At 43.2% G+C, this 71,624-nt stretch overlaps 2 protein-coding genes across 3 annotated transcripts; both read left to right on the top strand.

Moving 5' to 3' along the window:
* The first annotated feature begins 2,275 nt into the window (after positions 1-2,275).
* C7H20orf202 (chromosome 7 C20orf202 homolog) lies at positions 2,276-7,251 on the top strand. The gene is made up of 2 exons (XM_016222097.2): positions 2,276-2,356; positions 6,847-7,251. The coding sequence occupies exons 1-2, from the start codon at positions 2,291-2,293 to the stop codon at positions 7,078-7,080; spliced, it is 300 nt and encodes a 99-aa protein (XP_016077583.2). The 5' UTR covers positions 2,276-2,290; the 3' UTR covers positions 7,081-7,251.
* An 8,117-nt stretch (positions 7,252-15,368) lies between these two features.
* RAD21L1 (RAD21 cohesin complex component like 1) lies at positions 15,369-40,673 on the top strand. 2 transcript variants are annotated; one of them, XM_016222100.2, is made up of 13 exons: positions 15,369-15,512; positions 16,681-16,810; positions 18,332-18,425; positions 20,486-20,592; positions 22,473-22,643; positions 23,553-23,648; positions 24,664-24,771; positions 26,335-26,561; positions 26,794-26,893; positions 27,727-27,851; positions 29,849-29,935; positions 36,186-36,263; positions 40,485-40,673. In XM_016222100.2, exons 1-13 carry the CDS (start codon positions 15,369-15,371, stop codon positions 40,671-40,673), a joined length of 1,656 nt encoding a protein of 551 aa, XP_016077586.2. The 2 variants fall into 2 exon arrangements, with proteins under 2 accessions (XP_016077586.2, XP_087674691.1); XM_087818565.1 differs by having other exon boundaries at positions 29,852-29,935.
* The last annotated feature ends 30,951 nt before the right edge of the window (positions 40,674-71,624 follow it).

Raw genomic sequence — 71,624 nt, forward strand, 5'->3', positions numbered from 1 at the left:
AAGGTTTACTCTTAGCAACTTCAAATATGCAATACAGTGTTGCTAACTAGTCACCGTGCAATGTAATGGACATCACATCCTGTGGCTTATTTATTTTATAACTGGAAGTTTGTACCTTTTGACTCTCTCCATTTTGCCCACCTCCTCATCACCCACCTCTGGCAACCACCTCTCTCAAATCTGCCTTTTTATTTTTTTAAATTAATTAATTATTATTATTATTTTTGAAACATAACTTTATTGATTTCAGAGAGGAAAGGAGGAGGAGAGAGAGAGAGGGAAACATCAATGATGGGAGAGTCATTGATCGGCTGCCTAGCCTGCAACCCGGGCATGTGCCCTGACCAGGAATCGAACCCCGATCGCCTGGATCCTAGGTCGATGCTCAACCGCTGAGCCACGCCCGGCCGGGCTCAAATCTGCTTTTTTAAAGCCGTGTCTTTTTTCATACTTTTAAAAATCCTTCTTGTATGACTTTAATTCTTTTTGAAATACTTTTTTGTTGTCTTCGTCTGAAGTTCTTAAGGGCAGAGGGGTCTGATCCTGCTGTTAAAGGTGTCTGCTGACTATCACTTATGGTACATTGTTTCCCTGTGTGTTTTGTAATTTTGGATTATGAGTCCATCTTCAGGGGAGTTTTATCTGTGGACAGCTTGTGTGTAGTCTGGGTTAAGGAAGGTCCCTCCAGAGTTGGTTGAGTTTGTTTGGGGAGTCACCTCAGCTCTTTAGCTGGCATCACTATGTTAATTCTTAGTCTGGGGTTCCTAGCTCATGTAGATAGAATAAAAATATGTTAAAAACCTACATGAGAATAGGCCCTATCATTTTCATCATAATATTAATTTAATATTGTTTCTTTTTATCCACTCTGATGTCAGCTCCAGGAAAGCAGGACCTCAGTCTCCCTAATTTTGAGCAATATCCCCAGTGTCTACAGTAGAACTTGGCACACAGTAGGCACTCAATAAGTGTTTGTTAAAAAAAAGAATTAGAGGATGTCCACTTCATAATGCACTGTGAAGAATAAATGGTGTGTCAGTTAGGACTATATTTGCCCAATTAAAAATGGGGTTCATTGTCTCACAAAAGAGGCAGATGCTGTTGCTGATTCTGTGATTCAGTGATTTCAAAGCCTATGCAGCCCTGGCCAGTGTGGCCCAGTGGTTAGAGAGTCAGTCTGCATACAGAAGGGTCACAGGTTTGATTCCCAGCCCAAGTTGTGGCATGTGCAGAAGGCAACTGATCAATGTGTCTCTCTCACATCTCTCTCTCTCTCTCTCTCTCTCTCCCTTTTCCCCCTCCATCTTTCCCTTCTACTCTCTCTGAAAAGAAATGGAAAAAATATCCTCTGAGTGAGGGTTTCAATATATATATATATATATATATATATATATATATATATATATACACACACACACACACACACACCCTCAGGTGAGGATTAACAACAACAAAGAGCCTATGCCGTTATCTTGACCTTTGTCTTAGGGCTGTAAGATGGTTACTGTTGCTCTAGTCATCACACCCACATTCCAGGCAGAAAGATGGGAAGGAGGAAGGAATAGAAGGGGAGCATCACTGACATCTTTTTTTATCAGCTAGGTAAAAGTTTTCCTAGAGCTCTAACAGCTAATTTCTGTTTTGATCTCATTGGGTAGAAATGGGATGCCTGGGCATCCCAGAAGCAAGGGCACTTGGAGAGCGAGCATTTATTTCCCTTTATCTAGATTCTATGGATCGGTGAGGGAGGGAGGGGTATTTGCTCCAATGAGTGTGTGTGTGTCTCTATATATACATATAAAATATTTATATATGTATCTATAAATATTACATATAATATATATAATATATAACAAATGAGGTTTTATATATAAATAATATAAATATATATTTTATAGAGAGAGGTTATAGATATACACGTCACTTAGAGCCCTCAGAAGGGGACATCTATTCTCATAATAATTATTGTTTTCATCATGTAAAGCTTTGCACTCTCTGCGATCCTATGGGCCTCAAGTCTTGGATCCTGGAACTCACAGGCACTGAGGCACCGTTATCCCAATGATCCCCCTCCCACTCTCCCTCCTTTTTCTCTTCAAGCACTGAAGCCCTTTAAAAAAAAAAAACGACCACATTTTCCAATGTGAGCCACTTCCTGGTCTCATTTACTTCATCCTCGGTGACTTGGCCAGACCCAGCTTCCAGCCCGAAGCAGGCAGGAGACTGTAAGTCAAAGGCCTGTCAGGCCCATCGCCAGGTCAGCGTCAAGGTCTGTCCCAAGGACACTGAGATGAAAACAGCAGAAGAGCCAACCCCGAATCTTGGGCAGACCCTGGAGTGGCTGAGGAAGGAGCTGGTAAGGCTTTGCATTTCTTTTTACCTGACGTCTCCACCCCACATATGCCAAGGCTTACTGGTCCCCCTCCCAGGTTGCCCACTGCTGGGACAGAGGCAGCAGGCTGGGGTGTAAGCCCCGCAGGCACCCCTCTGGGACCAGCCGCGCAGTGCACAATCGCCATCTCAGGTACAGGGATAAGTAGGTCATGGCCTACATAGGAGGCTCTGGGTGCACTGCGTGCCAGACTGGTTTTAGATATGACAGAGTCCTGGGTATGTGCCCAGCTCTGCTGCTGTGTGGCTTCTAGCAAGTGACTCTACCTCTTTGAGCCTCAGTTTCCTTATCAGAAGACAGGATAACAGTTGTACCCACACTGCAGGGGTTACTGTAAGAACTTGGTGAGGGGACGGTAGAAGCCACCCAGTGTCTGCGTGGTACATCTGCGTTGGCTATTACAATCCTGACACACTGTCTTAGCCTGGGTGAACTCTATGTCCACCTGGGTCAGGATCGTAATAAAGCAGAGGCTCACACAAAGATTGGGGTACTCACGATTTATTTGGAGGTGCAAGCCCAGAGCAGTGAGAGTGAAGAAAATGGGGAGTGGAGGCAAAGCCAATGCAATGCTGTGCAAGGCGAGGCAATGCATGGTGTTACCAAGCTGACTGCCACTTCAGAAGGAGTCTTAAGGAGGCCCAGTGGCTCTCTCAACACCTGGTTAATCTGGCTGCAGGATTTCTCTGCAGGGGTTGAAGGAGGGTCTGCATCCTGGGGGAGAAAGAAGGAAGAGAAAATGTATCTGCTCAGCTCACTCCTGTCTCCCATGGCCTGTGGGTTAAGGTCCACCCAGGGGACACTAACTCTCCTGAGCTGAACTAACTCTCCTGAGTTATGGTTCTTGGTCTCTCGGTGGCTGCTCAGGATGCTAGGCCTTATGCCTCTCCCTGTGGTATTTTCTCCAAGTTCAGAAATAGAGGGGTGCCCCAAAGTGTGTGAAGATATCAGCTAAGAGCAAGAAAGGGGTGGTTCAGGGAACCTCAGAAGGCACCCAAAGTTTATCCCAATAGGCCAGATTCTCCTTCTGGGGAAGGACAGATAGGATTGTCCCAAAATGACCTTTCGGGGTTGCTAGGCAACAGATTGGCTGGAATCCAACCCCATCCTCAACCCGGTGGGAGGGGCTGACCCAGTAGGGCTTCTCTTGGGACCAGAGGACTCCAGCAGCAGATGCTGGAGTTTGTTACAGTCCTCGGGCCCTCAGAGGCTGGCCAGCAGGCCTTCCCCAACCTCCCCTAAACACTGGGCGCCCATGCTGAGACTGGTGCCTGAACCCAAAGTGCCACTTTCCAGCTGATAAACTATCTCTCTTACCCCATAGGGAGGGGGAACAAGGCAGGTGTGGGGAGGCTTTCTAGGGCATAGCCTCCCAGGCCCAGGCACCTCCCTGCACGTGATGCCAAAAGATGGGAGCCTTCAGTCTCCTCTTGTTAATTCCTGACATGTGAATTCCCCAGTGGAGCCTGTGCTTTACCTCCATCACATGCAATCTACATAACTCCATAAGGTCCCTCTGGAGCCCAGCCAAGAAGCCCCAATGGCTGTCAGGGAAGGACCAGCACTGGACAGTCACTTCATGCAGCAGAAGGAAAAAATCAGTAACACCAATGACTACCATGGACCAAAGTCCAGTGCTTGCCCTCCTTCCCAGGGATCGTGTGAGCCCCCAAGTCCTGATGGGATGTAAACGAGGGGAGAGAGCAAACCAGCCGGATGACTAAGTGGCATGCATCAGCAGGACAGAGCTACACACTGCGAAGCTTGAGCAAACTGAGCCCAGAGCCGGCCTCCGCCCGGTGCCTCCCGCCTTGGGAGACAGGCCACTTCCCTAGGGGTGAAGCCAGTTTAGCCTGGGTTTCAGCCCCCGAGGCCAAAGGCATGGAGTCCACCACCTCCCTTAGCACTGCTTCCACGCCTCAGGGTGTCGTCACGACCACCACCCGGAGCTGGTGCTAAAGGCTGGATGAAAACAAATTAAAGCCGTGTGGGAGGAAAACCTTAAGACCGAAAACACAGACAAGGTTTCCCCAGGAATTAGGAAGGGATGGCTGCGTGTGCTTGGGGTGGTCACCTTCACAGTTCCCCTTCTAAGCCACCCGCTCTCGGTGGCGTCACTACTGCGGGGGCGGGGGAAACAGGCTTCACCCTTCTGGTTTGGGAGTCATTAGTTTGTCATGGAGAGAAAAATAGAGCCCTGGCCTGGTGGCTCAGTTGCTTGGAGCATCGCGCCACACACCAAAAAAGTTGCGGTTTTGAACCCCAGTTGAGGTGCCTATGGGGGCAGCCCATTGATGTCCCTCTCTCTCCCCCTCCCTCTAGAGTCAATAGAACATATCCTAGGGTAAGGATTAAAAAGTAATAATAATAAAAATACTATTTTTAATGGAGACATAATGTTAGTAATGATCTTTTTGAGAGATTGGAGACAGAGGGAGAAGGGGGCAGAGACAGAGAGACAGAAAGAGAGAGACCGGCTGAGAATGTATGTGCCTGGCTGGCTGTGCCCCAGGCAGCTTCGAAGGGAAACCTGTTCCCAGTGGCTGCCTCTGGGGGAGGAGACAGTTGTCACATAGAGTGGGATGAGGTGGGGGAGATTTTACACTATGCCCCTTTGGAGCTTTAAATTTTATATCATATGTAAGAATTATCTAGTCAGAAAAATAATTTTAACATCTTAAAAGAGAAAGCATAAGAGAAAAACTACATGAGGGAAAACATCCCTAGGGAAAAATAGGAGTAGAGATGTGTGAGTGATGGGGGTAGAGTCCTGAAGCAGCAGTTCTCCAAGTTTTGGTCTTAGAAACTCTTTGCATTCTTAAAAATGATTAAGGACACCAAAAAGCCCTTGCCTGTGTGAGTTAGAACTATCAATATCGATTGAATTAGACACCGAAACAGAAAATTTTAGCATTTATTTATTCATGCATTTAAAAATAACAATAGTAAACTCATTACATGTTAATAAAATATTTCACTTAAAATAACTACATTTTTTTTCTGCCTGGCCAGGTGTGGCTCAGCGGTTGAGCATCGACCTGGGATCCAGGCAATTGAGGTTCGATTCCTGGTCAGGGCACGTGCTCGGGTTGCGGGCTCGATCAATGACTCTCTCATCATTGATGTTTCTATATCTCTCTCCCCCCCTCCTTTCCTCTCTCTGAAATCAATAAAGATATGTTAAAAAACAAAACAAAAAAACACTACATTTTTTTCAAAGAAACTAATGAGAAGAGTGACACTGTTTTGCCGTGTTGCAAATCTCCTTAGTGTCTCCCTTATTAGAACAGCTGGATTCTACCTGTTTCTACATTCAATCTGATGCATATTACCCCCCACAGCTTCTGGAAAACTTCACCCCATGCTCATAAGCTAAAAGTGAAAGGGGCAATGATATCTTAGTATTGTAATGAAAGTAGCTTTGACCTCGCTAAGCCCCTGAAAGGGCTTTTGGGACCCAAGGATTCCCCAGACCTTATGCTGAGAGGCAGTGTTTGAAAGGGCTCCTGCCAGCCTGCAGGGTGGACTTCACTTTAATATGAAGTCACTGTCACCTTAATACCTATAAAATGAAATATGTTGCAGTGAGGGTTATAGCATATAAGCGGGGTTGTAAATAAGATTAATATTTAATATTAATGATGATGATGATAATGAAGATAATCACAGACCTTGGGTGTTCAGCATGTCATATTTTAGAATGGGAGCCAATTCATTCGATCATCATAATGTTACCGGACCAAAGTCTGTGTGCCCAATGCTTTGAAAGGCCAAAACTCAAAACATCGGGGTTTGGAGTAAGAAAAGGTTTATTGATTAAGAAGGTATCAGCCGAGAAGATGGGAGGCCTACTGGTGCCTCAGATCCATCTTGCTTGCTGGACCAGGCAAGGGTTTTTAAGGGGCTATGGGGAAGTGCTTGTGCTGATGGGGCAGGTTTTAATTAGAAGACCTCAGAACCTGGCCATTTATGGTAAAGGGGCATCAACACCAGATCTTCTTGGATGACAGACCCTTGACTTCGGAAAGGTTTCCAGTGTTCCAGTTCCAGTTATTTCTTGGTCCTTTGGTTCTGTGGTGGGGGGAGCTGGGATTTGGGGGGCGTTGGTGGTGGTGGTGGTAAGACTTTGGTTCTGGGTGCAGCTGGTGGCCAAAGTTCTCTCCTCTGTGCCGTGCCCTGGCTGCATGATTGTGGTCTTCGTCTGCTAGGTCTGAAAAGCAACTCAGTATTTCATTGAACAGTATAGGACCATTTTGAGCTGGTTACTTAAAATAAGAACCTTGAAAGGTAAGAAATTTGCTTTCTACTTTGCAGATGAAGAAACTGAGGCTTTGGTGGAAACGGCTTCTTTGAGGCTGTGGGCTTGTCTCTGATGAGACAGTAATGGGAACAGGCTTTCTGGGGGGATGTCCAGTGCACTGACCGCCCCCTCAAAGGCTTGTTCTCTCTCCTAGGCTGAGATGCAGATCCAAGACCAGAAGCTTCTGCTCACACTGAGGCATCTTCACAGTGTCATGGAGGAGCTGCGTTCTGAGAGTGCCCACTGGGAAGATGCCATGTCCAGCAGAGGGACATCACCTATCAGAGCTCGAGCAGGCTCTGAAGGCAGGGGTCACCAGCCCATGTCATCCAGGCGGCTGGTCCAGCTCCTTCAAGGGGTAGACATCAGACGAAGCTCCCTCCCTTAACTGGTTAGAGATGACCCTGGACTTGAAACTCCACCTCCCACTAGTCTAAGTTTTGTGATGTTGTTGAGTGGGGGACACAGGAATGGGAGTCATGAAGTGTCCAGGTTCACTACGTGTCCCTGGACCCATCACTCACCTTCTCTGTGTCACTGGTTCCTTTTCTGTCACTTATCAGCATTGTTGATGAGGCACAAATAAGGTATTGAATGTGAACATGCTTTGAAAACACAAATAAATTACATGGCTTCTGGAAAGCACCATGAAGTAACCCTGTCCTTGGGAATTTCTCAAAAAGTGATTGTTAAAACAAAGAGCTCAGTGTGCGAGGATGTTCATCTAGTCTTGCCTTGGTGAAAAACAGAACCCTGTGTAATGACTTGATGATTGTTGTCTGGCTTCCCAGCAGGACTTCTCATTCCCCTTTACCTGAAAGCAACATGCACTGTCACCACTCTGGTCATAGGGATGGACATGTGATCAGGCCTGCCCAATTATAATGCATGGTCATTCTAACAACATGATCGACCTAGTGGGTTGGCGTGTGACTCAACACAGCCAATTACAGCCCTTCTCTGGGATTGCTAGCTGGATGCTTGTTCTATTGCAGGGCTGCCAGAGGCCATGTTCCCTGCCAGGCAAGGAAGACCTTTCTGTGCTAGGAAAGAAAGAGGCTAATCTTGAAAGAGAAGTAGAGAGAGGGCCACACAAGAGATGGGCTGAGAGGTAGAGTGCTTGCTCTTTTCAGTCCCTGGTTTCAGGTCCTAATTCAATGAGTTACTTCTGCATTCTTTCCAGTGACTGCAATCAGTAAATTTCACCACCACCACACACCAATTTGTTTTTGCTTAAGCTGACTTGAGTAGGGTTCCCCTCATTTGCAACCAAAACAGTCCTGAGGAATACAATCCATATGTTCACAGAAGCAAGGGGGGGAAGTGATGAGGAAAGCAGCATTTTACTCACGCAGGGTTGGCAATAACAGCCTGTAACAGCAGGCGACAGGCTTGACGATTTGGCCGAACACTCAACGGTGTGGGGTGCTGGAGTATAACTTTGAAAAAAACGAAAGAGGTGAAAATAAAAAGTCCTGTTGTTCGGATGGCCTGATCATTGGTAGGCCTTTTGTTTTTGAAAATTGACTTGCATGTTAGAATATTGCTTTTATGGTTTTGAAAAAGCAAGCCCATTGCATGCAGAGACGAGGGGGAGGCATTATAGGTACAATGTTCATAGAGTAATCTGGGATTTTTTTAATATAATAGTTGATAATATAAAAATACTTATCTATTGACGGCTGAATGGGGAAAAATGTGATATATGTATAAAATGGAATTCCAATCCATAAAGACACAAAGTAGGGTGGTGGCTTCCAGGAGCTTGGAGAGTGGGGAGTGGGGAGTTGTTGTTTAATGGGTACAGAGTTTCAGTTTTGCAAGAAGAGAAACATTCTGGATGGATGGTGGTGATGGTGACATAACAATGGATGGGGCTAGAGGGACACCCCGAGGCTGCAGGAGAGAGAAAGAACTGGCTTCTTCATCTTTGTTCTCTGTAGCACCACCCAGCCCTACTTCCTCACCCCACAGCAGCAGTTCCTCCCCATGGTGCCAGCCAGCACCCCTTCTCAAGGCTCTAGGTCTCAGACCCCATAGGCATCCACCAGACGCCACAGCAAGGAAGATACGTTTGGAGAGTCACACACTGGCCCTATGACACTTTCGATGGGAAGTGCTATATGTCCCTTCCTCCCACAGCCCAGTGAATAGAATAAGTCACATGATCTGTCCCAGGAGGTGGCTGGGAAATGTGGGGAACAGAGGGAAAGTCTGGTGAGTACCAGGGTGTCAGACACATGCTCTGTTCCCTCTGGACAGACCAGCTTCCTCATCCTGTCAGAGCACTGGGAGCATCTCTTGCTCTAACATTTGTCTTTGACCCTGACACGGGGCTCCTAAAACCCTTGTAAATTCCTGAGTTATATTGACTCTGCGTTGCCTCCTGGATGGCTCCTGGTCACTAGAAAGACCAAGCCATGGTTAGAAGCTTGGTATTTTCAGCCCCATTCCCCATCCTCCAGAGAGGAGAGAGGGGCTGGAAATGGAGGTGATAATTGTTCATGCCTGCGTGAGGAAGCCTCCATAAAATCCCACTAGTAGGGGACTCTGGGAGCTTCCAGTTTGGGAAACACATCCACACAGCAGGAGGGTGTAGATGCCTTCCTGCACTGGGGACCCTCCCAGACCTTGTCCTATGTATCTCTTTATCTGGCTGTTCATCTGTACCCTTTAATAAACTGGTGAAGGTAAGTAACTGCTTCCCTGAGTTCTGTGAGCCTTTCTAGCAAATTAATTGAACCGAGAAGGAGGTCATGGGAACCTCTGATTTGCAGCCAAGTTGGATGGAAGTTGTAGGTAAGCTGGGGACCTACTACTTCCCATTGGCATCTGTAGTAGGGTGGGAGCCCTTAACCTGTGAGATCTCCAGATAGATAGTGTCAGAATAATGTTAAATTGTAGGACACCCTGCTGTTGTCATGGAGGATTGTTTGGTGTGGGGAAAAACACCCACACATTGGGTAACCAGAAATGTTCTGTGTAAAAATAAAGGAGCCCTAGCCGGTTTGGCTCAGTAGTTAGAGTGTTGGTCTTTGGATTGAAGGATCTTGGGTTCCAGTCAAGGGCACATACCTGTGTTGCAGGCTCACCCCAGCCCCCAATAAATGTGTCTCACATCTATGTTTCTCTCTCTCTGTCTCCCCCTCTCCCTTCCACTCTCTCTGAAAAGCAATGGAAAAAAAATGTCCCATGGTGAGGATTGAAATAATAATAATAATAATAATAATAATAATAAATATATAAATATATAAATGAAAAGAAAGACACACCAGAGGTGGAGAACTGGGTTTTTCCCTACTCAGGAGGGAAAGACTAGGTTTTTCTATTCAGGCCTAAAAAACAATGGCCAAGAAAGCAAAAGCAGGACAGTTGAGACCAAATTTAACTGGCAGATCAAAGTTTGGTGTTTGACAAATGTTTTTATGTCCCTCAGCCAAGAGCCATCAGACTAGGGGAGCCACTCTGTGGATGGGCGCCACCTGCTGCCCATGCGCAGTAGTTCTCGCCCTGGGTGGTAGGACTGGCTCCTTCACCACACGCTTTCTTATGGGACCTCTTGTTGGTAGTCGAGGAGGGTAAGGCTTTCTGTCTCTTGAGATCTGGGCTTGAATTTCAGCTCCACCTCTCTGTGCCCTGGAGCAAGTCACTTCTCCTCTTAGCCTCCATTTAAGCTTAACTCTAAAATGAAAATGACACCTCTTAGATCTGTGAAGGGGGTAGTGGGAAAATGCTTTGTAAACTGGAAATAACTGGAGGCATCGGAAAGCAGCATTGTCTGCAGTTGAACAGGCTTGGATGTATTTTTAAAAATACTTATTGTCCGCCAGCTGTATGCCAGCCACTATTCTGCAAGTGGGAATGCAGCAGTGAAAAAAGCGGACAAAATTCATGTTTTCACGCAGTCAGCATTCTAGCATCCCAGTTTCTGAGTCACTCATTCATTCATCTACAGATACTTTCCTGAGCAGCGGGTACAGAGGGATGCCAATCTGGCTAGGGCACGGGGAGCGAAGGGAATAGAGCTGGGCAAGGACAGGACCGGGTTTGTGGGGCTGGAAGCCTTTAAAGTTCAGGGTAGTCTTCTCTCAAAGAAAAAGAATACAAAGTCCTAAATACAGAATTCGGCTAGAAGACCTTTTTTAGAATGACAGAAGAAATCACAAAATTTTAAAAGCTGAAAAATATTGCAAACATTATACAATGTAGAGACAGCATCACTTTTTTGTTGATTGGCTGCATGAGAGCTCTTCAATAATTTTTCTCTACTTTTCTTTGCTGTATATCCTTTGATCATCTAGTCATCAGACAATGGTTTTGTTGTCTTTTTGTTGTTGTTAATCCTCACCGAGGATATCTTTTTCCGTTGATTTTTAGAGAGAGTGGGAGGGAGGGAGAGAGGGAGAGAGAGAAAAAACATCGATGTGAGAGAGATGCCCTGATCGGTTGCCTCCCACACACGCACGGCTGGGGATCAAACCCAGGAGTGTGCCCTTGACGGGAAGTCAAACCCTCCCCCCTCCCCCCTCGCCCAGTGCTCTAACCACTGATCCACACCTGCCAGGGCTGATTTTGTTGTCTTTTTAGAAATACATAAAGAAGATAATTCAGTCTTTACAACGTTGGTTAACCTTTTGTGGATAGTTTAAGTAATTTTCTTGAAGTTGCAAAGCTTTTGTAAAAATGTTTTATTGAATTTATTGGGCAAGTTATAAAGCTTGATGCCATGTTAATTTTTAGAGTTAACTATCAAATGTGGGAAAACCTCTAAGTTTCTTTCATATATAAGCTGTAAATCTTTGGGTATAGTGACGACTAATTTTAAGTACTCTTTGAGTTGGCAGCACATTGACCAGTTTGTCAGTTCCTCCCAAAACAATTAAATCTTCATCCATGTCACATGTCAAAGAAATGAGAAGTTTAAATCTTTTCCCAAGGTATTTATATAATTTACTCCTTTTAATTAATTAGATCAGGGATTTTCAAATGTGTGCCACAATAATTTTTACGATATTCAATACCTGACTAATTTAGTCAGGGGCACTAACCTCTTTTCCTTTAGATTGTCAAATTTTAAGAAATGACCACAGCCAAAACAACAACAGCCATCTGCTGTGAATGAATCAAAATTATATCTATTTTCTTTGTCGGATTGGCCAAAAATATATTTTTGTGTGTGCTGCAGAATTTTAGTAATTAGTTTATGGGTGCCGTGAGATGAGAAGGATTGAAAATCACTGAGTTAGATTATCAAACAGTCCAAGTTGTTTCAAAACTTTGATTTGAAATGCATCTGTTCCTCATAATGAATTACTACTCTTGTTCTGATCTTCAGGTCATTTCATCTGGGCCATGTCCTCACTGCAGAAGGGGCACTACCTGTGAGGTTGTCTGAAGAGTGAGACAACCTATCAGCAAGGAGCCTGAGACCTTATCAATAATCTATATATTGGATGCCATTGCTACTTCGATACTTATTAATATTTACTATGAAGCCAGCCTTGGATCTTCGTGCTCTAGTATGATTTTTCTTACGTTCTAACAGTTGGTGTTGGCTATTGAAAGCTGTGATATTCCAGGCGGAAAATGTTTTCTGTCCCCAAAGGGTGGATCAATGCGAATGACCTGTTTAATAACAGAAGTAATAGCTGATATTTATAGAGCATTTATTATCGCTAGGATCCTTACTTGCTTCGTCTCACTTATCTCTTACAATACCTCTGGCACAGATACTTTTATGTTATCATTTCCATTTTTCAGATGAGAAAACCTGAGGTTCGAGGGACTGAATTACTTCTCCGGGCACCCCCTTCGCTGGTGTGTGGAAGAGGTGCGACTCCACTCCAGAGATGTTCCGCGGCCAGGGCGAGGGGTCAGGCTCTACCACCTCGCACTGTTCTGAGGGGCCCGGCCCCACCTGTCATCCCTGCACCCGTGAGGTTGGAGGGCAGAGGGTGCCTGGAGTGAAAGCACACTGCGGGCGACTCCCCGCTGGGGCCGGAATGCCAGGGCCCCGCCCCGCCCCCGTCTCTCCCCGCTCCTCGATTTGCCACCTGCGCGCCCCGCCCCTCACCCTGTCCTTTGCCCACTGCCCCGCCCCTCTCCCCGCCTTCGCCCCGCCCCTCACCCTGTCCTTTGCCCACTGCCCCGCCCCTCTCCCCGTCTTCGCCCCGCCCCTCCCCTGCCACCCCGCCCATTCGCCCCGCCCCTTGCCCTCGCCCCGCCCCCGCCCGCCCCTCTCCCCGTCTTCGCCCCGCCCCTCCCCTGCCACTCCGCCTATTCGCCCCGCCCCTTGCCCTCGCCCCGCCCCCGCCCGCCCCTCACTGGCTGACGCCCAGCCCCTCAGGGAGCCGGCGCCTCAGAACTGACGCGCGGACCCGCCAGTCCTCCTCTCACGCCCCGCTCGGGCGCGCCGCTCCTCACGCCCCGCGCCGAAAGTAGGGCTCCTCCTGAGGGGTCGGGCGGGACCTGGTGGCTGAAGGCGGGATCGGTGATGGGGCCCACAGCCGCCCGCCTCCCCGCACGCGCCCTGCCGGGCTCCTCACGGGCACGAGCCCGGAGGCCCCCGCCTGAGGGAGAAACTGCGGGGGCCGAAGGCGCGGCGCGGTTCTCCCTACATGGGGGGGGCTCTTGAGGCGCCCCTGGGGCGCGGTTCCCCTCTGGGGGCACCCGGCCTTAAACGCTGAGGAGTCGTCTGTGGGGGGGGCTCGGGCGTCCCTGCGCTGGGCGCTCGCCGTCTTCTCTCAGCCCCGGACGCCCCCTGCCCCGCGCCTCCCTGCCCCGCGCCCCTGCGCGCTGCCCTGGGGAAGCTCGCCCTCCCTGGCTCTCCCCGCGGGCACCCCGCCGGGCCCGTCCCCCGGCCCCGCGCCGCCCCGCAGTCTCGCGGCCCTTCTGGAACCAGCCCGGCCCCGCCCCGAGGGCCCCGCGCCCGCGGTGGCCGCGCTTTTCGTGGAGCAGAGCCAGCCTCGAAACGACGCCCAGGGCGCGTGGGGGTCTCGGCGGGGGGCGGGAGGGATGTGTGCTCAGGAAAATAAATATCTCAGGAATATGAAATCAGCGGGCGGGGGCCTTTTTCTTAAAGGGCATTAATAACCCTACACCTGGGAGCAATTTAAAAAGATGAGCTGGACTCTATCCCCAGGTACCGAACGCGCAGGCTCTGAAGGAGACGGGAGGGGAGGGGAGGCGAGGAGTGGACAGGAGAGGCGAGGAGTGGACAGGAGAGGGGAGGAGTGGACAGGAGAGGGGAGGGGAGGAGAGGCGAGGAGGGGGGGAGAGGCGAGGAGAGGGGAGGAGAGGGGAGGAGAGGGGAGGAGAGGGGAGGAGAGGGGAGGAGTGGACAGGAGAGGGGAGGGGAGGAGAGGCGAGGAGGGGGGGGAGAGGCGAGGAGAGGGGAGGAGAGGCGAGGAGAGGGGAGGAGAGGGGAGGAGAGGCGAGGAGTGGACAGGGGAGGGGAGGGGAGGGGAGGCGAGGAGTGGACAGGAGAGGCGAGGAGTGGACAGGAGAGGCGCGGAGTGGACAGGAGAGGGGAGGGGAGGAGAGGCGAGGAGTGGACAGGGGAGGGGAGGGGAGGGGAGGAGAGGCGAGGAGTGGACAGGAGAGGGGAGGGGAGGGGAGGAGAGGCGAGGAGTGGACAGGAGAGGGGAGGAGAGGGGCGGAGGGCCAGGGCGGGCGCACCGCCTGTCTGTCTGAGGCGCTTGGTTCTGTCCGGGGCGTGGGCCTTGATCACGGTGCAGCCCAAGTTTTAATTCTGGGGCTGACGTTGTCTTTGTGTTCATTTTGATTCAGTTTGCTCTTTTCTCAGAACTTTAAGTAGGAAAGAAACAAACAAAAAGAATCTTTTATAGGGGCCGCTTAAAGTTACTTATGTGGGAGCAACGCTTTGCTTCTCCCCAGAAGGCGGCCGGGCGTCCCTTTCCCAACGGCGCGCCTTTCCGTGTGTGAGAGCAGAGCGGTCGCGGAGAGACGCGCAAGTTCCGTCTGTTTTCAGTGGTTTACTTTTAACACTCTTATCTCAAAACATTTCAATTTTATTCTTGTTTCCTTTCTTGCCTTCTTACAGTTTCTTGTTTTCTTATTTTTTCCACTTTATTTCAACTTCAAAAATTAATATATTGAATAAAGTGGAGCATCTTGAAAGGAACAAAGAAATTCAACTCCCGGATATAAGTCAATAATCCAGCACTTCTCAAATCCTTACATTTTAGAAAAAAAAAGGCGACCTGTGTTCTCTTCTCTTAGTTCGGCCCACCTTCTCCAGCTCATTGTGGATTGTTGTTTTTCCCCTGTTTCCGTCTCTTATTCTTCTCAGGCTTCCTCTTCTATTTATTTGGCCATATTAATAAGAACTCAAACCCTTTACAGGATAAAATAAGTAAAATGTAAAAAGCGATCCGTAATCAGAACGTGCTTGAGCCAGGTGCGATTCATAATCCACTAGAGCTCTGTCATTAGTTTGTTATTTTGTATTTTAAATAAGAGTTCCTTCTTTACAACAAATAATCTGAATTGAATACTACCTTGGACTAGGAGGTAATCCGAGCGTTGCCTTACGAAATTAATGAAAAGTGTCTTTGCTTGCTGTAAATTAGCGCTGAAAAGCTTTGGTGGTCCAATTTTAAACATCTTTGAATGCTCTCTCTAGCTGGCTAAGTACGACTGAGGAGCACAGGCGGCATGTTCTACACACAGGTGCTCATGAGCAAGCGAGGGCCGCTGGCCAAAATCTGGCTCGCAGCTCACTGGGAGAAGAAGCTCACAAAGGCCCACGTGTCGGAATGTAATCTGGAGACAATCATTGAGAAGATTATTTCCCCTAAGGTATGTTGTTGTGTCAATTATAGCATGTATTTGCCGTGACCTATGGAGAGGAAAGGAATTAAAAATACATTATATCACGAAACACGTTTTCAAGGACGTTTTACTTCCCAGGCGGTCCTCTCGCCTTTGGTTCCTACAGCATTTATTGTCTGAACCTGTGCAGAGACTGGTTTCTGTTAGTAATTAACTGTTATTTGTTTATCATGAATAGGCTGGACCCTGAAGGGTAAAGGCCATGTTTTATACATATTTTGTAATCCGTCCTTTCTTATTCCCTACCAGGTGACTGTGTGCGTAGTAGTACCAAACAAGTGTTTCTTTTAAAAAATGAGTGAATAAATAAGGAGAGTAGGAAAAAGGGGGGATTGAGTATAAATGAAAATATATACAAAAACACTTCATAAATAATAAAGTATTATGTTCATTATAAAAACCATAACAAGGTATTAGAATTTACATTAAAATATTATTTTAATATTTTATAGGTTAAGTTTTCTCCTTGAAAGAAGGGTGAATTATAATAAACCAACCGTGTGCAAGGCAGTGGACTAGACTTTATGTTCATTAGTTTTTTCATCTTCACAACAATCCCATGTGATGGGCTTCCTTTTGCTTCAGTGAAGTGTGGTAGTTAAGAGTGTGAACTTTTGAGTTGGTCAAATTTAAATTTAATTCCTGCTCCATCACTTAATAGTTGTGCTACTTTGGGCATACTGCTTAACATATCTGAGTTTCACTTTTTCCTTCTGTAAATAAAGGTTGCTGTCAAAATTAATTATCAAAAGCCGGAAAGACAGTGCCTGGCATAGAACAAGTATATAATAAATTGTAGTTGTTATTAATAAATTGAAGTTCAGGAAGGTTAAATGACTCAGCCTCAGCAGTTGAACCAAGGCTTGAACCCAAGTCTGCCTGACTTCAGGTTTTGTATTCTTCCCCTAAAACCAACAATAGCATTTAATGGCACTTAAATGCCGCATTCAATTATCTTCACTGAAGAAGTTAACTATTTTACTAGGGGAGGTAAAAGTTAAGTGATTCCCTTTAAATAACGATGCAAAATGTCTGCTTTTTAAAGAGAAGAAATTCTTATGATTTTGTAATTGTCCAAGAACAGAGTTTATGAATCTAATTTTTAATATTCTAATACTTTAAAAATTATTGAAAGGTGAAAATTGCACTTCGAACTTCAGGACACCTTCTTTTGGGAGTTGTTCGAATCTATAATAGGAAGGCGAAGTATCTTTTGGCAGATTGCAGTGAAGCGTTGCTTAAAATGAAGATGACATTTCGCCCAGGTATATGTCTTGATTCCCTTTTGCATTTTTATTTTGGGTGGGCTCTTTTAGTTGGCAGCACTCTATAATTCCAGGGTGAGTGTAGTGAAAGTAATCTTTCTTTTGACTGAATCTAAGTTTCAATGGTTAAGAACAAATTATATTCTTTCCTTCATTCTTTTCCTGTTTGCAGGAAAAGGTTATGCTTTCAAAAACTCGTAATATTTCTGGGTGTTTACATAAGAAATATACCTAAAGCTACCACGCTTGCACAACAAACTGTGATAGTTTTAACATGTTACTTTGTTTGCCATAACTGTTTTTGCCTTTTGTGATAAATTAGAAATAGTGTGATTGACAAAATCTAGATATCTATAATTGTCACTGTTTACAGAATTCTCAAGACTCCTTAAGTAGCATGCTATTAATAATATATAAAAAAAATCCCTAGACATCCCAAAGTGCTAGAGATTTACATATAATATAAATATAATGCCTTCAAATTTAGTTTCATTTTAATTTTAAGATGTAGTGTTCCATCTTGTATTACGGTCATTTAGGTATAGACTTTGCCTCACACTAGTCTGTAAGCTCCTTGAAGGCGATATCTTTGTTATTTATTTTCTGAATTTTTTACAGTACTTTTCTCAGTGCCTTGTACATACTATTCCCTCAAGTAATTTTTGTTGAATGAGGATTAACAAAGTTTTTTCTTTATTTAAAATATTTATATATTCTCTATGTAGATTTATAATGATTTCAAATATGGTTAATTTGTTCATTATTTCATTTATCTATTCCACAAATGTTTATTGACCCCATACATTATGTGAAACACTATGCTAGGCTCAAACAAGATAAATAGCTCCCTTTTGGTCTGGTGAGGAAATCAGATAATGAAAAAAGTTTTAAAAAAATTATTACAATAATTATAGATTGTGATTATGCTGTGGAGAAATATAAGAAGATTACTACAACAGAAAATAACAGCAAATTTTATTTTAGTTAGGCTAGTCAGGAAAAATCTTTCTGAGAGGGTAGAATTTAAGCTCAAACTTGAAGAATGAGAAATACTCAGTCATCTAAAAAGTCCCTGAGGGGAATAGCATTCTGGGCAGAGGAAACTGTAAGAGCAAAGGTCTTGAGGTGAAAAAGTGCTTAACTTGTTCAGGGAACAAAAAGGCCAGTATGGTTGGAGTATAGTGAGTGAGGGAAAGAGTGTCCTTAGATGATGCTGATAGGTTTGTAGGGCTGCAGAGGCCCTGATTAGAAATTAGGATTTTATTTAAATGCACTGGGAAAGTCACTGAATCATTTTAAGCATGAGAGTGATCTGATCTGATTTTGTATTTAAAACACCACTCTAGCTGCTTTGTAGAGAATGGATTGAAGAGAGGCAGGAGTGGATGCAAGGAAACCAGTTAGGAGACTAAGCAGTAGTGCAGGGAGGGAATGTCTTACTTAAATGAACAAGGTTTAGTTGGGAGTTTCTTATTTTACATAGCATTGTTGCTTATTGAATGTGGCTTTTCATCCTTTCAGGACTAGTTGACCTTCCAAAGGAGAACTTTGAAGCATCTTACAGTTCTATCACATTGCCAGAAGAATTCCATGATTTTGAAATCCAGAATGTGAAGTAAATTATTTTATTTATTTTCTTTCAATTTGACTTTCTTGATATTTTATCAAGATTTTCATCTTCAGATATCATGAATGCAAATGGAATGCAGTTAACGGAAGTAAACATGCAGTTGACAAAGACTTAAATTTAGTGTGAACCTTCAAAGTACACCAAAAATTCGTCAATGATATGCTAAATGTAATTTGCAATATTGACGGTATATTCATCCATTCATTCAGTAAATATTTATTGAGTGCCTTCCATATGCCAGACACTGTTCTAGGCACTGTGGAGATAGCAATAAACAAAACAGCTCCTGGCGATATGAATCTTACATATTTTAGTTGGAGTAGACAGACAATAAACAAACAAGTAAATATACATTATGACAGGAGATGGCCATTATAAAGAGAAATAGAAAATAACATAGGTAATAGAATGGTCAGGCAAGACTTTTCTAATAAGGTGAGAACGGAAACCTGAAGGAACAAATCATTCAATAACATGAGGAAGAATGTTTCAGGTAGAGTAAGTGGGAAGAAAGGCGCTAGGACAGAGCACACTGGGCGTTTTCAAGGAACAGCAAGGAGGCAAGTGAGACTGGAGTGGAGTAAATGAGGGTCTGAATGGTAAGGAATGAAGCCAGAGAGGTAGCTAGGAATGCAGATGTATGGTGTTGTAGGCTACAATAAGGACTTTTATTTTACTCAGGAAGGTTTTGAATAGGAGAGTCACTGGACTGGACTGGACTCTATTTCAGTGTGCTTCCTTTGGCTACTTACTATAAAGGGAAAGGGAGGAAGCAGAGAGCCTGTGAAAAGATTATTGCAGTAAGAAGTCCAGGTGAGAGATGACAGTATATGTGATTGGTTCTCAGTCTTCACTTATATCAAGGTGGTATCAATGAAATTATGGATATATTTTGAAGTCAGAGCCAACACAATTTGCGGATTAGATATGGCTTTAAGAGAGAGAAGTGAAGGATGACTATATGATTTTTGGCATGGCAATGGAGTTACCGCTTAATGATATTAGGATAACTGTGGAATGGCAGGTTTAAGAGGGACAGTATGAAGGAAGTAAATTAGGTTTGGGACATAAGTTTTTTTTGTTTTGTTTTTAAATTTATCTTTATTGTTGAAAGTATTACAGGTGTCCCATTTTTCTCCCCATTGACCCCCTCCACCTTGCTCCCACCCCCTCCTCAGGTATTCACCACATTATTGTCTGTATCCATGGATTATGCATATATGCATATAACTTCTTTGATTAATCTCTTCCCACCCCCCACCCCCTTCCCTCTGAGATATAACTGTCTGTTGCATGCTTCCATGTTTCTGGGTCTATTTTGTTTGTCAGATTATTTTGTTCATTAGCTTCTTAGAGAAGACCCTTCAACATTTCATGTAATACTGGTTTGGTGGTAATGAATTCCTTTATGGACATAACTTTTGAGGTAACTGTTATATATCCAAGGGGAATAGGTAGGTAGTTGAATATATGGGTCTGAGATTCAGGAAGGAGGTCTGGATGGGATATATGTATTTGGGAGTTGTGAGTATATACATGGAACTTCAGCCATGAGTCATAAGAGATCCCGAAGAGAGTAAGTATAGATTTAAAAGGGAGAGAGGAAGTAAGGGAGAAAATGAGGTAAAGGTCTACAGACTGAGTGTTGGGTCATTCCTAATAGTTAATAGTCTGGGAGATGAACTAATAAAGGAGATGGAAAAGGAGCAGCCAGTGAGGTAGAAAAAAAATCGAGAGGGAGTGGTATCCCAGAGGCCAAAAGTAGAAAGTATTCCATAGGGAAGGAAGTTAACGTCTATTTCAAATGCTATTGGTTCGGGTAAATAAGATAGGACTGAAAGTTGACCATCGGATTTGGAAATCTGGAGATCATACGCATGTATAAGAAACTAGTGTTTACAAATAATACTATTGAGAAAATTTAAATCTCCTTTATTTTTATAATAAAACCTGATTTTTTGTTTTAGGGATTTTTTGTTGTTTTGCAATATACTACAAAACATGTTCTGTTCACATGTTTTCCTCAATCTTATATTTCTCCATAGCGCTATTGATGTTTTAGAAAAATTTACTCAGAACCAAAGCAGACCAGAAGAAATCACACTTAGAGAAGATTATCACAGTGATCTACTTTTCCAAGCTGGGAGCTTTGGTGAGAATATTTGGGAAATCTAAATTACATCATAATCAGTTATATAGTGTCCAAAAAAATGTACACACACACTTTGAATAATTATAAAGGCAGTGTTTATTAAAATAAATTTCATTTTCAAAATTGAGCTATTAGCTGTTTAAAGTGTGTGTACATTTGGGGGGGGACATCCTGTATTTGCATTTTTGTATTGAAACAATGCCAATAGAAATAGCTATTTCTATTCTAGTAGAAATATCTTTAGATCTTTAGATATCTAGTAGAATGTTTTGATGTATAAGTATAAACTCCCAATAATTTTGTCCTTGCCTTTTTCTAGCATATGTGGGAAGAACATGTTTCTAGTAGACTGGCAGACCTGGGCTTTCTCTATTGACTTGCTGTGTGATACTGGGAAAATTATCTAACTTCTCTGAGCTTTACTGGCCTATCCCTTACTACTTTACTTCCCTAAATTGGGATACTACTATCAACATCACAGGGTTATTTTCCTTATACCCTCCTTTAATCTTTTCCACCAATAAGTGGTATTTCTCTTCTTCAACACTAACTCAAACCTGATATCCTTCAAGAAATGTTGAATATTAATCCATCCTGTTCTAGATTACAATATAAGATTTAAGGTAATGATTATTTCATTAATTGTTTTGTATAATCTCAGGTTCTTGTAATGCTCAGTGCTAGGAATATAGTGTCTTTTCATAAGTGTTATTTTATTGACCAAGGCTGATTGGGAGGGAAGGGAGCTATCAAGCTGCACCTGGAAAATATGAACATATTTTTAGTTCTTTTTGAAAAGTCAGTCTTTTCTTTTGTGCAAATCTTTAGTCCAGCACAATGAAGGTTGCCTTTTTAAACTCTTACTTTCTGGAAGATGTGTGCCTATAGAAGAATTTTCAATATGAGTGGTACTTCATGATTTTCTTTACTGACCAGCACTAACATGATTTATTAGACAGTGGACAGGAAAGACCAAACTCTGACCCTCTGGGATTTTAGACTCCTGGACATAGAGATTTAAACCCAAGGAAGGGAAAGAATATTCACTCTCAGCCAATCTGAAAGCAGGCCAGTTTGAAACAGGGAGTTTATTTTATCTGGTGCTGTAAGTGTCTTAGGAGTTTTCTGTCAAAAACTTCCATTTGACAAAATATTTTACCAGTCAGAATTCTAACACTGATACTACCCTACCACTATCTCCGCTGGGTTCAGATCCTGGCTTTGTCATTTATTAGAGTGTGACTGTGTGCACATTATAATACCTTTCTGTGGATGTCTTTATTGTCTGTACAATGAGGATTATAATAGTATCTTCTATTGCATAATGTAATGCACATAATAAGCACTCAGTTAATGTTAGGTTAGCTGACCAATCTTTGTCTTTCTTACTGCTGTATCTCCAATCCCTGGCATAATACAAATATTTATTTTATTGAATGTTGTAAGCCCATTCTTTAATGCTTTACCCATCTTCCCATTCCTAAGAAGGCAAACATGTTTCTTACTTTCTATACTCCATTATGGATTAACAACACAAGCAATTATCCTTGAAATAATATGAAATAATACTTGGTCAAGCAGAACATGACCTACCTAAAGTAGAAGAATTATTAAACTGCACCACAACTGAAAACTCTATCCCTGTGTTTTGGCTTTTTTTTTCTTACTGTATTGGAAAAAAAGTTAGACTAGAATTCCAGTATCCACTGATTAACTGAGTGGCTTTAATTTAATAATTCAAATAAGTGTTTTAGCTTTCATTTTCTTTATCTGTAAAATGAGGGGGAGGAGCTATAGAAGATGATATTAGAATTTCCTTCTAACCCTAAAATTCTGTGTTTTTCTGACTAACTTGGTATTAATGATATATATTTATTTAGGGGAGGAATCTGAAATTCTCAGAAGCTATAGCTTCTTTGATGACAACATCTTGCTGAATTCCAGTGGTCCTTTAGCTGAACATAGTTCTGGAAGCCTCAATGGAGAAAAATCTCTGTTCTATGACAGTGGAGATGGATTTGGTGATGAAGGGGCTGCAGGAGAAATGATTGGTATGCTGTCTGGCTCTATAGAAATTAGATATTTATTTCTATGAAACTACTAATATATTAGATTTATTAGATCAAAATAAAATTTTAGGTATGCTTCATATAAATCACATTTTTTACACAAGTTTTCAAAGTTTGTAATATATTTAAACATTTAGGCTAGATCTAAGTAAATAGCCATCTGTTTAAACATATTTTCTATATAGATTGTGAAATATTGCTTGTTTTTATTTTTAAAACTTTTTAATTTTTAGAAAGGAAAGAATGAGGTTAGTATAGTCCTCACAAAATATACTAGGTCATATACCTAAAAACATTGTTTTCTTGAACAGAAATTGTGGGAGGGCTATTCTAAAGGATCTGTCTGGCATTTTATATTATTATTTTATTTTTATATTATATGAAAGTAATCATAGAAATAGGGTAGACAAAGACTAGGAAATCCAAATGCACATATTTTAAACATATTGACTGTTATACATAAAATCTTTTAAAAATTCTCCCGCTTACATTAAAAGGCTGGTTATGGCAAACTTCTGGAATTTTGAAAATATGAAAAAATAGTGGCTGTACCTTAGATCTCTACCAAAGGAGTTTGAACACTTTTACTTCTTGATATGAAACTAAACATGGCTTTGTAACAAGGCTGCTATCTTGGTATTTTAGTATTTCCTGAAATCAAATATCTAATAATAGATTTTTTAATAAAGGAAAGAAAATTAAGGACATAAAATTCTGTCATCCTTCATGAAATGTAATAGTCCGTGCATCTAATCAAATCTACTTAAGTAGGGTTCATTCATTTTTTGTATCCTTTCATAATTTCTTGCATATGATAATGTCAGTCAAGGGTTAGTGAACAAATGATAGATTCAACTTTGTATGACAAAAGTATTTATTGTGTTTTTCAAGACAATCTATTACAAGATGATGAGAATATCCTGTTAGAAGATATGCATTTGAACAAAGAAATTTCCATGCCTCCTGATCCTCCTGATATGATAGTGGGTATGTTGAAATTTTCCTTTGTAGAGAAAGTGAACAGTTGCTAATGTTCACAGTAAGCTCAGAACTTCTGAGTTTAAGTAGCAGTATAATATATCGAAAGATGATTAAAAATGTCCCACAAACTCAAGGCAATGTAGAATAAGAAACTGGGTTCTGAGAAAGATACAGTAATGGTTATTTAACCAGGACTGGGTTTATTTGGTATGAGAGCACATTTAAATACCCTTCCAAATACCATGCTTTGAATCATTAAAATAACATATGTTACATGGTAAAAACATCATTAATGTTTGACATTAATATGGTTATTAATTATATTAGTGCCATATTAATATTAATATGGTTTGACAATCTACATACAATTTGAGAGAAATTACAATAGGGGGATATTTCCTGCTTGAAATTTGTGTGAAGGCACCTCCAATAATTTGAGATCTTTTAGTCTAATTTTTTTTTTCTTAAAGAACAAGTTTATTGACAATAATTTCATAAATATTCTAAGTAATTTTTTTAATAATTAAAAAGATGATTAGCTTCATTTTGATTCTTTACTTTTTGATGTTACATTTGCTTTCTAAGACAATAGTAGAAATTTAAAATGTTAAAAGCGATAGTTAAAATTTAGTTATGGTTTTTTATGGGTCAACTAATGAATGATTTAACAGAATACAAATTTTTTAGCAGATATATAATCAAATTTAAGTCAGTCATTTATTATGATTAGTACCACTGTTTGACTTTCACTGAGACTATAGTCACAGTCACGTCTAAGTCCAGCCTTAGATGTCACATGTGCAAAAGAGGGTGATGATACTTGAGTCACCGAGTCACTATGTCCCAGACCATATAATAGCTGAGCCTCTTCAACTCTATTATATACCTGATTCTAAGAATTCAGATGTGGCTCCAGTTAGCAATATAAGTCTTCAATTAGTTTCTCTTTCACTTTAATTATCATGGAGTCCTCTAGCTATTATTTTTTAATAATTCCTTTTATGGTGATGTTGATTAATAGAACCAGTCAATCCAGAGTGTATACCTCTACCAGAAAATGAAAAAATGAATGAAACCACATTATCAAATGAAGAGGAAGGATTTATCCTTGATCCAATTGATGCTTCAGGTCAGAGTCATTCATGTTTTTTTATTTTTATTTTTGACACCTACTATCTTATTTACTGTTAGATATTTGGATAGTCTATGAAATATTATAGGCTGTCAAGCTAGTAATAACATTTATAATACAATAGGGGAAGAGTTTGGGAAACTAGAAAATTTTAAACTGAGTTCAATTCCAGTAGTTATTGAGCTATTATTATGTATTGGGCACAAATGAAGAAGACATAGCTCCTGCTTTAAAAAAAACTTACAATTATATATATATATAATTGGTGATATATAGTACGGTGATGGCAAGAGGGAAAGGAGGGTGTGGGGAGGTGAAAGAGGGCAAAGGGGAGATAAATGGGGACTGAAAGATACTTTACTTTGGATGATGGGTGCATAATGCAATGTACATATGATGTTTAGTTGAGTTGTACACTTGAAACCTGTATGGTTTTGTTAACCAATATCACCCCAATAAACTCAATAAAAAAGGAAACTTACAACCTCATGAGGAAATAAATAAACATGTAAATGAACGTCAAATAAGGCAGAATAAAAGAATCAGAAGAGAGGCACAATCTTTTCTAACATTTAATCTCAAGCGTGTTTTTAGGAATAACAATAAATATGAATCCAATATGTAACTAGACCTTTTAAGAAGGCACTAGTTTTAAGTAGTATAATTGATGTGGATTTCAGTTTATAAACTCATGTATGCCAGGAATAAAGCATTCAAATTTTTTTCTTTACCAAATTCAACTCTGAGCCTCTATCCCACTGGTCTGGCAAGAATTTCAGTTTGTATAGCTCCCTTATTTGCCCTAAGCCATGTAGTATCAAAATTTGGGGGAAATGTGTGGCAAGTAGAAGGGAACCTCTGGTCATCAACCACATCAGTTTGTGGTGCCCACTGTCCCAGCCTACATAGTCTCTGGAGTCACCACACAGCCAGCCCCTCTGGGATCTTATGTTCCCAGGATTTTACTGAGGCACATCAGTAAGCTGGTTCCTGTTCTTTCTGGCTCCATCTGATCCCAGATCTTCACCCATTCTTAGAAATCTAACCCTTCCTTCCCTTTTGCATCTTTACTAAGGAAAAACTTGACTTTTGCTTTCTACCTAGTAAAATTTCCTATGGGAACGAAATCCCATGGGCTACCCACTTAGACTTTGTGTATGAATTTTGGTGGGGAGGGGGAAATATACTGGACAAATAGAAATCAATGTTTCAAAAAGTTACTCTGTTATGTAGATATCTTCAGGAACCTAAGAATTGAGTGACTTCCTTATCAATATACCCTCTGCTCCACATTTTCTCAGTTGTCCACTAAGCTGGTCAACAGAGTCTTCCCTCAGAATCATTGAGAAGCAACTCAAAGTGTGTGAACTCTTGGCCGCTTAGACACTCTAGTTGTGCAAAAACTTTGTAAAGGATAATTTTCAGTAGAGAGAAGGGGATTTTCTTCTCTGCAACTCTGTAGGTTGTATTGTGGTAGACATTTCTTAGATATGCAGTGCCTAGAATATCATTTTACAAAGCTGTACAACCATCACATTTGTGCCTATTTCTTATATTTAGACCTTGCTTGGAAAAGGAAAAGCAAAAAGAGGAAATTGCTCATAGATCCAGTCAAGGAGATCAGTAGCAAAATTATGCATAAACAGCTTACTTCCTTTGCTGACACACTCATGGTTTTGGAACTTGCACCTCCTACCCAAAGATTGATGATGTGGAAAAAGAGGGGAGGAGTGGATACACTTCTGTCAAATGCTACCCAGGATTTGATTCATACTGAACTGAAAATGGTAATAGTTTCCATCCTTTTACATGGGTGCAACATTTGGCTATAAATAAACAAACATATTTACACTCATGTATTCAAGAATTTAAACTTTAAAAAAATACCTTCTTATTTTGAATTAATTTGCTGGATGTGTGTGCATGAATTATAATTCTGACTTTATAGCATATGTGCTTGTATTTATTGAATTGCTTTACTTGTATAAAATCTAGAAACAAAAATGTATATTTTTACAGTTGTTTACAAAACGCTTTCTGTCCTCTGGCTTTAAACTTGGAAGAAAATTGATACAGAAGCAATCAATAAGGGAAGAAATGAGAGGCAGGAACATAGTGGGTAAGACATCCTAATTCTGTTGATATTGAAGGGAATGTTGTAGAAACAAAAATTTTCTTTTACATTTCAAAATGAAGATGAGATCCATCTTTATATTCCCAACTATAAATCTCATCTCTAGAAGAGTATTTGAATTTAAAAGAAATTATTACATCAGTATTGTATTTTTCTGCTTTGTGGATTAATTCATGTCCACAAATCTACATAAAAATATGAAATTTACATGCAATGTGTACTATTCTTAATCTCATGCTTTCCCACCTCCCCCACTCCCAAAGACATTATTCACAAACCTTCAACAAAGAAAATTTTTATATCTAGTAAGATAATGTTTCACTTTAAAACAACTAACATGAAAAGTCACCTCGTGATAAGAATAGCGTTTAAACAATATAGTTAACCTGCAACAGGTATTGCCAAACACCCAGAGGATACATGGAGTATTAATAATTGCTCATTATTATCGCGATTGTTATAAAGGAAAAATAAAACAAGCTTATGTCGTGAGTGAGCCTCTGCTATCCTGATCACCTTTCCTGAAATCAAAATCTGCTGAACAATATACCAAGGTGGGCTTGAACTATCCATGTCGTCTTGTGAGCAAACGTATGGGGCTGAGTGCCGAGGAGACGGTGGAGGATGGGGAGTGGAGGTGAAAAAGAGGCAGATGTGGGGAAAGGGAAGGTGAATATGTGACACTTGGGAGCCATAGAGAGTTTGTACACCCTTTGCTTAAGTGGATTCTCCAGTGTCAGTTTTCTTTTGTAACAATCATATTCTAATTTAAGTTGGAAAGATATTTTGGTGAAATCTTTACTTCCTTAATTATTCAGAGGCCTCCATGATGAAAAATCCAAATTCCCAACAAGAGTTAAGTCAACCCAAAACTTGGAAGGATGTGATTAATGTATCAAATGGTAGCTTTCATGAGGACACCAATAGAAATATTAGTTCTGAGGTAAGTTAATCAAAGAAAATCATTAAAATATTATTTTTTCTGACACAGATATATTGTAGGAACATTGAGACTCTGATTAGTATCTTCTTACATTTATAGTTTATATTTTTCATCTCATATTACCCTATAATTTTATTTAGTAAGTAGCAGTACTACAGGATAAAACATGATTTTCATTTGCAGAATAGTATTTTCTAGAACTTTAGGATAGTTAATCACAAAACAAATAGTTTCATATGGAAATAATATTTTGCATGTTGCATTAAATAAGTGATTGTACTTGAATCTGGTTATATGTTGGGAATACTACTAGGCTCCACATTCAGTTTGTCATGGAATATTTTAGGACTCTAGACAATACACCTATGTTTTGATTTTGAGCATAAATTCACGCTTCCCACCTTTAATAATAGAATGTTTTGAACCAACCAGTTACCTTAGCCTTGAGTCTGAAAGACTATCTAAAGATCCATGACCAAAATAAAATGAAAAATTTTTTTATTTGAAGATATAACTTTTATTTGAAAAACATAGTTATTTGAAAACATACTTGGAAACAATGTACTTTAAAATATTTTCTCAGTTGTCAATTTATTGGTTGTACAAATGTAAATATTATAGCCATACCAGATAAAAACAAACCAGTGCTTTTCTGTTCTGTTCCATCATCACTGTACTTTGATAACCACTCTGGGAATTCAGAGTCAACCCACAGTGAAACTGAATGCCCTTGGAAGGAAAGACAATTTCATAATGCATTAAAAGAGAATGTGTTTTACTAAATATTTGATAACATACTGGATATTGAGATACCGGTTTGCCAGTACTACTCTCTTCTTTATTTGGGCTCAGGCATTTCTTAGAGCACAACTACTGAAATTATGATTAAGCAAGCTTGTTTAGTTTATGACTTTTTAACATATTAACAAAATTGATTTTCCCAAGTGCTTGAAGTGAAGAGATTGATACACTGGTTCTTTTGAACCTTTTACTCCTTTATCCTATGCTCATGCTTTAACTTCAATTCCATTCTTATTCTGCTTCCAAAAATGGTGAACAGATGTGAACTATAGTCAGGAATGGGAACACAATCCGTTTGAAGGGACAGGAAAATATTGATTCTGACTAATCATTTTCAAGTCTTCATAAAACAGAATTTTTATGTAAAGTAACTGAAAAATTGAGAGTATCTACAATGCAGAATATTCATAAAAATTAAAAGAAAATCATGTTTCCACAAATATGTATATTAAGGAATAAAATGCAACTCCTTATAGTCACTAAAATTTTTAAAAATTAAAGTGAAAAAATCAAGCAAGTGAACTGTTGTAGGAAGCTCCTAACTTAGTTAAGATCATAGATGACAGCTGGGGAGTGAAGCTTGGCAAGAGGTTGAAGATGAAAAAGGGGCCGACAGCTTCCATAGCAATGAAAAGGGGAGAGGATTGGGCATGGAGAACTCCTGGCTTTCTCTTTTTCCTTCTTCCTTTGTCTTTGCTCCCCTTCCAGATACAGTTTTTCCTCCCTTTTGCCACTGATACCTCCAGCATTGGCGGCAAGAATCCTGTCGTGGCCCTAGGTAGGGATATTAATAGCCCTTTCCTCATTCTCACCCCCTCTGTTTGCAGATCTTCTCCTTCTACCACCTGGTACTGGCATGAGAATAGAGGTAGGGGACTGGGGCTAGATAAAATGCTTCAAAGGAAAGTGGCCTCAGCCATACAGCAGCAGAGACTTTTGATATGGGATCTGCAGTGGCAAAAGAAATAGGAGTGACAAGGAAGCAAGGGGGGAAGGGCATGTAAGTTCTTCTTTTGTAGGAGGCATATGGAAAACAGGAATATTTAAGTCAGAGGTTGCCTACCTGGGGTATAGTATTTTAAATTAGCTTTATAAATGAGCATTCATATGATTAAAGCATTTAACAAAATGAGATTATTCCTGTCATGACTACTACTACTGTGATAACTTACCTATTTTTTTCTAATTTGCTTTAGCAGGATATTGTTTCTTTGGCTGCTGAGGAATCCCCTTTAATGAATGTTGTCTTGGCACAAGAAATTGAAAACTGCCCAGTTGAATTGGTAAATATATGTATAGTCTTGAAAATGTTCGTAAAAACTTTATTCCTAAATGTTTAACACCTTATTTACCTAAAAATTGGTTTTTAGAGCTGTCATGTTACTTTCTAAAATTATAATTTATAGTAGTAATCTCAACAAAAATGTGTGTGAATGGTTTGATAATACATATTCAGAATTGCTTTGACTTTTTTATTTTGAAACTTCAAATAATTTTATAAAGAAGGTGTGAGATTTTTATGCTTATCAAAAGTAGTAACAGATTAAAAAGGTTGAGAATCACTGTTTTAGGTTACTCTTATAACATCTCTAGGGAAAGAGAGCTATATTAGGGGTATGGCCTAGGGCATTTGAAATTTTACTTTAGGGGACTTCTGGTAAAGAAGGCAGCGTACGTAAATACGGTACTCACATCTTCCCACAACCACATCAAAATTACAACTAAACTACAGAACAACCATCATTCAGAACCGCCTGAAATCTGGCTGAATGGAAGTTCTACAACTGAGGAATTAAAGAAGAAGCCGCATCAAGGCTGGTAGGAGGGGTGGAGACATGGACGAGCTGATTCCACACCCATGTGTGGTGGATAAAAATCAGGAGGGATATCTCAGCTGCAAAAGTCACCCCTGAGGAGCAAGGGGTCCCAACCCCACCTCATGCCCCTCAGCCCAGGGTTCCAGTTCCAGAAAGAGAAGCACCCATAAGTTCTGGCTGTAAAACCAGTAGGATTGCCCTGGCCAGTGTTGCTCAATGGTTAGAGCATAGGCCCACGCACTGAAGGGTCGCAGGTTTGATCCCTGGTCAAAAGCATGTACCTGGGTTGCAGATTCGCTCCCCTGGTGTGTGCCAGAGGCAGCCAATGGGTGTGTCTCACATCGATGTTCATCTCTCTCTTTCTCCCTCTTTCCCTTCCACTCTCTAAATATCAACGGAAAAATTATCCTTGGTGAAGATGAACAACAACAACAAAGCAGGGATTGAGGCTGAGGGAGACTCAGGGCTGCTGGAGTCCAAGGCCGTTCCTCCCAAAGGGCTCCCACACTGACTGACTTGGACTCATTCGCTCTGAGCTCCAGCACTGGGATAACAGCTTGAAAGGCACCAGGGACATTTGGGGAGGAATTGAATTGTCTGACATCAGGGTGAGAGCTGGACAGATAAAGAGCTTTCCAGACAAGATAAAGCTAATGGAGTTCATCACCATCAAATCAGTATTGTATGAAATGTTAAAGGGTCTAATTTAAAAAGAAGAAAAAGAAGAAAAAGATTAAAATATGAACAATAAAATGGCAATAAATACATATCTATCAACAACTGAATGTAAAAAAACACACAAAATAAATGAACAAGCAGAACAGAAACAGACTCATAGATACAGAGAACATTTTGACAGTTGTCAGATGGGAGGGGACTGAGGGGATGGGTGAAAAAGGTTGAAGGGATTAAGAAGCACAAATTGGTAGTTACAGAATAGTCATGGGGACGTAAAGTACAGCATAGGGAATATAGTCAACAATATTCTAATAACTATGTATGGTGTCAGGTGGGTACAAGATTTATCAGGTTGATCACTTAGTAAGTATGTAGTGTCTAATCATTGGGTGTATACCTGGAACTAATATAATAATGTATGTCAACTATAATTGAAAAAAAATTTTTAATGATTTTTTAAAAATGTTTACTTTATCAAAAATATGTATGGGCATTTTTCCCAAAACATTATATGGCTCAAGGGCTATATCTATAGAAGACTTTTAGAGATCAGAAAAAAGAAGATAGCCTGCTCAAAGGGCCACAAGTCAGTAGCAAAGCTATTATAAATAATGCTGCAGTTAACATCCCAGTCTATATAGATCGGTCTGCACCTCTATGGTTACTTCATAATACGAAATTATTAGAGCAAAGGGTATGAGCATTTTTAGGACTCTTGATATATATTGACAAATTGGTTTTTGAATCTAAAAAACTTAATAAACTGCTGAATAGAATAGATTCAGTGACATGGAAGCATGGATAAGACTAATGAATATTAGAGGGATGGAGGAGGGTGGGCGGGCAGGTGGAGGGGGAGAGATCAACCAAAGAATTTATATGCATATATGCACAACCCAAGGATGCGGACAATGGTAAGGAGAGGGACTGGGGATGGGCGTGGGATGGGGTGGAATGGGTCATTGGGGAGAAAAACGGACATCTGTAATATTTTAAACAAAAATAAAAAAGGATTTTACAATTTACATATTCATCAGGGGTACATAAAAGCTTGTTTTCCTGGAGATGTACCCTAGAGTTAACTATTTTTTTTAATCTTTACTAATTTGATAAATTAAAAAAATGAAATCAAAGAATCACACACAAAAATGCAAAGCTAGAAGTAACATCTGACCCGCCTAACTCAATATTTATTATTATCCTATTTCTCTAGTTTTTGTCCCAGAGTGCTGAAGGCATTTTTAAGATTGTAACGAATTTTAGCAGCAGTTTCTTAGTAAATAATATCAAAACGTTTAATGCCTGATATTTTAAATAAATTATTGTTATGATAAGTTCTAAGGCTATTAGATTTTTTTTAATTTTTATTTTTTGGTATGTGGACAACAGATTGAATTCTCTGGATAATCTAGAACAGAATAAATACCTGAACTTTTTACCTGAAACATTTAAACAGCTGAGCGAGAAGCAGGTTGATTCATGTTTGCCTTTCTTGTTGCCGCTATAGACACAGGTTATTTTCATACAGGGTCAAGCAAACCACAACACAGCACAAGTTCAGCTGTTTTAATAATCCACTGGGCTTTCCACACAATGGATTCAGCTGTAGGATGTCCAGATGGATCAAGCTGACAGGCTTCAGCAAAGCACACTGACTATTTCTTCTGAGTCTTTTCCTGGTTAGTGTAGTTGTGCAATATAGGTGAAGCTGCAGTCTCATGGACCTTTAACAAAGAGTTGGGCCATTGCTTTTTACATTTGAAAAATAGCATTTTCTGTATTTAACAATAAAAATCAACATTAGTAATTGGATGAGCTAATTTATCCAGAACAGATCAGAAAGGAATAAACATCAATTGTAGCTGGAGGAAAACTCTTCAGAATATAGTGACCATATTTTCAAATTGTCTCTTTGGAATGTAAGAAAGGATACAGCATAGGCAGGACCAGGAAGCCATTATAGCTGGTGAGAATGGTGACTCAGCAGTCATTTTAGCCTCAAATAATTTAAAATGTCATACAGAATATTCTGGAGTTTTCTGAAATCATCTTGGAGTCCATGAAATTGAAAGCACTTTTAGGAAGTGTCTGGGCTCCAGAGATATACAGGAAAGTGGGACAGTGAACCTGTGAAAAGGGCGACACAGATGCTGTTAGATTGCATGGTCAGAGCTAGCCTAGGGAAAATTATAAAATAGGTCAGATTTGGGCCACTTTCCTTCTCCCAACCCTTTATAGGCCTGCTCTTTTATCAGACTCATCAGAACGTTTCTTATGCCCAGTTCTGTACTCAGCTCATAAGGTGTTATTTGGTAAGGGCTTAGAGTGAGTTCCTGTGAAGGGATTTCAACTTTACAATTTTTCAGTTGTAAGGCCTTTCTGAAGGTTTAAGACCAGAAAAGAATGAATCTATTCAGATAATGACAGGCAATTGGTTGATCTCTTTTGGACAAGGCACTCTCAAAATCTGAAAGATTTCTAACCCAATTGTACACAAACTCCTAAACATCAATTATTGTTAGAGCTTCTGTATCACCAAGTAAGTTCAGATAAAGGCCTTTACAAGGCAGGTTTTGTATAGCTTTATGTTCACTTCTGTTAACTGAGTTCAGATTGATCAGAGCTGGAATAAGTCCTCACCAAAAGTGGTGGTCTTTGCTGACTACTTTTCAAAGTAAGGTCCCGATGCCCTGGGATGCATTACCAGTAAAGACTGCAGAATCTCCTAACTCTTGAGCCCCTTATCAGAAGATAGCATGGGGCAGATGACATGATCCTATATATAGAGAACCCTAAAGATACCACCAGAAAAACTACTAGAACTGATACATGAATTCAGTAAAGTAGCAGGATACAAAATAAATATCCAGAAATTGGTTGCATTTATATATACCAATAATGAACTATCAGAAAGGGAAACTAAGAAAAAAACCCCATTTACAATTGTTTCAAAAAACCCACAAAAAACCTAGGAATAAATTTAACCAAGGATGTAAAAGACCTATACTCAGGAAATTATAAGACACTGAAGAAGATACAAACAAGTGGAAGCATATACCGTGTTCATGGACAGGAAGAATTAACATCATTAAAATGTCCATACTACCTAAAGCAATCTACAGATTCAGTGCAATTCCTATCAAGATACCAATGGCATATTCCACAGAACTAGATCAAATATTCCAAAAATTCATACAGAACCACAAAAGACCCCGAATAGCAACAGCAATCTTGAGGAAGAACACAGCTGGAGGAATCACGCTACCTGATGTCAAACTATACTACAAGGCCACAGTAATCAAAACAGCATGGTGCTGGCATAAAAACAGACATTTAGGTCAGTGGAACAGAATAGAGAGCCCAGAAATAAACCCACACCTTTGCAGTCAATTAATTTTGACAAAGGAGGTAAGAACATACAATGGGGTAAAGATAGTCTATTTCATAAGTGGTTCTGGGAAAAACTGGATAGATACATGAAAAAAATGACACCAGACCACCTTCTTACACCATAAGCAAGAATAAACTCAAAATGGATGAAAGACTTAAGTGTTAGACTCAATATCATAAAAATCCTAGAAGAAAACATAGGTAGTGTGTAAAATCTTGGACATTTATCATAGGAATATGTTTTCTAATATATCTCCTCAGGCAAGGGAAACAAAAGAAAAAATAAACAAATGGGGCTACATCAAACTAAAAAGTTTTTGCACAGCAAAGGAAACCATCAACAAAATGAAAAGACAGGCCACTGAATGGGAGAACATATTTGCCAATGATACATCTGATAAGGGGTTAATATCCAAAATTTATGAAGAACTTATAAAACTCAACACCAAAAAACAACAACAAATAATGCAATTAAAAATGAGCAAAGACCCCAAATAGACACTTCTCCAAGGGGACATACAGGTGGCTATAGACTTATGAAAAGATGCTCAATGTCACTAATCATCAGAGCAATGCAAATTAAAATCACAATGAGATATCACCTCACACCTGTCAGTATGACTAACCATCAATAAATCAACAAACAACACGTTGGTAAGGGTGTGGAGAAAAGGGAACCCTAGTGCAATATTGGTGGGAATGCAGACTGGAGCGGCCACTGTGGAAAGCAGTACAGAGTTAATTCAAAAAATTAAAAATGGAATAGCCTTATGACCCAGTGATTCCGCTTCTGGGAATATTATCAGAAGAAACCCAAAACACAAATTGAAAAGAATAAATGCACCCCTATGTTCATTGCAGCATTATTTATAATAGCCAAGATTTGGAAGCAGTCCAAGTGTGCATCAGTAGGTAAGTGGATAAAAAAGCTGTACATTTACCCAATGGAGTACTACTCAGCTGTAAAAATGAAGGAAATCTTACCTTTTGTGACAGCATGGAGGGAACTGGAGAGTATTATGCTAAGTGAAATAAACCAGTCAGAGAAAGACAAATACCATATGATTTCACTTACACATGGAATCTAATGAAAAAAATAACAGACAAAATAGGAACAGACTCATAGATACAGAGAACAAATAGACTGATAGCTGTCAGAGGGGTGGGGACTTAGGGGGCTGGGTGAAAAAGGTGAAGGGATTAAACAAACAAACAAAAAACCTTATAGACACAGACAATAGTATGGTGATTACCAGAGGGAAAGTGGGTGAGGGAGGTAGAAGAGGGTGAAGGGGGAATAAGTGATTATGGAAGGAGACTTGGGGCGGTGAACAGACAATACAGTACACAGAACATGTATTATAGAATTGTATACCTTATACCTATATAATTTGATTAACCAATGTCACCCCAATAAACTCAATAAAAATTTTAATAAAAAGATAACCTGGGGAGTATAGATGTAATCCTGCAAAGGCTGATCTATATTTGAAAGCTAGTCTTATTCTGTTATCAGACTATAAGCTCCTTATTTGGCAGGATCCAGTGTTATAATTGTGTTTCTTGTAGAGCTAACACTATGCCTGACAAATAGTAAACATTCAGTAAAATTTGCTTAAGTGAAATATTTTATTAATCATTCAAACAGGAGTCATTGGGAAATGAACAAAATATTGAGGCAGAGAGATGGAATCGAAGAATACGTCAGATGTTAAATGATTTGAGGGTAAGATGATAGGGTTTATCAACCCAATTTTTATTTTAAAAAAATAAGTAAAATGTTGACTTCAGTTTTCTAGATATCAATAAAAATGAAACCGTTTTTCGTTATGTTTTTGTTGAGGCCAAATTCTACTTTAGTGAGATGATTTTGAGCAGTATACACACTGCTAAATATGGGAGTTTATTTTTGGTGCCTACATCAAACAGTTCTAATTCGAAGAAGCTCTAATCAACTTCTCACCCATACTCATGCCTCTAGACATCTATTTTATGTCCCATTCCTATTTTTAGCATATTATTAATAAATATTCAATGTGGAACTTAATTTATAACAGTTTAAGAGTGAACCATAATTTTTAAATTTAACTTATAATTAACAGTACTATGCTATAAGGTTGAAAAGGAAGCACAGAAGTCCTTTGCCCTACCCCTTATTTCTAAGTCTTGCTCACCAAAAACAACTACATTAAGGTGTTTCTTTTAGTATTTATATCCATATTTCTAATGACTTGTTTTATGGCTCTTTCTTGATATTTTAGCTTTACATTTTATTTATTTCTAATGAAAATTTAGCTTAATTACATCTCACCCTTCCTCAATATATTTTAGCACAGTAACAGTGCTTACAAAGTTACAATTGTAATAGTTATGAGGCAGGTTTGATTGTGATAGAGAGCCAAATTATCAGTGGCTTAAAAAGATAGAAGTATTTTTTCTCTTTGAGGTAAAAGCACCATCTGATATGGCAGCTATTCTCACAAACTTGTCTGAGACCCTCTTTCCCTTTATCTCATTTTCTTTGTTCTCATTATCCAAAATGGCTTTGCCGCATTCCAATCAGCAGCAAAGTCGCCTTAAGGGCACAACCCAGTTATCGTGGGTATCATTTTTCTCATTTCCTTGACCAGCGTTTAGTCACCTTTTCATGTCTAGCTGGGAAATGTAGTTCTTACCTGACAACCTTGGGCCCAGGTAGTCCTATTACTTATGGAAGAAGAGGAGAATGGATATCAAGGGACAACCAGCAGTTGCAGCCACAAAGACGATGTAAAAGTTAGTTCACATTGAAACTTCATAGTGTAATTACATTTATCTTCTTGTTAACTTTATGGGGGTTGGGGGTGGGGGGAAAGTTAATCACTACTTCATTTTTTTCCATTAGCCTAGTGTCTATATACCCATTCTTAATTATTTTTCCAAACTTTCTGGCAACATAGTAATTCATCAGCTCCATTTTATTTTTCTTGACGATCCCTCCTAGAGCTCATCACCCTCTTATTCTACCTGGATTAGTTGCTCTGTAGGCCTGCTCTTGTCTTGGGACATCCCTTTACCATACATGGAATTCCTTTGTCTCTTTCCTATATTCGTGCCTCTATTTCCTGGTACTTTGATCTTCCTTTTGGCTAACATCCTCTCCTAATTTCCTGAGAAAATGAGTGCATGGGAGATCCTACATACAAGATTGAAAATTTCTTTATTTTATCTTTAACTTGTTTGGTTGTCCCTGAACATAATTTAAAAACATTATCTCTCAGGTGTTAAAGGCTTTGTAACATTTCTAGGCTTCTTGGTTGTTACTGAAAAGCCAGATGCTGCTTGGTTGGTGATCCTTTGTAAGTGACCTTTATTTATCTCTGGAAGCTTTTAGATCTTTTCTCTATCCCTATTGCTCTGAAATTTCATGATGATGTGCTTTGGTATGGATTCTGATGGGCCAGATGTTGGGTCTCCTAAATGGCACCTTTAATTTTTTAAAAATCTTGTATCTCCTCTATTAATGTCCTTTGTTGTTGTGTTTTCTATGGTTTAGAATATTCAACTTTATCTTCAAGTCTATTGAATTTTATTTCCACTTACATCTTTTTTTTGGTTTGTTTTCCAGGAGTTTTTCCTTAGGTTTTAGGTGTTTGTTGTGTGTTTTATAGCATCCTAATCATTTAGTTAGTTTTATCAGCTTTATTGAGGTATGATTAATATACAAAAACCCATACCCATTTAAAGTATACAGTTAAAGAAGTTTTGACATATGTGTATACCTGTGAAACCATCACCACAATCAAGATAGTGAGCATCCCAAAAAGTTTCCTTGTGCCTCTTGATAATCCCTTGTCCCATCTCTCCCATCCCCAAGCAAACCACTGCTCTGCTTTTCTCATATCATTCTAATCATTTTTTACAGATGTAGTGTCTTTTCTTAACTTTTAAAGGTTATAGTTTTCTTCTGCTCCCTGCATTATTTCCGTTTCCTTAGCAATTCTCTTGAATTTTTTCTTTTTTGCTCTTGGTTGTTAGAAATCTTACTCAAATATCTGATAGACCTTGGATTATCTGTTTTTATTTAAGAATGAAATACCAAAAATCTAATTGGAAGTTATATAAGCATGGATGGTGCTTGTAGACTTATGGTCTTCATCGTAATTGGGTGCCTCCCCCACACACATACACTGATATCATTATCTGTAGGTGTTTTTTTCCTCAAAATGGACAGTTTTCCCAGCTTAATCCTCACATCTACTGCCTAGGAGATATAAGCATGATGCCCATGGTCTGGGAACCAAAAGTGGTCAGGGAGAGGCTGGCTCTCTTATTGTTTAGAGTGTTGAATTTCACTTAACCCCTAGTTTGTGGTATGACGCTTCTCTACCATCCACAGTGCCTGGTGTCCCATGGCTAGGGTCTCATCACAGTGGTTGGTGTCTCCAGAAAAGCACCTTCCTGCCTTCTTCATTTTAGAGGGGTTTCTGGAGGAAACAGAATAAGCACATATGTTCAGGCTTGCACATTTGTCCCCTCAGGGTATTTTTCAAAAGGATTCTTGACATTAAAAAACTGTCCCTGCTCTCCCCCAGGGGAAATAGCCTGCTAGGGTATGGCAGGAGCCATGTCTCCTTCCAGTGAAGTGGTGGAGTGGACCTGAAGGTCCAACTGCTCCCAAGTAGACTTTCAAGAAGTTCTCCTGTTTTCAGCTTCCCTCTGTATCTCCAGCTTATCATATACTGGTGCCTCTAATTCCTGAGGTTTCCAAAGGCTCTGTAGCTCAAACTGACTTGCTTTTTGTTGGTTTTCCTCCCTGTTGGCACTTAGGTTTCAGCCTTCTCCACTCTGCTAAGTCCATTAGTCTTCCATTTTCTTCGGCTTTATCTCCTTTCTTTGTCACCTTCTACTTATTTTCTTTCGTTTTTAGAGGGGTTTCTGGAGGGGAGAGAATAAGCACATGCATTTAATCTTGAATATTTGTCCACTCAGAGTGTTTTTCAAAAGGATTCTTGAAACTGAAAGGGCTGTCCCTGCTCCCTCCCAGGGGAGAAAGCCACTCAACCCACATCATATCTCCTCAAGAGCAAGAACAAATGAAGTCCTGTCACGCCACCTCTGAAAGGTTGCCAAGACTGGGCCACTCCTTTGGTTGAGATTAAGTTTTTAACTTATTAATTTGTTAACTGTTATGAACTGGCCAAAAAAAAAAAGCCAACTTTGTATATGGTATTTCTAAAAATGCTTCACAACTACCCAAGGATTACAGTACTCACAGGGATACTGGCCAGTATTCACCACAATATTTCCAACTAAAAAACTGCCCTTCTCTTCTAGGAGTCTGATTCCAAGTACGAATCTTCATAAAAGGAGCTATCTTCACCCATAATTAAACAATTTATTTTACCTTAGTTTTTCCTAGTAGGTTCACAGGTACCCTATGGCAAAATCAACATCCTTTTAACCTGTGCAAAGAAACTGGGAGATGTTTATATAGTCATGTTGCCCTGTCACTGAGATGTACAAATAAAATTCTATATTTACTGCTAGAGTTTTATAGTTACCACCCTCTCCCAGTATCTTTAAGGAAGAGCGGCCTTAATAGGCTCATAATCTGCATTGCATTTGAAGCCTCCCAAAGTCTGGTGAATTTTTTCTCCCTGCAAGTCTAAACTAATTGCACTTTTCACTGGAGCCATTTACGTTAATATCATTTTTTTTAAAGATCTAACATTTGTATAACACATTAGAGTTCTTTTGCATGCATTTCTCAATGAACCAAGCTTGGGCTCTATGACCTATATGGTTTTTAAGTTTACTAATGAGTCATTTGCATTTCTCCATTTAAGGATTTCACAATCACTTATCAAAAATGTTAATTTTTGTTGTTCATTATGCATTCACAATCTGCTTTACTTCTAATGATCTTGTTTCCCTTTCCTGTCCTCTTTTCTAATTATTTTCCCAGGAATTCTACAAGACAGGAATGAAGCACTTTAGTCTGATGACTCTCTGCAGAAATAGTGACCGAAAACAAGCAGCCGCCAGATTTTATAGCTTTCTCGTCCTAAAAAAACAGCGGGCTATTGAGCTGAGCCAGAGAGCCCCCTATGCAGATATTATAGCTACAGTGGGACCAATGTTCCATAAAATATGAAGGAAATTCAGAACATGCAGATTTATGTCATCACTGGAATTTCTGTATAGATTGTTCTATTTAATGCAGCAGCTGCCTGGAAGCAGCTGAAGGTCTGATCCATTTCATACACAGGCCAACCTCCCATTTCTTCTTTGTAAGTTCAGAATAATCATAGCCAGAGCTGGAAACCTATATGCTTCAGAAATACTAAGTTATAGCTAAGTAATCTTTTTAACTTAGCTGACTCGAATGTATAGCATTTACCACTTTCCCTGACTTGAATGTTGCATTTAGAAAACATTTTTCAAATACTGTATGCCTCAATAAACATTCAAGGATTATTTATTTAAAATTTATGGGATTAATTAATAATTAACACTTTCTTATTTCCCCACAGACAATAAGTTATTTGGTTCAAATGCATATCATCCTTTATTTGACCTAGTGCCATGGTTTTCTAATACCTTAATTGAAGAGCTATAAAATTCATCTTTGTTTTAAATGATCTGAGTGGCTGTTAGTCTATTTATAGTTCATTTAACCTTTTTGTTCACTACTTAATGATTATTATAACCACCACTCATGTGCCAGCAAAATTAAGTATGTTGCTATGTTAAAAAAAATTAGCAGATATGTTGTCTGCAGCTGGAATTCAAGTGAAGGTCACTAAAATGGATGTTTTTTTACTTGGTGTTTACTAAGCATTTTGACGTTAAAACTATTTTTTTTCTTATTTGAAGTTTGTTAAGAAATTTTCATATAATGCTCTGTGAGCTCCATGGTATACTGTAAAACAAAGCCTATGATACTCTCTAAAATACTGTTGTGCTGCAAACTAAATTCTAAATGGCTTCTTTGAATGTATGAACTATAAGATTTAAATGTCAAATTGCCTTTTTAAAATTAACTTTTTTAAAATTAATGTACAGAAAAACTGACTTTTTCATTTTGGTGCACAGTTCTATCAGTTTTAACACATATGTAGATTCCTGTAACCACCACCACAAGCAGGATACCAACAGTACCATCACCAAAAAAACTGCCTTGTGCTATCACTTCATAGTCACACTCTTCTCCCATTCTAACTCCTGGCAACCACTCTTCTACATGACTATCATTTTGTTTTTTACTTTTTCCATTTTCATGTAAATGGAATCATATAGTATGTGATCTTTTGAGGACTAGTTTATTTCACTCAGTGTAATGTCTTTGAGATTAGTCCGAGTTATTACATGTATCAGTATTTCTATCCTGTTTATTGCTGAGTAATATTCTGTTGTATGGATATACCACAGTTTATTTATCCATTTATCCCCCGAAGGACATTTAAGTTGTTTCCAGTTTTTGACAATTATAAACAGAGTTACCATGTACATTTGTGCCAGTTTTTGTGTAAATATAAGCTTTTATTTCTCTGGGATAAATATCTAGGAGTGAGATTGCTGGACCATATGGTAGATTCATGTTCAACTTTATAAGAAATTACCAAATTGCCTCAGTAAGTGTAGCTTAGTTGGTCGGAGTGCCATCCCATGTACCAAAGGGTCATGGGTTTGATTCCTGGTCGGGGCACATACCAGGTTTTGGGTTCAGTCCCCAGTCAGCATTGTGTATGAGAGGCAACTGACCGATGTTTTTCTCTCACATTGATGTTTCTCTCTCTCCCTCCCCCCCCACCCCCACCCCTTCCTCTATCTTAAAATCAATGAAAAGAAAACACATATCCTTGGGTGAGGATTTAAAAAAAATTACGAAATTATTTTCCAGAGTGCATGTACCTTTTTGAACTCACACTAGCAATGTATGAGAGTTCCATTTGACTTTTTGTTTACTCTTTATTTTGAGGTAATTGTAGCTCATGTGCAGTTGTAAAAAATAATACTGAGCGATCCTATGTACTGTTCACCAAGTTTCCCCCAATGGTAACATCTTGCATAATTATAATATGGTAGCACAGGAAACTGACATTGATAAAATCCACTCACCTGATTCCCATGTCACCAGTTTTACATGCACTTATTTGTGTGCATTTAGTTCTATCCAATTTTATTACATATGTAGCTCCATGTGACAACACAGTCAAGAAACAGAGCAAACAGTTCCATCACAAGGATCACTTGTGCTACCCTTTTGTAACCACAGCCACCTTTCTCTCCCCTCCTCCCTATCCCCTGACAACCACTAATCTGTTCCCCATCTCTATAATTTTGTCATTAATACAACTGGCCTTTGTAGGTTAGGTTTGTATCCTGGGACCTTGCTAAACTCACAAATTTGTTCTAGAAATTTGTTTTTTTTTTTTGTAGATTCCTTAGGATTTCCTGCCCAGTCATGTTGTCTGCAAATAGGGACAGTTTCATTTCTTGCTTTGTAATCTGTACCCAATGCAAGGAGGAAACCATTTACTCTTTCACCATGAAGTATGATGTTAGCTACAGCTGACTTTGTATGGGTGGGGTGTGTGCGTGTGTGTGTATTTTTATCAGGTTGGGGATATTCCTTTCTATTCCTGGTTTGTGGATTTATTTCTTTAATCATAAATGTATGTTGAATTTTAACTGCTTTTCTGAATTGATTGATTGGATCATAAGGGCTTTCTTCTTTAGACCATTGATATGGTGGAATACAGCAACTGATTCTTGAATGTTTAAACAGCTTTGCATTTCCAGGATAAACCTCACTTCATCATGGTGCATTATTCCTTTATGTATCACTGGCTTCAATTTGCTAATATATTTTCACAGCTTTTTCGAACTATAATTCACATAGCATAAAATTCACCCTTTTAAAAGTGTTAAATTCATGGTTTTTAGTATATTCACAGTGTTATTCAGCCATAACCATTATCTAATTTTAGAACATTTTCATCACCCAAAAAGAAGCCCCATACTCACTAGTAATCACTCCCCATTCCCTCCCTCCCTCCAACCCTGGCAACCACTAGTTCACTCTGTCTCTAGCCTTTTGTATTTGGCTTTTTTCACTTAGCATATGTGGTTAAGGTTTATCCACACTGAAGAATGTATCCATACCTCACTCCTTTTAATGGCCAAATTAATATTCCATTATATGAGTATATATTTTGTTTATCCACTCATCAGTTGGTAGACAGGTGAGTTGACAATTATGAATAATGTTGCTATGAACATGAGTGTATAAGTTTTTCTCTTTCTGGGTTATGTACCTAGGAGGGCAGTTGCTGAGTTATCATATAATACCATATCTCTATCCTGGATAAGATAACTCTGTTTAGCTTCTCAAGGAACTGTAAAGTTGTTTCCTGAAGTAGCTGTGTCATTTTACATTTCCACCAGTAACATAGGAGAGTTCTGATTTCTCTGTACCCTCGTCAACACTTGTGTTAATGTCCCTTTTTTGTATTATGCCAATTCTAGGGAGTGAGAAGTGGTGTCTTGTGGTTTCTACTTACATTTCCCTAGTAACTAATGATATTAAGCTTCTTTTCATATGGATTTGCTAATATTTTGTTTAGGATTTTTGCATCTGTGTTCATGAGGAATATTGGTCTGTATTTGTCTTTTCCTGTACTTTTTCTTGTTTTGGTATCAGGGTAATACTGGTGTCATAAAATAACTTGGAAAGTGTTTCTTTACATTTTATTTGTCTGGAAGAGACGGTGTAGAATTGTTATTTCTTCTTTAAATGTTTTATAGAATTCACCCATGAAACCATCTGGAGCTGGAGATTTATATTTTGGAAGATTTTAAACTATCAATTCAATTTTTAAATGGTTGTAGGGCTATTCCGTTACCTATTTCATTTGCTGTGAGTTTTGGTAGTTTGTGGCTTGCAAGGAATTATCCCGTTTCATCTAAATTGGTGGTTATGTGTGTAGAGTTGTTGGAGTATTTTCCTCTTATCCTTTCATTGTCTGTGGTATCCATAGTAATAACCTTTATTTCATCCCAGATACTATAAATGTATGTCTTCTCTTTTTTCTTTTCAGTAGTACTAGAGGTTTACTAATTTTATTCATCTTTTCAAAGAACCAGCTTTCAGTTTCATTGATTTTTCTCTCTTGTTTTGTTTTGTGTGTTTTTTGTTTGTTTGTTTGTTTTGTTTTTGTTTTTTGCATTTCATTAATTTCTGCTCTGATATTTCCTTCCTTTGGCTTGCTTTGGATTTATTTTGCTTTTATTTTTCTAGTTTTATTAAGGTGGAAGCTCAATTGACGTGAGACCTCCCTTTTCTAATGTAAGTGCTTAATGGTATATATTTAGCTTCAAAAACTACTTTAACTGCATTGCACAAATTTTGATATGTTGTATTTTCATTTTTGTTCAGTTCAAAATATTTTCTACTTTCCCTTGAAACTTCCTCTTTGACCTGTAGATAGATTTAGAAGTATGTTGTTTAATTTCCAGGGGAGATTTTTCCTGTTCCTTTTCTATAATTTATTTCTAGTCTATATCATTAAAGAACATATTAAATTATTTTGATTCTTTTAAATTTACTTAAGGTTTGTTTCATGACCTAGTATAGAATCTGGCTTGGTAGGTGGAGTGTTCTATAAATGTCAGTTGTGCCTAGTTGTTGATAGTACTGCTCAGTTCTTCTGTATCTTTGCTTATTTTTTGTCTACTAGTTGTGTTTATCACTGAGAAAGGAGTGTCCATGTCTACAGCTATAATTGTGGATCTATTTCTCCTTTCAGCTCTGACAGTTTTTGCTTCATACATTTTGAAGCTCCTTTATTAGATGCATTCATATTTACAATTATTATGTCTTCCTGGTGAAGTCACCCTTTTATTGCTATATAATGGTTCTCTTTATCCCTAGTAATTTTCTTTGCTCTGAAGTCTTCTTTTTATTTTTTTTAATTGAAATATAATTGGTATACAATATCCTATTAGTGTCAGGTGTACACCATAATGATTTGATATTTATATACATTAAAAAATGATCACCACAATAAGTTACCATCTGTCACCAAAGTTATTACAATATTATTGACTGTATTCCCTTCTCCATGCTGTGTATTACATTCCTATGACTTACTTATTTTATAACTGGAGTATGTACCTCTTAATCCCCTTCACCTATTTCACTTGCTCCCCATCCCTCCCTGCTCTGGTAACCACCATTTTCCCCCCCTCTATCTATGAATCTGTTTCTGTTTTGGTTTGTTTGTTTTTAAGATTACACATATAAATGAAATTATACAGCATTTGTCTTTCTCTGCCCGTGAAGCCTTTTTCTCATATTAAGTCATCCAGCTTTCCTTTGATTAGTATTTACATGGTGTATCTTTTCCATCTTTTACTTTTGGCCTACCTATGTCCTTATATTTAAGCTGAGTTTCTTGTAGATAGCATCTAATTCATTTTTTATCCATCCTGATAATCTCTGTTTTAATTGACATGTCTAAACCATTTGCATTTAATGTAGATATTGATACCCTTGGATTTAGATCTACCATTTTATTTTTTGTTTACTGTTTGTTCCCTCTATTTTTAATTCTTGTATTTCCCCATTTCCTGCCTTATTTTGGAAAACTTGAACATTTTTTAGAATTCCATTTTAATTTACCTGTTGATTTTTACTATATCTATTGTTATATATTTTAATAGGTGCTCTAAAAATTACAAAACACATGCTTAACTTTTCACATTCTACTTAGAATCAATATTTTACCACTTCAAGTGGAGTGTAGAAACCTTGCACCAGTTAAGTTCCTTTATGCTCCCTCCTTATTGTAATTGTCTTATGTTTTACATCTACATACATTGAAACCCCATCAGACAGTGCTGTGATTTTTGCTTTCAACATCAAACATATTTTAAAGAATTCAAGAGGAGAAGAATAGGCTATTATATCTACCCAAATACTTACCATTTTGATTGTCCTTCTGTCCTTCCTTCCTGATGGTCCAAGTTTCCTTTTAATATAGTTTCCCTTCTAACTAAAGAATTTTCTTTAGCAGTTCTTTCAAAGCATGTTTTCTGGCAATGGGGCAATGGATTCTCTTAGTTTTCCTTTCCCTGAGAATATCTTTATATCATCTTTATTTCTGAAGGATATTTTTGCTGGGTATACAATCCTGGTTGACTGCTCTTTTCTTTCATCAATTTAGAAAAATTTTCCCCATTTTACTGCTGCCCTCCATAGTTTCAGTTGAGAAATCCAGTTATTCAAATCATTATTCCTGTATAATTAACACATTATTTTTCTCTGATTGCTTTCAATGTTTTTCTTTGTTTTTAGTTTTCAGTAGTAACTAAACGTTATTCTTTTTCTACTGTATCATTATTATTATTTGGTTTACCCTCTTTGGGATTCACCAGAAAGCTGGAGCTTGGAGCTTTATTACTCTGCTCTGTTTTGCTGCCTTCTTCCCGCCGTTGAACCTGCATCTGGAGCCAAATGGTGGGAGGACAGAAAGAGACAAAAAACAGCTCATCTTCTCTCAGGACCATAGCTACTCTGATTGGAAAAGTTTCTCCTCTCTCAGAGTGTTAGGCACCTGTGGGTCCCTGTTGTCACGGCCACCACTGCAGGATTGCTTGGAGACTGGGTCATGAGATAATGGAGAAAAGACTAAACCAGAAAAGAAAAATTATTTACGCCACTCACCCTGAGCATTAGGAGGTCTCCTTTCCTGATCCTCAAGTCAGAACCAGGGAGGCTCTTTGAGAGTTCTCTCTGTTGATTCCCCAATTCCAGACTTAGGCTGCCTTGAAACCAGGCCAGGGGATACCGGAGGAAACAAAAATGGTAAATTCACTAGTTCAGTGGCCTCCTTCCCCAGTTTGCCTGCTAGTATTTTCAGAGACCTTAAGTAGTTGCTCTATGCATTTTGTTCAGGTTGTATTACAGCCATCAGAGGGAGGAGTGTGCTTAGCCAGACTGGAATCAAAATTGCTTTGAAACTAAACAAACTTAAGTATTTCCCAATTAGTACAAAACAAAACTAAACTAAACTATTGCTTTCTTTAGAATAATTTTGTTTTATGCTTCAAATCTTCATTTGTTGCACTTTACATTATAGCTAAACACTGGTTCTCTTTTCAATCACATGCTTTACAATGCTGAGGAGAGAATTCCAGACTAGCTAACACCATTCCAGGTGGGACTGTTGTGGGGGGAAGTACTTTCTAGATTTAGGGAAGTTCCTTGTGGAGATTTCTGGGAAATTTAGTCTTCTAAGTACCAAGCAAAAATACATGGGGGACGGACAAAAGAAAAGTATATTTTAAGTGAGGATCTCAGAAATTATCTCCTGATAAACAAACATGGCTTCCTTTGGTTTTACTTTAAGTGTAAAAAAGTCACTTAATATAGGTGGACCTTAGGGCAGATAAAACATTTCATCAATTAACTTGCTAATACAGCAATAGGTGTTTGGTTGTGTGTTTTTTTAGACGGCAGGCCATACTTCACATGGCTTTTTCAACTATAGTTGAACCAGATTTAGGCTACCTTGAAAGCAGGCCAGGAGATACCAGAGGAAACAAAAATTGTAAATTCAATTTTAGCATTTTCCCTGTTCTGCTACAGTTGCTCTCCATGTTTTCCCACAAAGCATAATGTAATGGTGGTCATCTGATAGAAGAATTCAATTTAGTTGAATAGAGGAGAAAACATAACCAATACCAAAAAAATTTATAGGCTTTTGTTGCAAAATTATAGGCATTGTTATAGAGTGATTTACCACAAGTCAGAGTTACAGAAAAAGGTTTAACTTTGAGGAGGGCTCTCTCTGGAGCATGCCCAAACCTTTCTTCCCTCTCAGGTGTGCATCTTTACTTTTCTCTCCTAAACTCTAAGGGTCCCCATGAGACTTGCAACGAGGGGAGCAATAGGCAATGGCAGCTCATCCTGGGTTTACACCTGATTCTGTCTCCAAGGCCTCCTTTTCTCAGACTTTTCAGTGAGCTAACAGCAGCCCCACCATGCATGGCTCCCTTTCTATAGCATTTCTAGAGAGCCAAAGCAGAGCACCGCCTAGGCTCTCTCCTGTTGCTTCTTCTACCTAAGCCCTTCCTTTGTTTCACTGTCCCCAGCTTTAATAAATGAACTCTCAAAATCACCTGGACTCGTATCTTTCCTGCGTGAAGTCAAGAATCCAACTCTACTGGCCAGATGAAGAAAGACCCACTCCAAGCCCAATTTCTTTCCTGTGACAAAACCACATTAAAGTACCACCCAACCACTTCTATAAGAGACACACTTAAGAGGCAGACTCAGTGGGCACCAAAGCCTTGCTGAAGTAAGTCCTGCTCCATGGGGAAGGCCCTTGCATGGCTGATCCTATTTTATTTATTATTTCATCGTGTACATTAGAAATTAACCAGGCCAGTATTGCAGAGTCACGATATAAAAATCACTGAAGTCACTTTACAAATTCTTCTCCTGGAAAAGTCTGCTTAGGGTGGAGAGTAGAGGGTACCAAGTTCAGCCTGTCCACAAGTAGACAGAGATTTAGGGACCTAAGAGTCTGAAGAGACCATATGTCATCTGACCTAGTGTTCTTACAGAAGGCTAGGGCCTGGGACAATGTGTGCTTGCTCCCTCATTCAGTCAATATTTATTGAGTACCTAATGCGTTAGGCACTATTCTAGGCACTGAGGATATAGTAGGGGACAAAGCAAAGTTCTTCCCCTCATAGGGTGTATATTCTAGTGGGGGTGATCATGACAGACTAACAAATAGTAAATATACAACACATCAGCTGGTGGCGAAATACAGCAAAACTATGGCAGAGGGAGAGGGGAAGAAGGGAGTTACTATTTTATAATAGAAAGGAGGGTCAAGGAAGGCCGCCCTGAAACAGTGACACTTGAGCAGAGATCTGGAAGAAGTGAGGGATGGTTTTGAGCAGAGGAATGACTGAGCAGATAGTTAGGGCCGGCTCAGAAGAAGGTAGCCCCCTCCCACTGCTCCCCACCTCTGACATGAACCACATAACCCTTGTGGAGATAGCCCTTGTTGCATAGCTAGAAGCCGAGGCGAGGCAGAGAATCCAGTTTCTGGACTTGGCCCCGTGTTTCCCCCGTGATACTGATGGAAGACAGTGGGAAAAGATGTTTCATGAACACTTCCTTTAGGCTGTGATTATCTTTCCACCTTTCCAATGATTCACATACTCAACTTCAAAGAAAAACATTTTCGTTTTCAGATATCTAAGATGTACTGCTATCATTTTTCTTAGTAGTCCAAGTGCAGTTTGTATTAAATAACCCTGGTTCTCAGAGGTGCTTGGTTTGGGGAGTGAAATATGTCCCTAAAGGAACACGGGTGAAATGACCGCTTCACGTAAGCCAGCTGTGTGCCAGGAAGGGCGACTGGTATCCTCCTCCCACGTTACAGACCGGAAAGCTGAGGCCCAGAGAGGTTGAGGGGCTCGCCCAGGGTCACACAGCCTCTGCGTGAACCAACTCACCGTGCGCGGTGCTCGGGCGCCAGCTCTGAGTTCAGGCTGACGTGTGGGCGGGAGAGGGCGCCACGCTGCGCGCCCACGTCTCGGCTCCCACGCCCCGCGGCGCAAGGTGCCAACTATCTCTTTAAGGAGGAGAGTGAGGACCGCGGCTCACGCAGCCGCCGCGAGCCGCCGACTGGCTCGTCCCTTCCCTCCGCCCCCGCCCGCCTCCCGCCCGCCGCCCCGCCCGGCGAGCGCCCAGTTAGCCGCGTCCAGCGGGGACTCCGGAGGGCTGTTCGCTGGCCCCGGCGGGGCAGCCGAAGCCATGGACGCCTCCACAGGTGATGGCAGGGGCCCCGGGGACCCGCGAGCCCGCCGCCGGCTGCGCCCGCGGGGCCCGGAGCGCCGGGGCGGGGTGGGGGAGGGGAGGGGGTGGCGCGGACCCGCACCCGCACCCGGACCCGGCACCGGCACCGGCAGCGGCACCGGCACCGGCAGCGGCAGCGGCGGGTAGCTGCCCTCCAAGCTCGGGCTGCGGCCGCCCCGCTGTCCGCGGCCGGCCGGGGCCCCCTGCCCGGGCCCCACCCGCGCTCACCGCACCTGCCCGTCTTCTTCCGCCGCAGGGCGCTGATCGGCCGGCGGCTGCGGCGGCGACTGCGGAGGCGCTGCGCCAAGGCGGCCGGGGCGCTGGGCCGCGCCGCGGAGGGCGAGAGCGCTCAGGTGAGGCACCGAGCCCCTGCGCGGCCCCCGGCGGGCGGCGGGCGGCGGCCCGGGAGGGGTTAACCGTGATTCATTCCTACCCTCCCTTCGCTCCCCTACATCCCTCTAAATGCACCCCCCCCGCCCCCCCGTGCAATTCCCAACTAGAGGATGCTGATTGCAGCAGGGAAGGTGCCCAGGGTGGGCGATTCGGAGGATTCTAGGGGCCACCCCAGCCTGTTTGCCTTCCTCCTCCAGCGTTGGCAAACGTTTAACCCTTTCCTCTCGGAAGACGAGCAAGGCTCCCGGGGGGCGGGAGAAAGAACCCCACACGCAGCCCAAGGTCAGGCGCCCGTGACTGCCTCCTTCCCGTATCCCCCTGAGAAGCATCAGGGCCCTGCAGCAGATCTGGGGAAATGCCCGTGACCTCTAAAGTGGGAGGTCAGCCTCAGTGTCCCTGGAGCTTCCACGGGGGGGATGCCTTCTCCTTCCACTGCTCAGTAGGGAGCTGGCTGTTTCCAACACCTGCTAGCCTGGAAGCCCCACGTTCCCTGCCTCAGCCCTGCAGATGCTGGAGGCCTGGCTCCCCACTGCCTGTTTCCTCTGCCCTCTGCCCATCCAGTGGTGTGGGATGAGCTGCAGTTGCTTCCCAGAAAAAGGTGATCTCTGCAGGCAGGGTGGGGTAGGGAAAGTGCCAGAGATTGGGGTTCCAGTCCCTTAGCTTGCTAGTAGGCCACTAGTAGCCATTTTAAAATTCTTTAGGCATGGGTGTCTGTCTGCTCATCTGTTAAATGCAGGAGTTGGATTAGATGGTCTGTACAATTTTAATATGTCGCTCAAGCAGCTTCAACATGTCAGGGGACCTCTCCCTTAAAGCAACCCAGAATTTAAACGTGAATCTATGAAATAATTGGGGTTTCCTCAGTTGATCTCTTTCAACCCTGGACTTCTCAAGTGAAACATTGACCTTGTGAGTCTCATGGAACTGGAGACATCAGACAGTCCTCTACTAGCATCCCTGTGCCATCACTAGGGTGACCTTTGTCAAGTTACTTTTCCTTCCCCAAGCTTCGGTTTCCTCATCTGTAAATCTGGAAGAAGTGTGCATGTCTCAAAGGGTTGATGTTGGGATTAAAGGAAACATTTAAAATCGAACCTGTGCCTGGCACATAGTAGGTTTTCAGAGACATGGGTCTTGGGAGATAGACTGGGGAAAGAGAAGAGGAGTAGCTGCTTGTAGTCCCCTCCCCTCCCCATCACCGGTCTCTTCTGCACCCTGTGGACAGTGACCCTGCCAGGAGATAATGGATGCTGGACGATCTTGGGCTGCTGGACTGAGGGCCTAGGAAGCAACCAGGAGATACAACATTCCCACTGCAAGGGCTTTGACATCATTTTAGCAAATGATGGTGCCAAGGAGGCATGTATAGTCCAACCCTGGGTTTGGGAAATCTTGGCGTCTGAGGGCAGAGTTGCTAAGGGAATGAAGCATTGGAATCTTGTGTGCCAGCAGGGGGTAGGGACCAAGGCTTCCTGGTTTGGGGGGTGCACTGCTGCTCCCTTGCCCTCCCTGAGACGAGGCTCAAGTGTTTGGTGTCCATGTTGTCTTTTCTTTGTCTCCCTTCCTGCTGTCATTTTTAGGCTCACATTTACCCTTTCTTGCTCGGCGTATTCCACAGGTACGTTCTGCCCCTTGGCGGCGTGATAAAGCAGCTCCCCACAGAGGGGCAGGGCATTTTGCTGCTGTACCCTTTGGGCCAAAAGAAGTTGTGGTGTCTCCACCTGCCCTCAGTCCTCCCCCCTGTCATTTTCCTCTCTGCGTCTTCAACCTCTGTTCTGTGGCTGGGCACAAAGTAGGTCTTCAGGAAGTTTGAGGAAATTATGTCCCTAAGCCAGTTAGGTTAGGGAGAAATTGCAAGAATGTGTTGAAGGTGTAGGTGAGATCACTTTTAAGTACAGGGCATTGTGCGGGTCATTCGTTGTCATTTCTGTTATTAATACTGTTGTTATCACTATTGCCAGCGGCCAACAGCAGTTTTATCTTCTCCTCAAGTCAGGTTTAAAGGGGCAAGATGTGCCTGGGAGAGGGGGGTGGTTGGCAAACAGATGGTGCTCAGGTGAATTTGAAGGGAAGAGGGTTGGGAAGAGAGTGATGCCAGCAGCTTGCTGTGTTTGGGGAGTAGAGGCAGGTAAGAAGCAGCAAGTGAGCCGAAATGTACACACGGTAGAAAAGCAGGAGACCCAGGGCCCAGGTGTCATTCCCCCACCTCATTGTGTGACCATGGGCCCGTCACGCCTCCTCTTAAGACCTCTGGTCTCCAGCTATAAAATGAGAGGACTGGACTACATGACCCGTACCTGACATTTTTAAAGTAGATTTTGGTTCTGACATTTTTAAGTTGATTTTGTCAAGTAAAAATGAGACTGTTATTACTCTCAGTATCATTGATGGAGTATCAGACTATTACCTATCTCAGGTAACCCTCATAACGAATTATATTTGAAGGACTATGAGACTGAGGCTTAGAGAGATTGACTTGCCTGAGATCGCACACCTAGAAGGGGCAGAACTGTTACCTGACACCAGGTTCAGCTAACTCTAAGGAGCATGCTCTTGCAAAAGTTTCACTACCTCCCAGTTAGACCTTGCTGTCATCGCCGTGAGTTGTGTATATACTGCACTTGCACATAGGGGTTTGGAAAGGGAAAGGCATTTCCCTAAAGTGATTACTGCAGAGGACTTGCTGGGTTGAAGAGTGTGTGAGTCTGTGCTGAAAAGCCTTCCTTTTGCTGTGAGCTCCGCTGTGCTGATTTGTGCTGGATGCCCCTTTACCAAGGAGAATGGCTAGGAATGAATGGCGGTCGTGACAGACACACTTTCTGAGAGCTTTCTACGTGCTGTGCTGTTTACGGGTTCACTTATTTACTCCTCAGACAATCCCATTATGGAGGCACTATAATTTTACCCATTTTCCAAGTGGGAAAGCCAGGGCAGACAGGCAAAGGGTCTTGCCAGAGTTACACAGCTAACTTGTTGTGAAACCTGAGAAAGTTGAGCTGGAAGTGCACTGTACTGGGAGTCAAAGAGTTGCTTTTAGTCTGAGCCCTCTCATTGCCTGAGTAGCTTTGAGTAAGCCAGTTTCCCTCTGAATGTCGGTATTCCCATCCCACAAAAGGACTGGATGAAACTACTGGCTCTAAAAGACCTAAATGCCACCTTGTCCCAGAATCGAAGTGGAGGGGATTCCTTGTGTAGCTCAATGTTAATCAGCCTTTGTTTATGATTTATTAGCCGCACCCTGGGATGAGTGCACGGGATACAGGAAAGAGTAAGAGTCAATCTTTAGTTTTCAGAAGCTCCCAGCTGACAGAGGAGATAAATGTCTAAGCATGTAGGTATGATAAACCGTCTAGGAACTGTGATGATATGATATGGTATGATGGGACAGGGGAAGGGGATGGGCTTTCCTACTCAGAGGTCAGCAAAGTGTCAGATACCATGGTCATCTCCTTATGTTCAGCATTGAGTTTACGGATGATGATGATGATAAATGTTCTACCCAGCTTAGGATATTTCCAGTTTTGAAGACTTAATGGCTCTTGAGCCCAGCAACCCCAAAAGTGGCCACAGATGTCTGAGGGACAACTCAAGCTCATTCTGTGGCATAGGTCCAGTGGAACTATCCATTTGCCCCAGGTGGGCCCAAACCTCTCCTGTCTGTAGGTGCTTATGGAGGCAGGCACAGACTTGGGGAATCTTCCTCGTGTCTATTCTCAGCATACCTCCTGTCTGGTGTACCTAACACCTGGGAAGGTAAAGGCATTTACCCAAGATTCCTCAGTCAGCCTGGGATCATAACTCTAGCCTAATGGGAATTCATTTCTCAGCTAGCTGTATGCAATCGCTCTACATCCAGGTCACCAGGGGCCTGAGGGGCCATTTCTTCATTTGATGGGCAGCTCACACTGAGTGAAGGTTTGATGCAGGTGAAATGAAGCTCGAGCTGAGGGCTATGGATAGGGAGAGACCTGCATTCCCTCGGCTGCTTTCCACCTCTTAATAGACAGATATTTACGAAGCGTTTGTCACATGCCCTCAGCACTGTCCTCTGAATTGCGGTGCTGAGTCAACCAAAAGGGAGTGTCTGGGAAGTGGCCTGGTGCAGTGGAAAGAGCCAGCACCGAGGAGTTGGGAGACTCAACTCGGCTCTGCCATCGACTCCTTGGGTGGTCTGAGGCGAGGCCCTTCGCTTTGCCACACCTGCAAAAAGGAGAATCATAGGTGGTCTCCAGGGGCTTTTCAAGCTCTGACTGGCTGACAATCCAGCAACTCTTTCTTCTGTTCTGTAACCACTTTAGGGGGTATAGGAGTGGTCAGGATACAGGTAACTGTAACTCAAGGAAGAGTGGGATAAATATAACACAACGCATGAACAAATGCTCTGTGGGCTTGCTGGAGGGAGAGGGCTTGGGAAAGACTCAGTTCCAAAGCCACCTCTTTAGAGGTAGGAAGAGATGCAGAGGTGGTTTGGGGTTTTTGAACCAGGAGGAGTAGCAGAAGCATGCTGACATTCTGGGAGAGGAAGGTTTCAGAGCAGAGCCGCAGTCCCCAGACTTAGATTTCAAATATCAGTGCATTGGGGAATCTGTCCTAGGTTAGCCAACGTTTTATTTTGCCACATGAGGACATTCAAGTGACATTTAGAGTTCTGTTTACTATCACTCTCGTATAGTGAGAGCATTTTAACACCTCTATCACCCACAAAAAGAAGGCTATATGATATCGAGGGGAAAGGTAGTTCCTGAAATTGAATGCATTTTGCTTTATGAAACGCTCACTACATTGTCCATATTTTGTTCATTTTGCTGCAGACTGGTGTCCTTGTGTTTGACTCTGGAGTCTGGCTGCTTGGGTTTGAATCCTGGCCAAGTTACTCTTTCTCTCAGAGCCTCTGTTTCCTCATCTATAAAATGGGGAAATGATGCTGTCTACCTCGTAAGGTCATTAGGAGGTCTGTATGCCATAATAAAGCATGTAAAGGAAAGGACCACCAGCCCAGTTGTCTGCAGAGGCAAAACAGGTTGGGCTGTGTGGGGATTGCAGCAAATTGAAAAGCTCTTGCTTGAAAGAGGCAGCTGCTAGTTGGCTCCTGGGCCCAGTGTTGTCAGATTTGCTAATTCATAAAACAGAAATATGGATAGTTGTTTGTGGCATCTCTTGATTTTTAAAATGTGACCAACTAGGCAGCATTTTTAAATGTACATATTAAAACGTGTCTGTGGCAGATTAGTCTGTGTCCTGTGATACAAAGTTCTAGATGCTGGACATGTGCTTAGTAGTCGTCAACTGAGCATGAAGTTGGAGAAGGGAAGCAAGGCTGGGAAGGTGGGCCGGCGCCAGGCCATGCCTTGTCTGCAAGGCTGGGTAACACATTACTTCAGCAGCTTGTGACCTTCTGCTTCTGGGCCTCCGGCTTCAAAGGCCCTGTTTGTGTCCTGTCCCTTTCGGCAGCACTGTTGGGATTGAGTCTCTAGGGACTGAGGCCTCCAGACACCTCTGTGACCCCTTGAAATTGGCACTGGCCAGGCTTCCTACCACAGGGTCTTTGGAAGCTTGGTCGGCAGCCTCAGAAGAGGGAACTTGGCTGATGGTCTGTGAGCCTGTCACAGAAGCTGCCCTGGAGAGGCGGGTGTGAAGAGAGGCTCTGGCAGCTCCTGGTGGGAGGGGTGGTTCCTGTCCTTTGGAAGCCATGCTGGCCTCGCAGCCGAGGTTGTGCTGCCTTCTGCTTGGTTTGTGGTGAGGCCTGGGCAGTAAGCAGTGTCTCCATACACAGCTCTGCCACACAGCCACCACGGAGGAAAAGCGGGGATCTGGCGTGGAGGAGGCACAGAGCATTCTCAGAGAAAGACCTCGGAGGAGTTCCGAATTAGCAGGAGGAACCAACTCACCTGGCCTCAGGACATCCTGGGATTCAGATTAAAGCCTCTAATGACAGCTTATATTTTGTGGTTCCAGTTAATCAAATATTCATCAAGCACCTACTGTGGTAAGGCTTGATCCTGGCCTCTGGGGGGGGATGCAAAGAAGTGTTTATATCCATTCATTCAACGAATATGCACAGTGTCTGCTCTGAGGCAGATGCCAAGATGCGGCCCCTACCCTCAGGGAGCTTTTCAGCCTGATAAAGGTACACAAATGCTGCCCAGAGCTTGGCTCATAGAAATAGTAATAGCATCTGCCATTTGATTGTGTGCCTTCTGAATATTAGGCATAGTACCTGTGTGAGAGGGTGGATATGGGGATCGGATGAAGTCCAGCACGGCGCCCGCCACACCGTGATGCGTTAGTGTTAACCTGGACACCTGGGCAGCTCCAGAAGAAAGGCCAAGACCAGGTGGGTCAGAGAGAAGCAGCGGCAAAGCAGTTCACGCCCACTTGGCACATGTTGTCCTCATTTCAGCCATGAGGACGCTAAGGCTCAGAGAGGGCATGCAGTTTGTTCAGAGCGACGCAGCTGCTGTGTAGCAGAGCCTGTGCTTAAATGCTGGTCTGTGTGGCATCGAAGCTGTTCTTTCTTCGAAACCATATTTCTCTAAATAAGTGGTTAATGAACAAATAATAAAACTACCACCATGACTGGGGATGCACAACTCTACCTGGTAAGGCAGGGAGTTTTTATAATTAAGAAAACTGGGACTCTCAGAAAGAAGAAACTGGCCAGAGTTGTATAACCATGAAGTGGTGGGGTTGGGATGCCAACCCAGGTGTGTTAGATGTGGCTTCCCACACTGTCAGGACAGAATAGTCTTCAGGGGTTACAGATAATTGTCTGCAGATACTCAAAGTGCATGCATGTAAGTGTGTAGGTGTGAGAGAGACTCAGAGAGGGACTGGCTTCCCGAGAGACGCCTGCCTCTGAATTCAGCTTTTCCCCACTAACATCTTGAATCATGGAAAGCCAGCACCCACAGGCACTTAACGTTCACACGTCTCAACAGCTTCGTTTTGCAAACAGGGAGCCTGAGTCCCTGAGACCCTGTGGGGTATAGCGTCAGAGTTCACACAGACCTCTGACCCCTGAGCAGGCCCAGGGCTGGTGCCTTGATTTCTTTTCTTCCTGTGACCCTAGGTGAGCCAGGTGACTTTTCTGAGCTCCTCTCACCTTGTCTGCAAGGTGGGCACAGCAATGCCTTTCTGTGGGTGAGAGGCCGGAGCAGACCCCTCTAGCCAACCATCCCAACTTCAGGCACCATCTATTGCCATCAAAAGGCCCTGGAAGGCATAGGAGGGGGAGCCATGTATTCATTAAGGAAGGTTTGTCGAGCTCTGCACTGGCCAGGTCTGGGGATGTGCTGGTTGGAGCAGTGCTGGGGAAATTTTCTGCCTTGCTCTGGGCTGTGTAGAGCCTGGTTGAGGACATCTTCATCTCTTCTGCCACGGCCCTGCACAGCTCACCAGCAGCACAGCTGCTTAAGCCGTGTGTGTGATGCTTAGAAACCCTCAGAACATGGAATCTCGTGGTCCCCAGATGGAGATGTGCGTAAACAGCCTGTGTCCCATTAGTGTGAGAATTGCTTCAAAAGGGACACAAGCAGGGGCCCCCCATGGAGGGAGCCATGAGCTCTGTCTCCTGTGGAGCTCTGCACGGGCGCCCATGCCTGAATTGGGCTTCAGAAGCTGAGTAGGTAGAGAAGCTCTGAAGCACTTTCTAGGCAGAGGGCACCGTATAGGCCAAAGCACGGTGAGTCCACAAAGTGACTTGGTGACGGTGGTTGAGAAGGATATGTGATGGAGACAAAGCTGACAAGGCAGGCAGAGGTCAGGTCACCACAGCTCTGTGAGGTGGGGGGTGTTATCTCCATTTAATAAATGGGGACATAGGTACCAAGAGATCGAGAGTGTGTGCCCTTGGGCCTGTGAGTCAGTGGCAGAGCTGCTGCACTGTCTGCTGTGTCCCAGGGGAGGTGGACGGTGGAGCTCTCTCAGGGCCCCTTTTCCTGGCACCTGGGAAGACTCTGAGCCCCTAAAGGCATGGTGCCTACTGCTCTCTTGGCCCTCGCCAGTGAATCCACAACTAGCCAGATTCTCGAGCCCAGAGAATCCTTCTCAACCACCTTCACCTTGCTGCTTATAGTGCACAGGCCAGAACTGCCATGTCACTTGGGCACTAGTATGTTTTAGCTGACTATACTGCCACTGTGAACAAAAATAGGGTTCTGTGGTTAAGGGAGAGGGAGACTGAGTGATTAGTGTCCATCACTCCAGCCTACCGAGAGGCCTGGGCATCATCACACTCTTCCCTCTCCCACGTTCCCCACGGCCCAACTCTTTGGGGCCCTGGAGAGTCTGCCTCTTAAATTTCCTCGAATCCATCTTTGCTTCCCTCACTTCCTCTCCTCTACTCCCATGTTACCTTGCCTGGTGCCTCTCATCCCTTTCTGTTCCCTTCTCAGCAGGGCTGGTGCAGGGTTGTCTTCTATAATGTAGACCTGACCTTGTCGTTGGTCTGCGCAGAACTTCGTCCTGTGGGCTCCAGTGGCACTCCCAGCCTTCCTCCCTGCTCCCCTCTGCCCCACACTATGTGGTCCTCTGGCTCCTTCACACTGCTGCAGTGCTAACCCCGTCCCTGCCTTGAGTCTGGTGTGCTTCTCCAGAGGCAGCTCTGCAGCCGTCCTTCAGAGCCCCACTCCAGGGCTCCTCCTGAGTTCTGCACGGAGGCTCACTCCCTCCCCTGCTCACCCCTTCCCACTCAGACCCACGCTTCAATTACTGGGGCTGTCAGAGGAGGACCCAGCCCAGTAGACACTTGGTAAATATTGACTGAAGTGGCCTGGCCAGAGCTGCCACACAGACAAGTGCTATAATTATGAGAGGGAAGCTGTGGGGGGAGTCGCTTTCAATCTTGGAGCTAGGCCACTTTTCAGCCAGGTCTCTCCAGGAGGCCTCAGTTTCTCCCTTAGCCAGGAGGCCAAAGAGAGACAAAAATAGTCATCTTGGTAGTTTTGTGTTTGAGCTTGAACTCCTTGCCTTTTAGGAAGCAAGGCTCAGTGCCAGTGGTTTTGTCAAATGGAAAACACAGCTGATTTGCACGTGTTGTGGGGAAGGAGAGTTAACCGGCCACTCAGCCCTTTCGGAAAACTGTTTGGCAGCATCTTCACATTCTTTGATCCTATAAATCTCCTGGGGACCCATCCTTAGGAAATCGTTCTGAATACAGAACCGTAATTATGCACAGAAATATCTATTATAGAATTCTTTTTGATAGGGAGAAAGTCTAAATGTTCAACAGAGGGTGGATGTTAACTACAGTGGACCCATGAAATGAAATATTTTCCAGCCCATAAAATACCTTTCATAAAGCATATGCCATGTTATGGGCAATTCTTAAACCATGTTAAATTTTTTAAAGATACAAAGATGCATATCTAACATTGTTATAACTCTGTGAAACTAACACACACATACTCCAAAAAAAGAGAAAGTTTTTTCCTGAATCTAGAAAATAAGTAGAAGGGACAGCAATAAAATTAATCAGTGGTTTGTCTTTGAGTAGCAAAACTGGAGATTTTTTAAAAAGGTACGTGCTACTTTTAGACTATAATAACTACTTTCATAAATATACATATATTTAACACTTACAAAATACCCAGTCAGAGCACGTTTTCATTCATGACCTCCTTGGGGTGAATTGTTCACTTGTCTCTGGGCCTTGGTTTATAAACTAAGGGAAAGAAGCTAGGGTTCGTCGGGTAGCGTGTGCCAGGCTCTTTGCATGAGTTATCTAATTAAATCTTCACCATCGAAACCCTGTTTTTCAGATGTGGAAGCTAAAGTTCATGGTCAGTCTCCTTAGAACTAGGTTTCCAGGGGGATCCTGCCCTAGAACAGAGCCCCTGCTCTGCGCGCCACCCTAGGGGCCCCTATGATTATGAAGATCTCCGCCTGCTCCGGGGAAAGGCAGGTGGGAGGGACACCTGAGAGCACTGTGTCAACAGAGCCCGTGCAGTTTATCTTACAGGGTGGGGATGTCCATGTTTGCCAGCAGGTGGGAGGAAGAGTGCTTCTTGCTGACCGCAGCCAGGGCTGGTGCTCTTTGATGCACCTCTTTAACCCAGAAGCCTTTTCCTGAACAGGATGACCCCCTCAGCCCAAGTCCCCTGTTCTGTGTTTCCCCACCTCCTTGTGCATCCCAGCACCCTGAATTCAGAGCTGCAAGCCTAGGGCTTGAGTCCCAGTTCTACCACTGATTGACCTGGTGCCACCCACCCTGACCTCAGACCCTCTCCCTATCAAATGGGATCTACTACGTAAGAGATCTCAAACTCCAATGCCAGGCAGCTACCCAGACAGCCTGGATATAAGAGCAAGAGCTCTGATAAAAGTGCTGGCAAAAAGGAGCCACTCCTCAGCCTCAACCCATCTTTGCTGTGCTGGAATGAGACACGGAACTGCACGATCTTTGGGTTGTTTAAGACAAGCTAGAAATCTGGACTTATTAAAATATAAAATCTCTCAATTTCTAAATGTTGACTAAAATTAAAATATATACACATGCAGGCCAAAGGAAAGTGGTCTACAGGCATGAGAGGGCCTATGGGCTGCCAGGTTCAGCTGCCTGTGGGTCGCCTGACTCTGAGCCCTTCTGGCTTGGACCCTCTGGTTCCTGGATTCCTGGTCTACAAATCCTGCTGGACACGGCACTGGGCAGAGTGAGGCCCAGGCCTGCGAGAGCAGGAAGATCACCTGCTAAGGAGAAAGAGGCCCTAAGTTTGGCTCTCCTGGGCCCCCATTCACACCCTCGGCAAATACCTAGGCATTAAAAGGTCTTCCCTGCTTCTTGCCAGAAACGATATCCCAGCTGTGGCCTATGGGCTGCTGTGTGCTAGATGCTGTACATGGCAGCTTGACCTCACTTCGTGGTCACAACAATGATGAACCTCACACACATAAGGAAATTGGCCCTGAGTGTGACTGGTTTGAGGGCACATAACTCCCAGGTGAATCCAGGGGTGTCTACCCCAAGCTCTTGTGTGATCTTCCTTCCGGCCCTCGGAGGGGGCTGCTGGTGCTGGTGCTGACGGCAGTGTTCGGTGCACAGAGCGGAGAGCGCACAGATGTGTGATTATGTGTGCACACTTGTATGTAAGCGCAGCTAGACCTAATGTGTCTGAGGGACAGGTGTGCTTAGTGCCATCAAGTCTTATCGTTTGTAATAGTTATGGTCTATAATGCTGCTGCAAACCCTGAATTAGTGAGTATTGGACCAGCGCTCCTGAGGGAAAGTACAGGGCTAGGCTCCTGGGAGCCTCTGGTCACAACACTTTCACCAGCTGATCCATACGTAACCTTGTCTCGTGTGTTTCTGTTTAAAGACCCCTCAACAGATTGTTGATTCACTCACATTGAGCCCATGCCAACAGCACTGTAATTCCTACCTGGATGAAGCTTTTCCGACACAGTTTCTCCATCAGGCACATCATGGGCTTCTTGTGCGTAGGAACACAGGACAGCACTTCAGCACTGCACTCGGGGGCCTTTTTAAATGGCAAAATCAACAAAAAGCATGTAAATGTTACAAACATGACATTAGACCGCTAAAAGGAAGCTTGTTGAAGGATTGAGAAATGGAACAGGGGGTTTGCCTTGTTCCACCTCAGCTGAACACCTGGGTATCAGGCACCTCATGTTTTGAGAACGACTGCACAAGAACTAGGAGCATGGATTTGAGGGTTACAAATGAATGTTAGGGAGTAGGTGAATTCACAGATGCACAGCCCGCGAATCATGAGGATCACCTGTGTATCTTTCGTCTTTTTCCAGGGCTGCTGTCAGGAGTTGGGGTTGTTGGCGGAACTAACTGGGTTTTGAGTGCGGCTGTTACCTGGAGGGGCAGCTGGCATCAGTTCTGAGTTCCACTCTCAGCATTGCCACCTACTTGCCATGCACTCTCATGCGGGTTCACTGGTCTCTGTCGCCTGAGGGTCCTCAGGGGTAAAATGGAGAGAACACACCATAGCCTGTGGGGGCGACAAAAGGGGGGAACTGAGAGAATAAATGTGGAGCACACAGACAGCCCCTGTCAGGATGCTGATTAAACAAATGGCAGCTCAAAAACCATGCTGCTTTCATGCTTTCCCTTAAGATGTGGTTATTAAAAGTGTAGCACTTAAGACCTGCTAGATGCTGAAGGTTCAGAGATGACCGAAACCTTTCCGGCTCCTAATCTAGTAGGAGAGACAAGCCACCTAAGTAGGATACTATATAAAAAAGACTATAATAATGTGAGCAAGTGCCACAGCTTTTTTTGCCCCTTTCTTGGTTTACTAAGAAGCTTTTACTTGCTTAGGTGGTGATGTCAATGAGTGTAGATCTATGTGTTTTTTCAGCAAATATTTATAAAAGGCCTGTGGTGTACTAGGCACTGGTCTGGGTGCTGGGAATTAAGTAAAGAACAAAATGGGCCAATATCCTTACCTTTCTGGAGCTTATATTCTAGAGACAGTAAGCAAAATAAATACATAAATATATAAGCTGTTGCTAAGGACTGTGGAGAAAACAGCATGAAAGAAAGAGAGGGAGTGCTAGGGGAGGGAAGGTTGTAATTTAAATAAAGTGGTCAAGGAAGGTTCACTGAGAAGGTGACATTGGAGCAAAGACCAGAAGGGAGAGAAAATACCCTGGGCAGGGAGAGCAGCGTGTGCAAAGGCCCTGAGCGGGAGTGTATACGGAGGCAGAGTGACCAGAGCAGCATGAATGAGGGGAGTGGTAGGCGAGGTCAGAGAGCGAAGGGCTTTTCATTAGCCACAGCGAGGACTTTGGCTTCCATTCCAATCCAAGAGCTTTCGCTTCCCTTAACCATGAGAACAAGATGGGACCACTGGGAAAGGTTTTGAGCAGAGGAATGGCATCATCTGATGACACAGGCCCAGAGAAGTGAAGTGGCATTCCTGCTGTCATTAAGATGGTGGGGGGTGGAGTTTGGAATTCAAATCCAGGCATATTTGAGCCCAAAGACGTGATTTCTTTCTGTTAGGTTAGTCTGCCTCTCAGTGACAAAGGGATTTTTAAATAGGACATAGATGTTTACGGAATCTCCTTTCTAAAACATTTTTAAATGTTCACTTTAGCTAAATTAAGGTGTGGGGCAGCTTCTCCAGAGAGGGAAGGCTTCATGGGAGAGGGATTTATAATTACCCACCCTCTTCCAGGAAGCATGAGCCATGTTGGACCCTGTCGAAGGCCCTGGGTCTTAGCAAAGGCAAACGAATTCAGTTTGACGTGGGAAATGCCATTGGAAATCAGCTGGACAGGAATCGGCTGCTCAGTATGGCAGAGAAGCTGGCAGCTAGAGAAAGAAAGATGGTCTGGGAGGAGAGATGAAGGGTGCTGACGTGGGATCAGCATGGCTCCTGGGCTAAAACAGAAATGGTTGGATGAGCTGGGCCAGTATCTCTATGCAGAGCCCCCAGGAACTTCAAGGAGATAGATGAGACTTGGCTTCCAACAGGAGCAGCACACCCAGGGTGGTTGGTGCCTGGAGTTAGCTGGCTTTCAGCTTGATGTCCCTGCTCCTGTAGCTCAGACTGTGGCCTTTGGCAAGTCCTCTGTTTTCTGCTTAGAAAACGTGGCAGTTGGACTAGATTGTCACGAAATGCCGGGTGAAGGGGAGGGAGAGAAAGGAGGAAATGAGTATGAATGAGAGAGAAATTTGAATGACAGAGTATGAATGAGTTTATGTGGTTCCCTGTTTTGGATTCCCAGGAAGACAGAAGCTCTCTGATTTTAGGTTGAGTCAGGAACTATCTCCATGGAAAGGGGCAGTAGTCCCAGGCAGATCAGATACATTGCCACACTCCCTTAGCCCTTTGGTCCTTGTGCTCCGCAAGTCCTTCACCCTCACGTCAGCAAAGCACAGCACACACAGGGTGACCTGGATGAGCTCTGAGAGCATCGTCTCTCCTCTATTTTAGGACCCTCCTTGCCTTGCAAGTTCCCAATAGGCAGCCGTGTACCTCTACAGCACATCCCATGTAAAAATGTTTCTTTTAGCATTCATTTTAGGGAGGGCTTTATTTCTCCTAAAGAATCGGTCCACTTCCCACTCCCCCTTAACCATAAAAACAAGAAGACTGGGCATAATTTCTCTTTTTGCATCAGTGGCGAGGAAGCTCGGAGTCAAGTCTTAGCCTTATTATTGCTGCCTTGTTTGTGCTTGTGATCAGGCTGTGGTGTTCCCTTCTTCCTGGGCCCAGAATTCCATGTATCTTTTACTACATGTCATTTGTGTGCTGCCTTAAAGTTGGGGAGACTTCTCCTGTCTTACCTCTAGGCTTTCTTCCCATGACTTCTTTACTCATAAAGCCAACCTCTGTTCCTACTTTATTGAGCTTTTGCCTGGATTCAAATGTGAGTGAGGGTGGGGGCTGAGCTCGCTCACTAGAATCAGTAGTCAAGCTCCCAGCGCAGGCTCTGATCCCACTTGCTGTGCAACCCCAGAAAAACCACACGCTTTCTCTGGGTTTCAGTTTCTCTCATAGAATGATGGACTGTGAGAAAGCCTACCCAAGATCCTTTCCGTTCTAGAATTCTGAGTGTGTGTTAACTCTTGTTGGTAATTGGGATAAAAGCAGGGAGGACACCGACTGAAGGATCCTAAGAACCGGGACAGAGACATGGAAAAAAGGGAGAATCTGTAGAGCTGAAGGCCCTGTCTTTACCCCTTCCTATGATGCTTTAGAGCTGAAACCTCAGGAGCAGAGGGCAGGTAGAGGAGCAGGCTGAGGCTTGACAGCTCTATCAGCCAGGAAGCCCAGGGAAGCATATGCTGCGGCCAAGGTCGCTGAAGCGCCTCCATCTGCCAGGAGCCATTTGCCAGGCAGCCGCCAGGCTGGGGCTAACCCCACGGTTGCTCCGTTCCCCACACCTCCCCATGCTGTCTGCAGAGGGGAGCCCTAGCACACAGCTGGACGGTGAAGGGATGGAAACTTGTGTTCCACCTGCTACTTCTCCCCATATAAGAGGCCTGCCAGACACTGCCCTGGAGAGCCACCCATGGCAGTTGGCCTGGCAGGAGGTGCCAGGAATTTCAGAGTCACCCCCTGGGCCTGCTCTGACGTGCCCTGAGGGGGTAAAGCAAGGACTATCTCTGAAGAAGAGAAAAGAGAGGTGGTAGTAGTCATAGCAAGAAATGTTCAGTCTTCCAGTTGTCCAAGAACTTCCCCATCCCTCGATTCACTGCCTTGGCTGGACCCTGGAGAGACAGGCAAGGTCAGGAGGGTGATTCCCACTGAATTCACAAGGCAGCTGAAAGAAGTTAAGGCCCAAGGTCACCGAGAGGGACCATGTGATGTGGCCCAGGGGAGCTGAGTCTCTCTCAGTGCTGGGCTAGCCCAGTCCCTGGGCTAAAGACTGGGTTGCAGCAGCTACTGCAAGAATTGAGAACAGTGATCCTTACAGGGAGGGCTTCTCCTTTGCCCACATGTCTGATTCTTGGAGGAACAGGGAGAGACTTGCACTGGTTAGGAGAAGACATGAAGAATTGCTTTTTAATAGTCTTCCTTGTCCTGCTTACCTCCTGTTTCTGTGATGTCTGCCGTTATGGAAGCTCGAGGAAGCCAGGATAGGGACATAACCCTCTCATCTCACCATGGTCTGAGAGTCTTCTGGGCAAGTAGATTTTTCCTCTTTTGTGTGGCAAAATGATATGTGTCCCAGAACTCTTGTATCCCAGACCTTCATGCTGCTGTAGAAATGCAGGTGCTCATGACGTGGAAGTCCAAGGTATGACCTTGAGTGACCTTGTAGCCTCTGCAGCTTTGGGTTTCCCATGTGTCAGATGGAATAGTCTCTACCTGGCCTCCCTCCACAGGGAACGAACGTGTGAGGACCAGATGGGGTGTGTGGATTTGCAGAGCCTTCAAAAGGGGCAGTCCTAGCTGCCTGTCTGCCCCAGGCTGACTCAGTCAGGAGCAGCAGGGAAGCTCCTGAAGCCAGGAAAATGAAGGAGGCCCAATTCTAGTTCCTGTCCTGTCGCAGCTTGCTGAGCCATCCTGGGCAGTTTCCTCCCCTTCCTGGACCATGCATGTCCTTTTACAACTGTTCATGTTAAATATATAGTATATAGATTTTTAAATTTGTGTTTTATTGAGATATAACTCATATAAAATTCACCTTTTAAAAGTTATATTCAAGGGTTTTTAGTATATTCACAAAGTTGTGTGTCCATCACCACTATCTAATTTCAAAACATTTTTATCAATCCAAAAAGAAACTTCATACCAATTAAGTCATTTCCTATTTCTCCTTCCCCCACTAATCTGCCTTCTGTTTCTATGGGTTTTCCAATTCTGGACATTTCCTATGAGTGGAACCATACAGTGTGTGGTCTTTGCGTTTGGCTCCTTTCTGTTAGCATCATGTCTTGAAGTTGGTGCATGTGGGAGCAGGCGTCAGTGGTTCGTTACTGTTTGTGACTAAATGGTACTCCAGTTCATGTATCTACCTATCCTTCGTCCATCGATGGACGTTTGGGTTGTTTCCTCCTTTGGGCTGTTGCGACTCGTGTGCTGTGAACATTCCTGTACAAGTTTTTCTTTAAACACCATTGTCTATTCCTTGGGGTATGTGCCACTGGTGGAATTGCTAGAGCGTGTGGTAATTCTGTTTAACGTTTGAGGAGCCGCCAGACTGTCTCCCACAGCCGCTGCACCATTTCACACCCCACCGGCGATACAGGAAGGCCCCGTGTCCTCACATTCTCACCTGGGCTTGCCCACCTTTTCCATTATAGCCATCCTATCGGATGTGAAGTAGCCTCTCATCGTGGGAAATACATATTACATAGATTTTTAATCTGCAAATCCTTTTTAAAAAGTAGTCTTACTTCAGATCGTCCATATGTAGAACACATACGAGAGGAGCCTCTTCAGGTGGAGTGGGGAAGGCAGCTGAGCTCACCCCTGAGCAGTCCCGGAGGCCAGTTCTCTGGGTGGTTTCCAGACCACTGGCGTCTGACTACCAGAGCCTTCCTGTGCAGCAGCCACCTCAGCCCTCAGTCCCATGCTGGTTGCCTTGGGAAGCCAGACAGCGTTTGGCCTGGCTGTGGGTCTGCCCTGCCATTGTGCTGGGGTTGCCACGGTGAGGAGTCCAGGGGCTCCCATCCGTGGTTCCAGCTCTGATGGCAGCTTGGGCAGGAAACAGGAAGCAAGCTGGAGAAGTGCCACCATGCCTCCCTTCCCAAGTCCAGGAAGAAAGGTCTTTTGGCTGATAGGGCAGAGGAGCGTGGTGGCTCAGAAGTTGCCTTGTGAAGCGGGGAAAGGTTTACTGAACTCAGCCATGAATAGTGCTCAGAGCACGAATTCTCTGAGCTCCCGAGTGCTCTGCTTGGAACACTCCCAGGCCGGTCTTTCATCTCCCACTTCTCTCGCCATTAGCATTCGAGGAGCGCCAGGAGCTCTGCTGTGCAATGGGTGGAACGTTCTGCATTCTGGTGTTGCCTTGGCAGGGAGAGGACCCCCCTCCCCAAGTTCTATTCTGTTGGTTGTGAAGCTCTGCTTTCCACAGCTGTCAGAGGCTTGAGTCATCAGACACAGATTGTTCTGTTCCCTTGGATGGATTTTAGGATAGCTTTCTTCTTTTATTGATGGCTAATTCTTTGAAAAGGGATAATTTATAGTATATACAGGGACTTTCACTTAGCTAAAATATTAGATTAACCCAAGTACCTGGTTTCTCCCCTGTGACTTGCTGATTGAGGAAAATGCCAGTGTCTCTTTGAAGGATGCAGCTGTGGAAACTGAAACTCAGGAGTCCTTGTAGTCAAAGGAGAAGAAAGCACCAATGGGAGAGGGTCCATCACTTCATTAACAGCCCTAGAATTATAGAATCAGAGAAGCATCTTAGAGACCATCTAATCCAGCCTCTTGGTTTATCAGATGTGCCTATTTAAACCATTGTGTTACTTACAGTTGTGTGTTGATTGTGTTTATTTTTATGGAACTCCCCAGAGGGTGGTGTTTCAACCCCAGGCATGGCATGCTAAGTGGTCAAGACAGTAAGTGACGGGAGAAGTCCCAGGGTGTGATGTATGCATGAGGACAGGGCAGGGAAGGTGCAGCAGGATGGACAGGCAGCCCGTGCAGAGCTGTGGGTGCAAATAATAGGGCATTCCTGGGGGGCCAGCAGGCAACTTAGAGCAAGTTGGAAGGGTACAGATGAGATGGCCCTAGACTCCAGGATTAAGAATTTTGCCCTGATCTTTACTTAATCAGGGCCTCTGATGAATTTTGAGGAAGTGTCAGGCCCTCTTCTCCATTGCTCCCACTGCCACCCTGAGCTGTACCCTTCTAATTTCTTACCTGGGAATTTTTGATAACCTCCTATCTCATTTCCCCGCCTCTATTCTGGTCCCCTCGCAGCCATACTCCACAAAGGTCCCCTACCCAGGGGCTTTCTAAAATGCAAGTCCGATTGTATTCCTTTGTCTTTTAAGGTCCTTCCATGACTCCCTGTTGCCCACAGGACAAGATCCTGGCTTATGTAGGTCTGTGTGGTTGGGCCCTGCCTTCTTCTGCAGCCTCACCCCCACTGTGACTCTGCCCTCACCAGGTCCCCTATTTTTCCCAGCAGCTGTGCCGCCTTTGCCCAGGCTTCTTTCTTCCTACTCACTTTCTCTGCCTGGCGAGCTCCTGTTCATCTTCAAGACCCAGTGTAAATTTCTTTTTGGAGAAGCTTTCCCTGACTTTCCTGAGGCCATCATAATGCCTTGAATGCATTTGTGTTTTGAAGTTCACGTTACATTAGTTATGTACGTCTAAAATATTGGCAATTCCGATTTTTGAGTGTTTGTTGTGTGATGGGCACTGGGCTAAGCCCCACGCATGCATTACCCCGCATTATTCTCACAGTGACCACGTGAGGCGCATTCTGTCAGAGCCCCACGTACAGATGAGGAAGCATGCAGCTGGAGGGTGACAGAGCTGGGATTTGAGCCAGATCCGTTTGACTTTATTTCTGCATCTTCCCTCCTCTGTCTCCTAGATCCTGCTGTATTCTCCTGGACCCCCATTGTGGGTCCTCGGGAAATGCTGGATGGGTGAGGGACTAATCAGAGGGGTGGGTACAGCAGGGCTGCCATGGTTTGGCAGGGTGGGGAACTGGAGGGAGGCTGGAACAAGAAGGGGCTGGGTTTACTCTGGGGTGACGAGAGACTATGAGTCCAGCTCCCCATAGCTAAGGGTTTCCTTTCTACCCTGTATTCCAAGTGGCAGTCTCTGGCCACCTAGGGACAGGCCTGTGGGACCCCGGCGAAGCAGGCAGCATGGTGACAAATGCCATGGCAACCTGCCTTCTCTCAGGGGCCTAGAGGGGAGGGAGGGACTGAGAGAGCACAGGCTCCACACTGAGACTTCTGAGCAGGATCCTAGAAAGGTGGCTCCCTGTGGGCCTGGGTGACTTCTACCCTCCCATGAGGGACCCCTGCCTGCAAGATCCTGTCCCAGCAGGGGAAATGCTACTTCCAACTCTGTCCTGGATGAATGGCTGGCTATGGCCTCCCAGGAGACTGGTGGCTCCATCCAGGTACAAACACAGTCCCCTTCCCACCCCCAGACCAGAGAGGAAGGAAGAGGGAGCTCAAGCGGAGGCGGAGTGGGGTTGCCAAGCAAGGTAGGGGCAGGGACAGCTGGGACAAAGCCCTCATTGTACCAAGGCCACACGCAGCTCCAAGGCAAACCAGGCATCTTGCCTGCCTCCCAGGACCTAGGCCTAGAATCCCACCTGGCCTTTGCTGCCTAAGCTACTTAGCAGCACTCATCCAAGCTGGCTTGGAAGAGCAAGGCTCATCCTCAGTTCTGAGTCCTGCCTCTGCTAAGAAGTCCCCTGAAGGCACAGCCTCTTCTTTGTGTCCTCCTAAAAGCAGAGGGAGACAGGGAGGTTGGGATGATGCCAGTGAAGCCAGGCTGGCTGGAGCTAGAAACCAGGGTCTGTCAGACCTGCAGCCGCCTGACCTTGGCCAAAATGTGATCATAAATCCTGCTTGCCTTGAAGGGTTGATATTTGAAGAAATGGGCCGGGGCACTCAGCACGGTCACCTGGCCACAAAGGGTTCAGTCCATGACAGGTGATCCTTGAAGCCTTTGCCCACCCATGAGGAAGGACTATCCTCAGCCCTGCCCTAGCTGCTACTAGTTTAGCCCTCCTGTGCTCAGGAGGCAGGTGGCAGTCAGCCGTTGGTGGCCTTCCTGACAAGTGTGGGGGCACAGCTGTTGCCCCAGCACCATTGTTGCTGCCACGTGGCGACCCTAGAGTTCCAGGAGCCCTGCCTGAGTGATCGGGGCATGATGAGTAGGACAAGTCATCGAGCAAGGGCGAGCAGCTCAGGTGACAGGCATGGTGTTGGAGGCTCCTGCGCAGGCATCTGACACCTCCGCACAGACAATACTGGCTATGTCCAAGCCCTCAGGGGAACAGGCCGCATCTGTGTCACAGCCAGGAAACAGGCCACCTGAGTAGCGCCTTTGTCTGCTCAGGAGGCAGCCCCGCCGCTGGCCAGGATGACCAGGCTCCCCAGAGGCCCTGATGTGGGAAGGGGCGGTGCCCTGGTGCGGGGACTCCAGGGTTGGAGATCCAGCCCCTCGGCATCTGGTGTTGGCCTTGCCACACGCTGGGGTGTGACTTGGGGAAGTCCCTTCCCTATTGGCTTCCTCATCTGTAGAGGGGACTAATCACAGCACTTCCTCATAGGGCTATTGGGAGGAATCCATGGCGTAATGTACGTAACTTGCTTGGCCTGGGGTCTGACTGGCCTGGGATCTGACGTCGAGCGGGGCTTGGTGAACGCTTGTTTCCCAGCATGGGGAAAGGTCTGGGGTACAGTGTCCTCAGCCAAGT

Source organism: Miniopterus natalensis, chromosome 7 (genome assembly GCF_054644295.1).
Source record: "Miniopterus natalensis isolate mMinNat1 chromosome 7, mMinNat1.hap1, whole genome shotgun sequence".
NCBI lineage: Eukaryota > Metazoa > Chordata > Mammalia > Chiroptera > Miniopteridae > Miniopterus > Miniopterus natalensis.

Coding starts and splice junctions, on each gene's coding strand:
- RAD21L1 (XM_016222100.2), top strand. CDS start 15,369: ATGTTCTACACACAGGTGCTCATGAGCAAGCGAGGGCCGCTGGCCAAA. Junction 15,513..16,680: donor AGAAGATTATTTCCCCTAAG/GTATGTTGTTGT, acceptor AATTATTGAAAG/GTGAAAATTGCACTTCGAAC. Junction 36,264..40,484: donor AGATGTTAAATGATTTGAGG/GTAAGATGATAG, acceptor TTATTTTCCCAG/GAATTCTACAAGACAGGAAT.
- C7H20orf202 (XM_016222097.2), top strand. CDS start 2,291: ATGAAAACAGCAGAAGAGCCAACCCCGAATCTTGGGCAGACCCTGGAG. Junction 2,357..6,846: donor AGTGGCTGAGGAAGGAGCTG/GTAAGGCTTTGC, acceptor TCTCTCTCCTAG/GCTGAGATGCAGATCCAAGA.